General features: G+C 44.9%; 3 protein-coding genes across 3 annotated transcripts; all 3 read left to right on the top strand.

Moving 5' to 3' along the window:
• The first annotated feature begins 22145 nt into the window (after positions 1–22145).
• LOC149432746 (free fatty acid receptor 3-like) lies at positions 22146–24398 on the top strand. Its single transcript, XM_089665071.1, has one exon. It carries the CDS (start codon positions 22213–22215, stop codon positions 23170–23172), a length of 960 nt encoding a protein of 319 aa, XP_089521197.1. The 5' UTR covers positions 22146–22212; the 3' UTR covers positions 23173–24398.
• Positions 24399–30872: 6474 nt separating this feature from the next.
• On the top strand, positions 30873–31832 carry LOC149432745 (free fatty acid receptor 3-like). The gene has a single exon (XM_089664967.1). The coding sequence runs from the start codon at positions 30873–30875 to the stop codon at positions 31830–31832; it is 960 nt and encodes a 319-aa protein (XP_089521093.1).
• A 7746-nt stretch (positions 31833–39578) lies between these two features.
• Positions 39579–40535, top strand: LOC149432744 (free fatty acid receptor 3-like). The gene has a single exon (XM_089665032.1). It carries the CDS (start codon positions 39579–39581, stop codon positions 40533–40535), a length of 957 nt encoding a protein of 318 aa, XP_089521158.1.
• Positions 40536–72089: the final 31554 nt, after the last annotated feature.

The following is a 72089-nucleotide window of genomic DNA, read 5'->3' as shown; positions in this document are numbered from 1 at the left end:
GAGGCCCCATGAGATGCCCCTGGTACCTTTTTCATAGGCGTTTTTGAGTTTGGGCAAGGATACAGGGGCCCAATGTTCCCCTATTGCCCGGGGGCCCCATGAGTTGTCAGTCCATCCCTGGTCTGTCATTACTTTCATCGCCATAAAACTTTTTAGTCTTGGACAAGGCGGGAAAGGGTGAGAAACCCTTCCACGGTTCCTTGAATATGTATCCTTGTTCATGAACTTAAAGATTCTTCTTCAAAGGGGTAGAAGGCTGCTGAGGTATTTCATGGGCCATTGGTATAACAAAATAGTTACTTAAACAACTAAGATGTATCCAAGGCCTGTGTGTTCAATAACCCACCAAGTCAATGGCTAAAAATGTATTTCATTTATTGTGGTCTGGGAATTCTTTAGGGTGATTTCCTTTTATCTCTGGTATAGAGGCACTCACGGGTCTTGCAGAGGAGATAGGTCAAAACAACAGCATTTTATTGTCAATGTTTTCATAGAGCTCAGTGCATTTTTCTAAAGACATGGTGGACTGAGCTCCTCTTTTGGATTTGTATTGATTTCTTCGTGGGTGAGCACCTTGGCATTTATCTCACGCCTAGAGTGCGGTGATATCAGGAAAACCAAGTTCATGCCGTGCTCAAAGAACTGTGCATGCATGCATGATAGGACAAAGAACTGAGCAGGGCCAAGCTTGCATTTGACTTTGGCACCCAGTAGCATATTTTCAGCACTGCAAGACCCAAGGTCCTGGCAACCTTCAGGGCCTCCTTATCTACGGCCCTGCCTATTGCTTATAAATATAAATCAAAAGAATAAAGGGCCAAACCTGCTACCATGCCTAAGACCCCATTTTTATGTGACCCACCTCTGGTGATTTAGGTAGCTATTTCCTAGCGAGGTAGACAACCTGGTCTGAGCTTGGGCATGTGTGTATACCTTTGAAGGTGACATCAGCTTGTTGGTTTCTCTATGGAGAGATGCAAATGGCCCTCCTCCATAAAATAATACATCAGCACTATACAAAGGATACAACCTATAATCAGGCTGGCCGAGCTTGGCAAAACAAATTTTACTTTCAAACCCTTTGATAAGTTCAGAAACAAGGAAAACAGCGGCCCTGGTCATGTGGCTATTTAATAAGCTTTAGTGTTCCAGGTTTATAGCTAGAGATGAGCGAATCGAAGTAGGCGAAGTGGAATTCGAGTCGAATATTGGAAAATTTTCGAAATTTTTCCTAAAATGGCGGCGGACATGTGCGGCGACGGAGCGGGGATGTCTGGGAAGGCGCGCAGACAAGGCGCGCTAACCCATAATGCATTCCTTAATGACATGTGATCGCATTAGCCAATCAGCAGCCAGGCAGCCAGCACTGTGTAATGGTCGAGCTATAAATAGCGGCCATTTTAGAATTCTTCATTTGCCTCCAGTCATTCAAGAGAGACAGACCGCTCTGTATTAGGGACAGAGTTAGGGCCACAGAAACGTTACTTGGGGACAGAGAAACGTTACTTAGGGACAGAGAAACGTTACTCAGGGACACAGAATTGTTAATGAGGGCCACAGAATCGTTACTTAGGGCCAAAGAAACGCTAGTTAGGGCCACAGAATTGTTACTCAGGGACAGACAGAATTGTTACTGAGGGCCACAGAACTGTTACTTAGGGCCACAGAAACGTTATTAGGGCCACAGAATTGTTACTCAGGGACAGACACAGAATTGTTACTGAGTGCCAGAGAATTGTTACTTAGGGCCACAGAAACGTTACTCAGGGACACAGAATTGTTACTGAGGGCCACAGAACTGTTACTTAGGGCCACAGAAACGTTAGTTAGGGCCACAGAATTGTTACTCAGGGACAGACACAGAATTGTTACTGAGGGCCACAGAATTGTTACTTAGGGCCACAGAAACGTTACTCAGGGACACAGAATTGTTACTGAGGGCCACAGAACCGTTACTTAGGGCCACAGAATTGTTACTCAGGGACAGACACAGAATTGTTACTCAGGGACACAGAATTGTTACTGAGGGCCACAGAACCGTTACTTAGGGCCACAGAAACGTTACTCAGGGACACAAAATTGTTACTGAGGGCCACATAACCGTTACTTAGGGCCACATAATTGTTACTCAGGGACAGACACAGAATTGTTACTGAGGGACACAGAATTGTTACTGAGGGCCACAACCGTTACTTAGGGCCACAGAATTGTTACTCAGGGACACAGAATTGTTACTGAGGGCCACAGAACCGTTACTTAGGGCCACAGAATTGTTACCCAGGGACACAGAATTGTTACTGAGGGCCACAGAACCGTTACTTAGGGCCACAGAACCGTTACTTAGGGCCACAGAATTGTTACTCAGGGACAGACACAGAATTGTTACTGAGGGACACAGAATTGTTACTGAGGGCCACAGAAACGTTAATCAGGGACACAGAATTGTTACTGAGGGCCACAGAACCGTTACTTAGGGCCACATAAAAGTTAATCAGGGACACAGAATTGTTACTGAGGGCCACAGAACCGTTACTTAGGGCCACAGAATTGTTACTCAAGGACAGACACAGAATTGTTACTGAGGGACACAGAATTGTTACTGAGGGCCACAGAAACGTTAATCAGGGACACAGAATTGTTACTGAGGGCCACAGAACCGTTACTTAGGGCCACATAAAAGTTAATCAGGGACACAGAATTGTTACTGAGGGCCACAGAACCGTTACTTAGGGCCACAGAATTGTTACTCAGGGACAGACACAGAATTGTTACTGAGGGACACAGAATTGTTACTGAGGGCCACAGAACCGTTACTTAGGGCCACAGAAACGTTAATCAGGGACACAGAATTGTTACTGAGGGCCACAGAACCGTTACTTAGGGCCACAGAATTGTTACTCACGGACAGACACAGAATTGTTTCTTGAGGGCCACAGAACCGTTACTTAGGGCCACAGAAACGTTAATCAGGGACACAGAATTGTTACTGAGGGCCACAGAACCGTTACTTAGGGCCACGTAAACGTTAATCAGGGACAGACACAGAATTGTTACTGAGGGACACAGAATTGTTACTGAGGGACACAGAATTGTTACTGAGGGCCACAGAACCGTTACTTAGGGCCACAGAATTGTTACTTAGGGACACAGAATTGTTACTGAGGGCCACAGAACCGTTACTTAGGGCCACAGAATTGTTACATAGGGACACAGAATTGTTACTGAGGGCCACAGAACCGTTACTTAGGGCCACAGATTTGTTACTTAGGGACACAGAATTGTTACTGAGGGCCACAGAACCGTTACTTAGGGCCACAGAATTGTTACTCGGACAGACACAGAATTGTTACTCAGGGACACAGAATTGTTACTGAGGGCCACAGAACCGTTACTTAGGGCCACAGAATTGTTACTCAGGGACACAGAATTGTTACTGAGGGCCACAGAACTGTTACTTAGGGCCACAGAATTGTTACTCAGGGACACAGAATTGTTACTGAGGGCCACAGAACTGTTACTTAGGGCCACAGAAAGGTTACTCAGGGACACAGAATTGTTACTGAGGGCCACAGAACTGTTACTTAGGGCCACAGAATTGTTACTCGGACAGACACAGAATTGTTACTCAGGGACACAAAATTGTTACTGAGGGCCACAGAACCGTTACTTAGGGCCACATAAATGTTAATCAGGGACACAGAATTGTTACTGAGGGCCACAGAACCGTTACTTAGGGCCACATAATTGTTACTCAGGGACAGACACAGAATTGTTACTGAGGGACACAGAATTGTTACTGAGGGCCACAGAACCGTTACTTAGGGCCACAGAATTGTTACTCAGGGACAGACACAGAATTGTTACTCAGGGACACAGAATTGTTACTCAGGGACACAGAATCGTTGAATTAGAGAGTATGTCAGACAACATGCAGAGGAGTGGCAGAGGAGGCAATGTTTTAGGAGCGAGCAGACGTGGCAGCAGAGGAAGGGGTCGAGGCAGCACTAGTCGCAGCCAGAGGCCATTGCTCCCGGTGTCATCCAGCGGTCGTGTCTCCACCGACAACCCTGCCGTCGTCGATTGGTTGGCTCGGTCGTCTTCCTCTTCCCAGGTCACCTCTGACACCTACAGCCAACGGTCGGTGGGTACGTCAGACACAACCGTTAGTTGGCATGGCCCGGGACCAAGCCCACTGAAATCACGTGTCCTCTACCTGCCCCTGTCCTTTGGTGTTCCCTCACCAAGCGAAGTATCGCATGCTGTGGGCTCAGCCCCACTGTACAGTGAGGAAGAGCTAACAGAGGGCGGTCAGGAATGGGGGGAGACATCCGCCTTTTCAGCAGCCAGGCGAAGAAGTAGTGGCGAGGAGAGTGGCTCGGTAGCCGGTCTAGAGACAGGTCTGTCTCCTGACCCAGACGCAGCCGAGGGGGCTAGTAGTGAGGCAGAGACCCTACTTGATGATGAGGAGGTTGATCGCACTTGGCAGCCTCGTCGTCATCAGGCAATTTCTTCCGCATCATCAGGAGAAGAGGGTGGCAGCTTGGCAGCGAGCAAAACAGTCGGTGGGTTGCCCAGGAGACAGCAGCAGGGTCGCAGCAGTGTCAGTGGAGCCAAACGGCCACGGAGTAGAGCACCAGCTCCACTGCAGCCTACCACCACGGCCAGTAGTGGTGCCGGTGTGCACGGAGGAAGCAGCAGTCAGCCAGTGAGGAGTATCGGGGGCAAAGTTTCCTACTCGGCGGCGTGGCAATTTTTTGTCAAGCCGCCCGAGGAAGTAAACGTAGCCATATGTCGACTATGTGGCCAGAAAGTCAAGCGTGGCCAGGGGGCCCATGTTGGGACTACAGCGTTGCGGCAGCATATGCAGCGTCGCCATTTGGTGGCCTGGGAAAACCGTGATAAAGATACGGCGGTTCTGCCCGCCCCAGCCCCCGCTCCATCACCCGCTCCGTTACTTGCTCCGTCACCTGACGCCAATCGCCCTCCATCAGCCAGTCAAGGCTCCAACACCTCTGCTGAGGGGAGTTGTCGCTCGTTGGCATCTTCCGCTCGTTCAGATGCTCCTTCTCCTGCTACTCCTCTTCACGGGTTCCGTCAGCAGTCTTTCTTGGAATCCGTTTCCAAGAGACAACAGTTTGCGAGCACGCACCCGACGGTGCAAAAGCTGAACGTCCTCCTGTCCAAGTTGCTGGTGCTGCAGTCCCTCCCTTTCCAAGTGGTGGACTCAGCACCTTTCCGAGAAATGATGGCTTGTGCCGCGCCGCGGTGGAGAGTGCCAAGCCGTCATTTCTTCGCCAAAAAGGCAGTGCCAGCCCTGCATTCACATGTAGAAGAGATGGTGGGCCAGTCTTTGAGCATGTCGGTCTCTGCCAACGTGCACGGTAGCGCCGACGTGTGGAGCTGTAACTACGGTCAGGGACAGTACATGTCATTTACGGCCCACTGGGTGAACGTGGTGCCGGCACAGCCGCACCAGCAACTTGGACAGGTCACGCCGCTTTTGCCTCCACGTTTGCACGTCCTTGGTCCGGCAAAGATGTCCGCCTCTACCACCTCTTCTTCCGCTGTGTCCTCAGCCGCCACCCCCGTGCCAAGTCCCATTACCCGACCGGCATATCACATGTGCAGGGCGCAACGGTGTCACGCTGTGCTGCACCTGGTATGCCTTGGCGAACGTAGTCACACAGGGGAGGAACTTCTCAGTGTAATGAACAGAGAAATCGACAGATGGCTGTCTCCGCGCAAACTCAAAATCGGAACCATGTTGACCGACAACGGAAAGAACATGTTGTCTGCTCTGCGTCAAGGAAGGTTGTGCCATGCGCCATGCATGGCTCACGTGTTCAATCTGGTTGTCAAGCGGTTCCTAAAATCCACCATCCCACTGCAAGACATCCTTAAAATGTCACGTAAACTTTGCATGCATTTCAGCCATTCCTACACCGCAAAGCACACCCTCCTTGAGCTGCAGCGGCAGAACGGAATTGCACAGCATCACCTGATCTGCGACGTTGCAACAAGGTGGAATTCAACCCTACACATGTTAGACCGCCTTTACGAACAGCGAAAGGCCATCACCGATTTCCTGATGTTACAAGCGGATAAAGGTACTCCCCTGTGTAACTTTGATGTCAGCCATTGGCAGCTCATGCGTGACACCTGCCGCTTGCTCAGGCCCTTTGAGGAGTCGGCAGGACTATGGGATGAACGACTGTCAGGGCTCCCAGGTATGACCAGAGGTGTGTGACTGAAGCAGGGAAACGCAGACTTCAGATATGTGATTAACAATGTAATTTATTAACACTAACAATACAAACATAAACGCAGTGCAATACTAAACATAATACAGTGCAAACAAACCCATCCAACCACCCACAGATAACAATACATACAAGCAAGCGTCGTCAGGCAGGCCGAGTCAATATCAATTGGGCAGGTAGGTACAGGGGGAGCAAGCGGAGAATGGTCGGGGTCACAGGCCAGGTTCAGCAGGTAGCAAGCAGCGTAGTACAGAGGGTCAGGCAGAGGAATGGTCAGGGTCACAAGCCAGGGATCAGAACAGGTAGCAAAGGGACAGAAACAGGATGCAGGACAGATACAGGGCCCAGGACAAACACAACACCAAGGCAGAGTCTGCAAGTCTGGCCATCCCTTAAATACACCAGTATCATCAGTTCCAGGTGTTAGCTGGCTGAAAGGTTGAGTCTCTGATTGCTGGGAGCACCCGCTGGCCAGCCCTGGTACTGCAGATCAAAAGGCAGGTGAGTCCCACCATTGCTGGCCAGTCCATTCCTGACAACGACGTCATTCCTCTGTTGCACGTCCTGGAACAAATGCTGTTAACAATGGCTGGTCAGGGTGCGGTAGACGTGGCGCACAGATCTCAACGCCACATGACCCCTGTGGGGGCAGGACAGGAAGAAGAGGAGGAGGTAGAGGAGGACATTGGTGCTCAGGAATTATTGAGTGAAATGGGTGGTTTTTCCACTCAGCGGACAGGAGTGGAGGAGCAGGAGCATCTGGTAGAGGAGGAGGAGGAGGAGACAGAGGACCCAGACGCACCGTGGCAGTATGCTGTGGAGATGGAGGCAGGGAGTCCCTCGCATTCCTTGGCACAAATGGCCCATAGCATGCTCGCTTGCTTGCGTAGCGACAGCCGAATAATAACCATCAGACAGAGGGATGACTTTTGGCTGTCCACCTTGTTGGACCCTCGCTACCGTTCAAAAATGGTGGCCTTTTTCACACCTGCTGAGAGGGAGGCCAAAATAACGTACTATAAAAACCACCTATGTAGTCAGTTGGTCTCTGCCTTTGTGCGCCAACGTCCATCCTCAGACACTGTGGGCCCTGTGCGCTCGCGTTCCGCTGCCATGGCATCAGGGGAGGGGTGGGGTGGTAGGAGCAGTGGCAGCTCCACCAGCAGCGGCTGCCTCAGTCTGCAGTCGATGATGAGTAGCTTTCTTCACCAGCGCAGTGAGGAAACTACTAACCAGCCGCAGCAGCAGCAGCATCAGGTGGACCTGGAGCAGGACCTCAAACAACAGGCTTGGGCCTACTTGGACAGCACCCTGCCAACCGAGGTAGACAATCCCCTTGACTACTGGGCAACGAAACTTGACCTTTGGCCCCAACTAGCTGAATTTGCCCTTAAAAGGCTGTCATGCCTGGCCAGTAGCGTGGCATCGGAGCGCGTGTTTAGTGCGGCAGGAGGTATTGTAACTCCGCGGAGGACACGACTGTCCACCCAAAGTGTGGAGAGACTCACGTTTGTGAAAATGAATCAGGCGTGGATTAGTCTGGATTTCAAACCACCAGTTCCTGACACAACTGACTAAATCCACCATGAATCATGCCTCAAACATGTGCCACTTTCAGGTCTCCTCACACACTGCTGGTGTGTTCCATTTTTTGTCATAGGGTGCTGGCAGATTACGGGCCTCCCATAGCTGCTGCCAGGCCCCTAATCTGCCATGGGCCCCTGTACCGCCTCCTCATGCTGCTGCCAGGTCCAGAGTCTCTCATGGGTCCCTGTACGGCCTCCCATTGCTGCTGTCTCCATCGCCACACTCTGCCATGTTCCACTTTCAGGTCTCCTCACACTGCTGGTGTGTTGAATTTTTTGACATAGGGTGCTGGCAGATTACGGGCCTCCCATAGCTGCTGCCAGGCCCCTAATCTGCCATAGGCCCCTATATACCGCCTCCTCATGCTGCTGCCAAGTCCAGAGTCTGTCATGGGTCCCTGTACGGCCTCCCATTGCTGCTGTCTCCATCGCCACACTCTGCCATGTGCCACTTTCAGGTCTCCTTACACTGCTGGTGTGTTGAATTTTTTGACATAGGGTGCTGGCAGATTACGGGCCTCCTATAGCTGCTGCCAGGCCCCTAATCTGCCATAGGCCCCTATATACCGCCTCCTCATGCTGCTGCCAAGTCCAGAGTCTGTCATGGGTCCCTGTACGGCCTCCCATTGCTGCTGTCTCCATCGCCACACTCTGCCATGTGCCACTTTCAGGTCTCCTCACACACTGCTGGTGTGTTGAATTTTTTGACATAGGGTGCTGGCAGATTACGGGCCTCCTATAGCTGCTGCCAGGCCCCTAACCTGCCATAGGCCCCTATATACCGCCTCCTCATGCTGCTGCCAAGTCCAGAGTCTGTCATGGGTCCCTGTACGGCCTCCCATTGCTGCTGTCTCCATCGCCACACTCTGCCATGTGCCACTTTCAGGTCTCCTCACACTGCTGGTGTGTTGAATTTTTTGACATAGGGTGCTGGCAGATTACGGGCCTCCTATAGCTGCTGCCAGGCCCCTAATCTGCCATGGGCCCCTATATACCGCCTCCTCATGCTGCTGCCAAGTCCAGAGTCTGTCATGGGTCCCTGTACGGCCTCCCATTGCTGCTGTCTCCATCGCCACACTCTGCCATGTGCCACTTTCAGGTCTCCTCACACTGCTGGTGTGTTGAATTTTTTGACATAGGGTGCTGGCAGATTACGGGCCTCCTATAGCTGCTGCCAGGCCCCTAATCTGCCATAGGCCCCTATATACCGCCTCCTCATGCTGCTGCCAAGTCCAGAGTCTGTCATGGGTCCCTGTACGGCCTCCCATTGCTGCTGTCTCCATCGCCACACTCTGCCATGTGCCACTTTCAGGTCTCCTCACACACTGCTGGTGTGTTGAATTTTTTGACATAGGGTGCTGGCAGATTACGGGCCTCCTATAGCTGCTGCCAGGCCCCTAATCTGCCATAGGCCTCTATATACCGCCTCCTCATGCTGCTGCCAAGTCCAGAGTCTGTCATGGGTCCCTGTACGGCCTCCCATTGCTGCTGTCTCCATCGCCACACTCTGCCATGTGCCACTTTCAGGTCTCCTCACACTGCTGGTGTGTTGAATTTTTTGACATAGGGTGCTGGCAGATTACCGGCCTCCCATAGCTGCTGCCAGGCCCCTAATCTGCCATAGGCCCCTATATACCGCCTCCTCATGCTGCTGCCAAGTCCAGAGTCTATCATGGGTCCCTGTACGGCCTCCCATTGCTGCTGTCTCCATCGCCACACTCTGCCATGTGCCACTTTCAGGTCTCCTCACACACTGCTGGTGTGTTGAATTTTTTGACATAGGGTGTTGGCAGATTACGGGCCTCCTATAGCTGCTGCCAGGCCCCTAATCTGCCATAGGCCCCTATATACTGCCTCCTCATGCTGCTGCCAAGTCCAGAGTCTGTCATGGGTCCCTGTACGGCCTCCCATTGCTGCTGTCTCCATCGCCACACTCTGCCATGTGCCACTTTCAGGTCTCCTCACACTGCTGGTGTGTTGAATTTTTTGACATAGGGTGCTGGCAGATTACGGGCCTCCTATAGCTGCTGCCAGGCCCCTAATCTGCCATGGGCCCCTATATACCGCCTCCTCATGCTGCTGCCAAGTCCAGAGTCTGTCATGGGTCCCTGTACGGCCTCCCATTGTTGCTGTCTCCATCGCCACACTCTGCCATGTGCCACTTTCAGGTCTCCTCACACACTGCTGGTGTGTTGAATTTTTTGACATAGGGTGCTGGCAGATTACGGGCCTCCTATAGCTGCTGCCAGGCCCCTAATCTGCCATAGGCCCCTATATACCGCCTCCTCATGCTGCTGCCAAGTCTAGAGTCTGTCATGGGTCCCTGTACGGCTTCCCATTGCTGCTGTCTCCATCGCCACACTCTGCCATGTGCCACTTTCAGGTCTCCTCACACTGCTGGTGTGTTGAATTTTTTGACATAGGGTGCTGGCAGATTACGGGCCTCCTATAGCTGCTGCCAGGCCCCTAATCTGCCATAGGCCTCTATATACCGCCTCCTCATGCTGCTGCCAAGTCCAGAGTCTGTCATGGGTCCCTGTACGGCCTCCCATTGCTGCTGTCTCCATCGCCACACTCTGCCATGTGCCACTTTCAGGTCTCCTCACACACTGCTGGTGTGTTGAATTTTTTGACATAGGGTGCTGGCAGATTACGGGCCTCCTATAGCTGCTGCCAGGCCCCTAATCTGCCATAGGCCTCTATATACCGCCTCCTCATGCTGCTGCCAAGTCCAGAGTCTGTCATGGGTCCCTGTACGGCCTCCCATTGCTGCTGTCTCCATCGCCACACTCTGCCATGTGCCACTTTCAGGTCTCCTCACACTGCTGGTGTGTTGAATTTTTTGACATAGGGTGCTGGCAGATTACGGGCCTCCTATAGCTGCTGCCAGGCCCCTAATCTGCCATGGGCCCCTATATACCGCCTCCTCATGCTGCTGCCAAGTCCAGAGTCTGTCATGGGTCCCTGTACTGCCTCCCATTGCTGCTGTCTCCATCGCCACACTCTGCCATGTGCCACTTTCAGGTCTCCTCACACTGCTGGTGTGTTGAATTTTTTGACATAGGGTGCTGGCAGATTACGGGCCTCCTATAGCTGCTGCCAGGCCCCTAATCTGCCATAGGCCCCTATATACCGCCTCCTCATGCTGCTGCCAAGTCCAGAGTCTGTCATGGGTCCCTGTACGGCCTCCCATTGCTGCTGTCTCCATCGCCACACTCTGCCATGTGCCACTTTCAGGTCTCCTCACACACTGCTGGTGTGTTGAATTTTTTGACATAGGGTGCTGGCAGATTACGGGCCTCCTATAGCTGCTGCCAGGCCCCTAATCTGCCATAGGCCTCTATATACCGCCTCCTCATGCTGCTGCCAAGTCCAGAGTCTCTCATGGGTCCCTGTACGGCCTCCCATTGCTGCTGTCTCCATCGCCACACTCTGCCATGTGCCACTTTCAGGTCTCCTCACACTGCTGGTGTGTTGAATTTTTTGACATAGGGTGCTGGCAGATTACCGGCCTCCCATAGCTGCTGCCAGGCCCCTAATCTGCCATAGGCCCCTATATACCGCCTCCTCATGCTGCTGCCAAGTCCAGAGTCTATCATGGGTCCCTGTACGGCCTCCCATTGCTGCTGTCTCCATCGCCACACTCTGCCATGTGCCACTTTCAGGTCTCCTCACACACTGCTGGTGTGTTGAATTTTTTGACATAGGGTGTTGGCAGATTACGGGCCTCCTATAGCTGCTGCCAGGCCCCTAATCTGCCATAGGCCCCTATATACTGCCTCCTCATGCTGCTGCCAAGTCCAGAGTCTGTCATGGGTCCCTGTACGGCCTCCCATTGCTGCTGTCTCCATCGCCACACTCTGCCATGTGCCACTTTCAGGTCTCCTCACACTGCTGGTGTGTTGAATTTTTTGACATAGGGTGCTGGCAGATTACGGGCCTCCTATAGCTGCTGCCAGGCCCCTAATCTGCCATGGGCCCCTATATACCGCCTCCTCATGCTGCTGCCAAGTCCAGAGTCTGTCATGGGTCCCTGTACGGCCTCCCATTGTTGCTGTCTCCATCGCCACACTCTGCCATGTGCCACTTTCAGGTCTCCTCACACACTGCTGGTGTGTTGAATTTTTTGACATAGGGTGCTGGCAGATTACGGGCCTCCTATAGCTGCTGCCAGGCCCCTAATCTGCCATAGGCCCCTATATACCGCCTCCTCATGCTGCTGCCAAGTCTAGAGTCTGTCATGGGTCCCTGTACGGCTTCCCATTGCTGCTGTCTCCATCGCCACACTCTGCCATGTGCCACTTTCAGGTCTCCTCACACTGCTGGTGTGTTGAATTTTTTGACATAGGGTGCTGGCAGATTACGGGCCTCCTATAGCTGCTGCCAGGCCCCTAATCTGCCATAGGCCTCTATATACCGCCTCCTCATGCTGCTGCCAAGTCCAGAGTCTGTCATGGGTCCCTGTACGGCCTCCCATTGCTGCTGTCTCCATCGCCACACTCTGCCATGTGCCACTTTCAGGTCTCCTCACACACTGCTGGTGTGTTGAATTTTTTGACATAGGGTGCTGGCAGATTACGGGCCTCCTATAGCTGCTGCCAGGCCCCTAATCTGCCATAGGCCTCTATATACCGCCTCCTCATGCTGCTGCCAAGTCCAGAGTCTGTCATGGGTCCCTGTACGGCCTCCCATTGCTGCTGTCTCCATCGCCACACTCTGCCATGTGCCACTTTCAGGTCTCCTCACACTGCTGGTGTGTTGAATTTTTTGACATAGGGTGCTGGCAGATTACGGGCCTCCTATAGCTGCTGCCAGGCCCCTAATCTGCCATAGGCCCCTATATACCGCCTCCTCATGCTGCTGCCAAGTCCAGAGTCTGTCATGGGTCCCTGTACGGCCTCCCATTGCTGCTGTCTCCATCGCCACACTCTGCCATGTGCCACTTTCAGGTCTCCTCACACTGCTGGTGTGTTGAATTTTTTGACATAGGGTGCTGGCAGATTACCGGCCTCCCATAGCTGCTGCCAGGCCCCTAATCTGCCATAGGCCCCTATATACCGCCTCCTCATGCTGCTGCCAAGTCCAGAGTCTATCATGGGTCCCTGTACGGCCTCCCATTGCTGCTGTCTCCATCGCCACACTCTGCCATGTGCCACTTTCAGGTCTCCTCACACTGCTGGTGTGTTGAATTTTTTGACATAGGGTGCTGGCAGATTACGGGCCTCCTATAGCTGCTGCCAGGCCCATAATCTGCCATGGGCCCCTATATACCGCCTCCTCATGCTGCTGCCAAGTCCAGAGTCTGTCATGGGTCCCTGTACGGCCTCCCATTGCTGCTGTCTCCATCGCCACACTCTGCCATGTGCCACTTTCAGGTCTCCTCACACTGCTGGTGTGTTGAATTTTTTGACATAGGGTGCTGGCAGATTACGGGCCTCCCATAGCTGCTGCCAGGCCCCTAATCTGCCATGGGCCCCTATACCGACTCCTCATGCTGTGACGTTGCAACAAGGTGGAATTCAACCCTACATATGTTAGACCGCCTTTACGAACAGCAAAAGGCCATCACAGATTTCCTGATGTTAAAAGCGGATAAAGGTACTCCCTGTGTAACTTAGATGTCAGCCATTGGCAGCTCATGCGTGACACCTGCGCTTGCTCAGGCCCTTTGAGGAGGCCACGCTATTCGTGAGTCGGCAGTACTATGGGATGAACGACGTCATTCCTCTGTTGCACGTCCTGGAACAAATGCTGTTAACAATGGCTGGTCAGGGTGCGGTAGACGTGGCGCACAGATCTCAACGCCACATGACCCCTGTGGGGGCAGGACAGGAAGAAGAGGAGGAGGTAGAGGAGGACATTGGTGCTCAGGAATTATTGAGTGAAATGGGTGGTTTTTCCACTCAGCGGACAGGAGTGGAGGAGCAGGAGCATCTGGTAGAGGAGGAGGAAGAGGAGACAGAGGACCCAGACGCACCGTGGCAGTATGCTGTGGAGATGGAGGCAGGGAGTCCCTCGCATTCCTTGGCACAAATGGCCCATAGCATGCTCGCTTGCTTGCGTAGCGACAGCCGAATAATAACCATCAGACAGAGGGATGACTTTTGGCTGTCCACCTTGTTGGACCCTCGCTACCGTTCAAAAATGGTGGCCTTTTTCACACCTGCTGAGAGGGAGGCCAAAATAACGTACTATAAAAACCACCTATGTAGTCAGCTGGTCTCTGCCTGTCTGCGCCAACGTCCATCCTCAGACACTGTGGGCCCCGTGCGCTCGCGTTCCGCTGCCATGGCAGCAGGGGAGGGGTGGGGTGGTAGGAGCAGTGGCAGCTCCACCAGCAGCAGCTGCCTCAGTCTGCAGTCGATGATGAGTATCTTTCTTCACCAGCGCAGTGAGGAAACTACTAACCAGCCGCAGCAGCAGCAGCATCAGGTGGACCTGGAGCAGGACCTCAAACAACAGGCTTAGGCCTACTTGGACAGCACCCTGCCAACCGAGGTAGACAATCCCCTTGACTACTGGGCAACGAAACTTGACCTTTGGCCCCAACTAGCTGAATTTGCCCTTAAAAGGCTGTCATGCCCGGCCAGTAGCGTGGCATCGGAGCGCGTGTTTAGTGCGGCAGGAGGTATTGCAACTCCGCGGAGGACACGACTGTCCACCCAAAGTGTGGAGAGACTCACGTTTGTGAAAATGAATCAGGCGTGGATTAGTCTGGATTTCAAACCACCAGTTCCTGACACAACTGACTAAATCCGCCATGAATCATGCCCCAAACATGTGCCACTTTCAGGTCTCCTCACACTGCTGGTGTGTTCCATTTTTTGTCATAGGGTGCTGGCAGATTACGGGCCTCCCATAGCTGCTGCCAGGCCCCTAATCTGCCATGGGCCCCTATACCGCCTCCTCATGCTGCTGCCAAGTCCAGAGTCTCTCATGGGTCCCTGTACGGCCTCCCATTGCTGCTGTCTCCATCGCCACACTCTGCCATGTGCCACTTTCAGGTCTCCTCACACTGCTGGTGTGTTCCATTTTTTGTCATAGGGTGCTGGCAGATTACGGGCCTCCCATAGCTGCTGCCAGGCCCCTAATCTGCCATGGGCCCCTATACCGCCTCCTCATGCTGCTGCCAGGTCCAGAGTCTCTCATGGGTCCCTGTACGGCCTCCCATTGCTGCTGTCTCCATCGCCACACTCTGCCATGTGCCACTTTCAGGTCTCCTCACACTGCTGGAGTGTTCCATTTTTTGTCATAGGGTGCTGGCAGATTACGGGCCTCCCATAGCTGCTGCCAGGCCCCTAATCTGCCATGGGCCCCTATACCGCCTCCTCATGCTGCTGCCAGGTCCAGAGTCTCTCATGGGTCCCTGTACGGCCTCCCATTGCTGCTGTCTCCATCGCCACACTCTGCCATGTGCCACTTTCAGGTCTCCTCACACTGCTGGTGGGTTCCATTTTTTGTCATAGGTTGCTGGCAGATTACGGGCCTCCCATAGCTGCTGCCAGGCCCCTAATCTGCCATGGGCCCCCCGTACCGACTCCTCATGCTGCTGCCAGGCCCGTAATCTGTCATGGGCCCCTGTTGTCGCTTGTTGGCATATTCCGCTCGTTCAGATGCTCCTTCTCCTGCTACTCCTCTTCACGGATTCCGTCAGCAGTCTTTCTTGGAATCCGTTTCCAAGAGACAACAGTTTGCGAGCACGCACCCGACGGTGCAGAAGCTGAACGTCCTCCTGTCCAAGTTGCTGCTGCCAGGCTCGTAATCTGTCATGCGCCCCTGTACCGCCTCCTCATGCTGCTGCCAGGTCCAGAGTGTGTCATGGGCCCCCGTACCGACTCCTCATGCTGCTGCCAGGCCCGTAATCTGTCATGGGCCCCTGTACCGCCTCCCCATGCTGCTGCCAGGTCCAGAGTGTGTCACGGGTCCCTGTACGGCCTCCCATTGCTGCTGCCAGGCCCATAATCTGCCATGGGCCCCCGTACCGACTCCTCATGCTGCTGCCAGGCCCGTAATCTGTCATGGGCCCCTGTACCGCCTCCTCATGCTGCTGCCAGGTCCAGAGTGTGTCATGGGTCCCTGTACGGCCTCCCATTGCTGCTGTCTCTATCGCCACACTCTGCCATGTGCCACTTTCAGGTCTCCTCACACTGCTGGTGGTTTCCATTTTTGTCATAGGGTGCTGTATGGCCTCCCATTGCTGCTGCCTCCACCGCCACACTGTGGCTCCACACTCTGGTTTTGGCCCCGTGACTGCCCAAATGAGTGAAGTGTGCGGTGATTCTAAGATCGACGGCACTCATCTGCATGTCATACTGACAGACAGTATTATTTCTCTTCCCCAGCAGACTCCAAGGGCATTTAAATTAAAGGTACAGTGTTCTGCACTAATATTAAGTCTCTCTGAAGCCTAGAAACACCCTTTTTTAAGTTAAATTCACAGCGAATATATTCGACTCGAATCGAAATTTTTCCACGAATTCGCCGAATCAGTCGAATCGAATTTTTGAATACTTCGCTCATCTCTATTTATAGCCATCACAGAGGCTTGGTACCTGCCTGCCGCTACCTTAGGAACATAGAAATCATGCATGTATTTTCCATATATCGATCAGATTTAATATATGAGCTTTAGCCTTCTGTAAACAGTGGGCAGATAAAACTAGTAGGGGAAATCTTTGTTCAAACCGCCTCTAATTATTCTTGGTTAATCAAAGGAGAGGCTTGTGTCAACCTCTAAGTACCAAGAAGCTCTCTGCACAACCGGAGTGTAGACAGAAGATGTTGAAAGAGTGATTTCAATCTCATCATTGATATTTAAGGTCTGTACAACATTTTGTTTGCTTTTATAATATTCAGGTATTTAATTTTTTTTTTTTTTCATTTTAGTACGTTTTGCATGTTTACTGTTGTATTACCTAGATTGCATTGTATTATTTTTTGGGGGTTTTTTTTTTTTGCTTTGTGATGCCATAAAGGTATATCATTTCTAGTCTTATTTCTCACTTTTTGAAACTTTGTTTCATCGGATACAGAAGGCAGTTTTATAAACATTCAACTCCATTGCTTATGTTCATCCTGCATGCTGTTGGGTGGGCCTCCCAAGCATTCTCGTCCACCCTTCATTGTGAAACCATTTAGCAAAAATGCATCATATTTTTTCTCTCTTGCATGCACAGGTAGTCATTATTGAAGGCTCATGTGGTTACTTTCATATCTTGGGAATGATTCCAACCCAGGGAAGAATATGATTTGAGTCAAAACAAAACCAACTGCATACAATTTTTTTAAAAACTACCAAAATGACAAACTTAAAAAACTCGATCCACTTGGACAAATTAAAGATTTTCTAAGATATAAAAAAGGCAAAATGTATTTTTTAGATTTGGATAGTGCAGTGATATGTTAGAATCCCTGTCAGGTTTTAATCGTTGTCTCCAATTGTTCTGATTACTAGTGCCACCAGGAAAACAAACTCTAAATCCAACATTCCCCTTTCCTCCCCTGTCACAATTTTTCTTTTGGTGTCAGGAAAACCTGTCAGAAGCGATTCATGCTGATAGCAGAGGAAGGAGGAAGCAAACAGAAATGACACTTAGTGCTCTGGACTGAGACAATGACGGACTTTAGAGTTCATATTTCATGTCTGAGGTTTAGAGATCCAAATAACCAGATTTATTTGTTGGTTTCCTGCTATGACTTACCTAATACTAAGTCTTCCATATATTGCACGTATAGGAAATCCCCTCTTGGCGCACAATATACAATAGATGAGAAATGACAACTTGATATCTTCCAGGCAACCTTCTAGGTCAGGGTTTCTCAACCAGGGTTCCTCCAGAAGATGTTAGTGGTTCCTTGAGCAATGAGCAATTTCTGCCTCTCAGATAAGTTCCCACTGACACCATTGATGTTTTTTAGCTATCTGCAAGGCGGTAATTCTTCCCAGTGTCCATTAGGGGTAAGGAGCGTTCTTCCCAATGACCATTACACTAATGTATCATGAGTTGTAGATATAGTACTTTTTAGCAGGGTTCCTTAAGACCAGAAAGTTTTTTCAAGGGTTCCTCTGGTCTGAAAAGGTTTAGAAAGTCTGACAGCTAATATCTAAGGGACGGGGGCACCCGGTGACATCAACCGGGTGACCCCACATCCTTCTGAAGTCATCATGTGCTGTGATTGGCCAAAGCATTGCACCTGACCATCACACTAATGTATCATGAGTTGTAGATTTTTAGCAGGGGTTCCTTAAGACCAGAAAGTTTTTTCAAGGGTTCCTCTGGTCTGAAAAGGTTTAGAAAGTCTGACAGCTAATATCTAAGGGGCGGGGGCACCCAGTGACATCAACCGGGTGACCCCGCCCCCTTGTGAAGTCATCATGTGCTGTGATTGGCCAAAGCATTGCACCTGACCATCACACTAATGTATCATGAGTTGTAGATATAGTAGTTTTTAGCAGGGTTCCTTAAGACCAGAAAGTTTTTTCAAGGGTTCCTCTGGTCTGAAAAGGTTTAGAAAGTCTGACAGCTAATATCTAAGGGATGGGGGCACCCGGTGACATCAACCTGGTGACCCCACCTCCTTGTGAAGTCATCATGTGCTGTGATTGGCCAAAGCATTGCACCTGACCATCACACTAATGTATCATGAGTTGTAGATTTTTAGCAGGGGTTCCTTAAGACCAGAAAGTTTTTTCAAGGGTTCCTCTGGTCTGAAAAGCTTGAGAAAGTATGACAGCTAATATCTAAGGAACGGGGGCACCCGGTGACATCAACCTGGTGACCCCACCTCCTTGTGAAGTCATCATGTGCTGTGATTGGCCAAAGCATTGCACTTGACCCATGGTCAGGTGCATTGCTTTGGCCAATCACAATGCACTGTCAGAACGCAGATTGTGGGGTGTGGTGGGTGAACAGCCCACCAAACGCCCTTACCATTCGTGTGTTCATCAAACACACAAACAGAAAATGTTTGAGTTGAACTTACGTTCGACTCAAACATCAAGCCCGACACTAGTAAGTAGGTACAGTATATTAAATTTTCCCCATTTTAAACTTTTTTTTTTTTATTTCTTCAATTGCCTCCTGGTTTCTGGCCAAGGTCAAAATGATGTCATACATCCCTTTAGCCATCATGGGCATTTTTTACAGCCAGGTGTGAACTGACCATTTGGAAACTCGGGCACTGCCCGAGGGCCCGGGGTCAGTAGGGGGCCCCATGAGATGCCCCTGGTACCTTTTTCATAGGCTTTTTTGAGTTTGGGCAAGGACACAGGGGCCCCATGATCCCCTATTGCCCAGGGGCCCCATGAGTTGTCAGTCCGCCCATGTTTACAGCTAAGTACACCATCCTATCTGCAAGCTTGAGCTAAGGGCAGATGGATTCTAGGAAGTAAATGCTATATGAACCGTCTGCCCTTACGAAAGATGGCCACAGCTAGAAATGCTAGGGGATTTTTTTTCAAAGTGATTTCTCGACAACATAAAGCATGGAGACATGGATGGTGTGACAGGAGTGACTTTTGGGGGTGGGGGGGCCTCTGTATCATCTCCCCAAATCATTATGTTTAACCCACCCTGTGCCTGTTTAAGGGTACAGGGTGTACATGTGAATGTCCCAGTATTGTGCATTTGTGTGTTGTCCTTTGTCTAGGCCACATGGCTGTCCATTGTCTGTGTGCCATGTGCTACCCCTCATTGTGCTGTGCCTTGCTGGCCAGCCAACTATTATGGGATGTACTATTTGTGTATTGGTGTAGGGGTTGGTCAATGTCCTTCATCCCATTGTTCTGTGTCTTGGTGGGATGGGGAGGGGTGATGATGTATTTCCTGTTCCTGGTTGTCTTTCCCCACCCTCTGTATAAAACATGTTGTTTGTGTAAAATAAAGTTGATTTGGCTTTCTGTATTAAGAAGAGCTGGGTGCTGTCTTTTTCCTGAGGGATTTCAAGGGTGTGGTCCGTGGAAGGTGTTCGGACAGGGGAAGCTGTGTCTGGGTTCCGGTTCCGTTACAGATGGATGGGGGAGTTTGCTCCGAATATTAAAAATTAATTAATAGAGTTTTCAATTTGTGGAGTTCAGATACAGTTGAGTTTCACTTTAAATAAAATCTAGTCTCAGCTTATGGTTAGACTTGACAAGTTATAGCAAGAAGAAGTTATTCCACTCCCACAGCTGTTGGCTTGGTCTGCCGTCCCACGTGGCCCCGCCATTGCCACGCTATCTTATTTCACCCGTTAATTAAGATTTGAAATTATCACCTTGTACCGATCATTTATAACCCTCACATGACCACATGGCTGTCTTATCATTGTAACATCCACATTTACAATGGGCTCGGTATTATCGTGCTAAGTCTACATACATGGTTACATAGAGTAGATACATAGCAATGATGATAAAGACCAAAGTTTATTAGGTTGAAGCTTTTCCAATTTATATTATGGCTTTTGATCCGGAAGAAGCAAAATAAAACACCAGTGAAAAAGCAGAAATATTTACCACAAAGTGCATAGTTGCCAGCTAAAGGTGAGAAACTACCCAGTACTAGGGATGAGAGATTTTCTTTTCCCTAAATTTTGGTGAAATTTGGTTGAGGTGATTGTAGCCGTATTAGTGCATTTGCGACAGAAACAATAGAGTACTGTCCGTGATACTTTTTTTATTTGCACTAACATACAATTTTGAGGACAAGCTTTCGGGGAGTGTCCCCTTCTTCAAGGTCCAAGCAGTACTGTACAGTACTACAAGTAATTACCGGCCTGGACCCGGTGATTGATAGCCATGGCTGCGAATGGCTCACGTGTGCCCCCTACCTGGAGATGCAAAATCACGTATGTATATGTGATTTTGTGCACCTATGTATATATATATATATAATTTTGTGCACCCATATATATACGTGATTTTGTGAACCCATGTATGCATGATTTTGCGCACCCATGTATATATATATACCTGATTTTGTGCACCCATGTGTATATACGTGATTTTGTGCACCCATGTATATATACGTGATTTTGTGCACCCATGTGTATATACGTGATTTTGTGCACCCATGTGTATATACGTGATTTTGTGCACCCATGTGTATATACGTGATTTTGTGCACCCATGTGTATATACGTGATTTTGTGCACCCATGTATATATACGTGATTTTGTGCACCCATGTATATATACGTGATTTTGTGCACCCATGTGTATATACGTGATTTTGTGCACCCATGTATATATACGTGATTTTGTGCACCCATGTATATATACGTGATTTTGTGCATCCATGCCACCCTGTAGCAGTATTTCTGCTATAGGGCAGACGGGAACACCCAACTTCCATCTGACTCTCTGGGCAGAAGGGAAACAGATCCCCATCCGTCTCTCTTTGGCAGAACAGATCGGATTGGATGTAGGAGGGTGTAAATGGTCCAGTGTCCCCAAATGGGGGAGCACATTTTTTACCGACAACCTGAAAAATGACATTAAAAGACAATCAATATTTAAACAGTATAAACACAATATGGAAACACTGACAATACCCATAACAAGTAAATTGACTGGTATACACCAGGGGCAAACTGACAATTCATGGGGCCCCCGGGCAATAGGGGATCATGGGGCCCCTGTGTCCTTGCCCAAACTCAAAAAAGCCTATATAAAAGGTACCAGGGGCATCTCATGGGGCCCCCTACTGACCCCGGGCCCTCGGGCAGTGCCCGAGTTTCCAAATGGTCAGTCCGCCCCTGGTCGGGAGAACACAAATGTATGGATCAGCTTCTCATCTACAGTGTATGTTAGGATAGGACGCAGCCCAGCAATGCTTCTCAAGTTTACACTTACAAAAGTCACCACAGTGTGACAAATTATCAGCCCCTGATATGTACATACAATTGTAGAAATCACTGATTTTCAGAAAGTGTCTGTAAATTTACTGACGGTTAGCAACCCTAAAACGGACACATGTCCACCTACACCCGCCGCTCCATAGAGGAGAATGGAGGTCCTGATTTGGTCAACCTGTAAAATGCTCAAACGGACCCAACTGAAACGTCAATATAAACGAGGCCTTACTACTGCACAGATGGGTGGAGCAGGAGAGGTAAGTGTCCATAGCAGGAGAGGTAAGTGTCCATAGCAGGAGAGGTAAGTGTCCATAGCAGGAGAGGTAAGTGTTCATGTTCTACATGGCGGTGACAGCTTTATTTTTGGTACTAGTTTTACACATAGAAAGGTACAAAAAAAGTAATTGCAGCTCTTATCAGTGACCTGTTTTTTTTTTTCAGTATGCTTCAGAAGTTTCAAGGACCAAAACAAATCAACAGAGGAATTGACTAAATTCATCCTCCCCAATATTAAGTTCCGAGTGAACCATCATGTCCTATTTTCCAGGATCGGACGCCCTCTTTTTGTTCGTCTACATCTTCACATTTGTAACAGGACTTCCCCTGAACATAGCAGCCCTGTGTACGCTCATCAAAAAATTTAGGCAAGGTGTCCTACCAGTGGACATCCTGTTGGTCAACTTGACCATTTCCGATTTGCTTCTTTTGATGTTTCTTCCTTTCCGCATGTTGGAAGCCGCATCTGGCATGCAGTGGAATATGCCGTATGTGTTATGTCCTTTGTCATCGTTTATGTATTTCAGCAGCATTTACATCACCTCTCTCTTCCTCATGGCCATCAGCGTGGAGAGGTATCTTGCTGTTGCCTTTCCTATCAAATACGCGCTTCTCCGGAAACCAATCTACTCTGTGCTGACTAGCCTCTTCATCTGGTTCATTGGATCTGTTCACTGCAGTATTGTATACATCGTGGAGCATGTTCTTCCCAATAATATGACGGAACACAACAATATGACGTGCTACAGTACGTTTTCTCCACGCCAGCTCAAGATTCTACTCCCGGTCAGGCTAGAAATGAGTTTGCTCCTGTTCCTCATCCCATTTTTGATCACCGTCTTCTGTTATGCCAATTTCATCAAGATCGTCCTGTCTCAGCCTCGCTTGGAGAAAAGAAGAAAAATGAGAGCCATCTGCCTAGTGGTGGTCACCCTCATTAATTTCATTCTTTGTTTCATGCCCTATAATTTATCACATGTTGTGGGGTTTTTCCAGGGCGATAGTCCACAGTGGAGAGTCTACGCTCTGCTATTAAGCACCTTCAACGCATCATTGGATCCCATCATATTCTACTTCTCATCTGCTTCCTTTAAGAAAGTCTTTTTGGAGGAACTGGTGGACATTTTAAAAATGTTGCATTTGGGAAAATGGGGCTTTAAAATTTGTATTGCACCTTGTGATAGAGAGAATAAAAAGATACATTTTTCATCATAGAATACAGAACTACATACTATATATCAGGGGTCTTTAAACTTTCTAAACAAAGGGATGGTTTACTGTCCTTCAGACTTTAGGGGGGGCCGGACTGTGGCCATTGGGATAAGAAATTGTCCTGACGTCAGTGGGAGTAAACATCGCCTCTTTGGCATGAAGGGGAGGAATAGTGTCCCATCGTTGGACTAACTGGGAAGAATAATGCTCCATCATTTTTGTCAGTGGGATGAATAGTGCCCCATCATTGGTATCAGTGGGAGGAATAGTGCCCCATCATTAGTGTCAGTGGGAGGAATAGTGTCCCATCATTAGTGTCAGTGGGAGGAATAGTGTCCCATCATTAGTGTCAGTGGGAGGAATAGTGTCCCATCGTTGGACTAAGTAGGAAGAATAATGCCTCATCGTAGAGGCCAGTTGGTGGAATAGTGCCTCATCATTGGTGTCAGTGGGAGGAATAGTTCCCCATCGTTGGTGTCAGTGGGAGGAATAGTGCCCCATCATTGGTATCAGTGGGAGGAATAGTGTCCAATCATTGGTATCAGTGGGAGGAATAGTTCCCTATCATTGGTATCACTGGGAGGAATAGTGCCCCATCATTGGTGTCAGTGGGAGGAATAGTGCCCCATCATTGGTGTCAGTGGGAGGAATAGTGCCCCATCATTGGTGTCAGTGGGAGGAATAATGCCCCATCATCGGTGTCAGTGGGAGGAATAATGCCCCATCATCGGTGTCAGTGGGAGGAATAGTGCTCTGCTGTTGCTGTCAATAACAGGAATTGCGCCCCATTGCCAGTGTCTGTAGGAGGAAAAGTGTCCCAGGGGCTGGACAAAGGCAAGCAAAGGGTCGCATCTAGCCCCCAGGCTACAGTTTGAAGACCACTGCTATATATATATATATATATATATATATATATATAGTTGTTAGCTGTCTTTGACACCAGGAACAGTCCCAAATACACCCCCAAAAGATGTTGGTTTTGGATGCTGATGCTATTTAAAGTTAAAACAAAATTCATCCCTATGGTAATGGTTGGATTTGATTGTACCTAAAAGAATAGAACATACATGAGAGAGAAGTGAAATTCAAATAAGTAATTAGTCACTTTTTCAGAGGTACCATCCTAAACAAGGATCCAAAAAAAGAACCATGAATATCAGTCACAACTCTATGTTTTTATTGTTACATCCTTAATAAAATTAATAAAATTTCAGGCATACAAAAAAAATCACCAATAAAGTACACAGATAAATATAGATATAGATATAGATATAGTTTTCCATATTTTTTTTCCCCTTAACTATTTCTATAATTTTCTATATTTCTGAGATTTTTTTTTCAAATATTATTATTCATATTAAAAAATTGGAACAAAAATGCCTTTATTTAGTTTGTAAATAACTTTGCCATGCTTTGTACCAGAATCATCATGTTTATTGTCATTTTAAACAGGAAAAATTATAGAATAAAATGTATACTTTTTTATCTATATTAACAATAAATGAACACCAATCAAAGTGGGATAATTTGCTTTTTTATTTTGTTGTTACTTTTTTGTCTATGGATTGCATAAAAAATAAAATCATTTTTGCATGATAATACTCCCAACAAAAGCCTGGTTTGTTTAAAACAAATTAAAAATATGTATTATTAAAATTATACAGGATTTATATATTATTTTTATTATTATTATTATTATACAGGATTTATATATTATTATTATTACTATACAGGATTTATATATTATTATTATACAGGATTTATATATTATTATTATTATTATACAGGATTTATATATTATTATTATACAGGATTTATATATTATTATTATTATTATTATTATTATTATTATTATACAGGATTTATATATTATTATTATACAGGATTTATATATTATTATTATTATTATTATTATACAGGATTTATATATTATTATTATTATACAGGATTTATATATTATTATTATACAGGATTTATATATTATTATTATTATTATTATTATTATTATTATACAGGATTTATATATTATTATTATACAGGATTTATATATTATTATTATTATACAGGATTTATATATTATTATTATACAGGATTTATATATTATTATTATTATAATTATTATTATTTGACAGGATTTATATATTATTATTATTATACAGGATTTATATATTATTATTATACAGGATTTATATATTATTATTATTATTATACAGGATTTATGGTGCCAACAGTTTGCTCAGCGCTTTACAATATAACTGGAGACAATACAGCAACAATACAGTTCAATACAAGAGGGTTAGAGGGACCTGATCCTTGGAGCTTACAATCTAAGAGATTATTTTGTTATCTTAAACTCTTTATGACCCCTTAACACATATGTGTGATGGCTTTATCTGTGTCATATTGCACATATGCGTCACTGGGCTGCCAATGTTTATGTGCTGGGAGCGTGCTCACTGCGGGCTCCCAAGAAAAAGACTAAGCAGACAAAAACAGCTCCGGTCCAGATCAAAGATCGGTAGCAGGCGGGATCGGCTTTTGATCATGTGACCATTGTGACAGTGATCACATGATCTGAAGCTGGTCCTGCCTGCTACTGAATATTAGCCCAGTCTTTGACAGCTCAGTCTTTGTCCTGGGAACACACAGTAAGCATGCTCCTGGCACATTAACATTGGCTGTCCCTGGGGACTTCTTTCCCTGAGAAATGCAGGGGGAAAAATCCCCGACCCTTTTGTAAAATTGCACAGCACCAAATTGCACATCTGCTAAAGAGCAGCGCGTTTCTGTGCATGTCAGGAAAGCGCACAATTTCGCGTGTTTCCGACATGCATGGTGCAAAATCTGGTGCAGCTCTGAACAGAAACCAATCAGCTTCCAGGTTTTATTGTCAAAGCTTAACTGAACCAGCTGAAGTTAAAAGCTGATTGGCTCCCATGCACAGCTGCACCAGAAATTGAGTGCTCCAGTTTTAGGAATTCACCCCCAAAGTCAGGGCCAGGACAAGAGGTGGGCAGTGGGGGTGGCTGTCCTAGGCGTATTGGGAATTTGGGGGGGTTGTGAAAGAAGGGGTGATTTGGAGGGGGGATTTATACTAGGAGGGTGGATTTGTGTTAGGAAGGGGTATGGGGGGGGGGGGCTGTGCTAGAAGGGATGATTTTGAAGATTTGTACTGGGAGGGGAAATTTGAAGGGGGGGTGGGTAATTAGCGCTAGGAGAGGGGATTTGGGGGGACTTGTGCTGGGGGAGGGGGATTTGGAGGGGGGATAGGATTGTGCTCAGAGGAGAAATTTGAGGGGTAGAGGATTTCTGCTAGGAGAGGGCATGTAAGGGGATTTGTGCTGGGGGAGGGGGATTTGGAGGGGGAGAGGATTTATGCTCAGAGGGAAATTTGAGAGGTAGAGGATTTGTTCTAGGAGGGAGGATTTGGGGGTATTTGTGCTGATGGAGGGGGAAGAGGATTTATGCTGAGAGGGGAAATTTGAGGGGTGGAGGAGTTGTTCTAGGAGAGAGGATTTGGGGGTATTTGTGCTGGGGAGGGAGATTTGTAGGGGGATTTGGAGGGGGGAGATGATTTGTGCTAGGAGAGGGGATTTGCTGGGATTTGTGCTGGGGATTTGTGCTGGGGGAGGGAGATTTTGAGGGGGGAGAGGATTATGCTCAGAGGAGAAATTTGAGAGGTAGAGGATTTGTGCTAGGAGAGAGGATTTGGGGGGATTTGTGCTTGGAGAGAGGGATTTGGAGGGGGAAGAGGATGTATGCTCAGAGGGAATATTTGAGGTGGTGAAGAATTTGTGCTAGGAGAGGGGATTTGGGGGGATTTGTGCTGGGGGAAGGGGATTTGGAGGGGGAAGAGGATTTATGCTCCGAGGGGAAATTTGAGGGGTGGAAGATTTGTTCTTGGAGAGAGGATTTGGGGGTATTTGTGCTGGGGGAGGGGCATTTGGAGGGGGGAGAATTTATGCTCAGTGGGGAAATTTGACACCTGGAGGATTTGTTCTAGGAGAGAGGATTTGGGGGTATTTGTGCTGGGGAGGGAGATTTTTAGGGGGATTTGGAGGGGGAGATGATTTGTGCTAGGAGAGGGGATTTGTGCTGGGGTAGGGGGATTTGGACGGGGGAGAGGGTTTATGCTCAGAGGGGAAATTTGAGGAGTAGAGAATTTGTGCTAGGAGAGGGGATTTGGGGGGACTTGTACTGGGGGAGGGGGATTTGGAGGGGGGAGAGGATTATGCTGAGAGGGGAAATTTTTAAGGCTGGAGGACTTGAGCTAGGAGAGGGGATTTTGGGGAGGGAGAGGATTTGTGCTGGTAGATGGGATTTGCACTGGAAGAGGGAGAATGTTTTGAGGGGGAGAATTTTGGAAATGTATGCTTAAATGGCAAGTGTAAAGATTAGTGCTCCAAATTTTTTTGGAGGGGATTTCTGTTGACAGGTAATGCTCATAGGATTCGGATGGGGGGGGGGGATGCCATTTGGCATCTTAGCCTTGGGTGCTAGATGACCTTGTCCTGGCACTGCCCACAGTATATCCACACATTTGGAGTATACATACACACACAAACGGGGATCAACAGGTTTTCAATCACATTCTTACTATGTCACCCTCTGCTGTGTCATAATTCATATATTAGAAAAGAAAAGGCAAAACAAATTAAAACATTTCTTTTACAGAAGAAACAATGTTTTTGACTTACTTTTTCCTTTGCTTTGACATATTTCTGTGCAGCTTGTTGAAACAATTGTTGATCTTCCCATCCTTGCAGAGGACAACAATGCCTGTCTTCGGAAAAAAAAAAAATGCAACCTTTGCCTTCCTTACCAATAGAAATGTCCAAAGAGCCCACCATGTACAAAAGAACTATAACTATACCAAAGAGCAAATTTGTTTTGCAATTTTCTACAACTTGAACCGTTTTCATTCATATTAACAGTATTTACAAATGGTTTGAAAGTTGCATAAATTTGGCAAATAATTTCCCTTATTGGTAATTTTGTTGGTGGCTTATTTTGAAGTAATACTGAATTTGTGGATGGCAATCGGAATTGGAAAGGTTTTGGAAAACTGCTACCAGTAAAGGTAAAATTAAAATTACAAGTCCAGGTAAAGTATTAAAAGTATCCCTGGGGAGCAAAAGATCACCTTGAATGTGAAGGGTGAAGCAGTGAGAAGGAGGAGAATCGTGTGGAAGCCACATACAAGGTGCCTTGGAAACAGCTGCATCCTACATCTGTGTCTAGGGATTTCCATTCCATAGTTGTCCTTTGTTGGGACAGCCCAATGCTTTATTATGTCCTAGTAGAAAGTGTAGGTTAGGACTGGGATTCCCAGGTAGGCAACGCAAGAGCCAAAGGAGACATGAAGCCGCTGCCTGGCAGCAGGCCTTGCCTTCCTTACCAATGGAAATGTCCAAAGAGCCCACCATGTACAAAAGGACTATAAATATATCAAAGAGGAAATTTGTTTTGCAATTTTCTACAACTTGAATCATTTTCATTTATATTAGCAGTATTTACAAATGGTTTGAAAGTTGTATAAATTTGGCAAACAATTTCCCTTACTGGTAGTTTTGTACAGGGTGGCTTATTTTGAAGTAATACTGTATTTGTGGATGGCAACCTGAATTGGAAAGGTTTTGGAAAACTGCTACCAGTAAAGGTAAAATTAAAAATGATAAGTCCAGGTAATGTATTAAAAGTCTCCCTGGGGAGCAAAAGATCACCTTGAAGCAGTGAGAAGATGTAGGGAGGAGAATCGTGTGGAAGCCACATATGAGGTGCTTTGAAAATGGTTGCATCCTACAACTGTGTCCAGGGATTTCCATTCCATAGTTGGCCTTTGTTGGGACAGCCCAATGCTTTATTATGTCCTAGTAGAAAGTGTAGGTTAGGACTGGGATTCCCAGGTAGGCAACGCAAGAGCTGAAGGAGACAGGTAGTCGCGGCCTGGCAGCAGGCCTAGCCTTCCTTACCAATTGAAATATCAAAAGAGCCCACCATGTACAAAAGGACTATAAATATATCAAAGAGGAAATTTGTTTTGCAATTTTCTACAACTTGAACTGTATTCATTTATATTAGCAGTATTTACAAATGGTTGAAAGTTGTATAAATTTGGCAAAAATTTCCCTTACTGGTAGTTTTGTACATGGTGGCTTCTTTTGAAGTAATACTGTATTTGTGGATGGCAACCTGAATTGGAAAGGTTTTGGAAAACTGCTACCAGTAAAGGTAAAATTAAAAATGATAAGTCCAGGTAACGTATTAAAAGTCTCCCTGGGGAGCAAAAGATCACCTTGAATGTGAAGGGTGAAGCAATGAGAAGCTGTTGGGAGGAGAATTGTGTGGAAGCCACATATGAGGTGCTTTGGAAATGGTTGCATCCTACAACTGTGTCTAGGGATTCCCATTCCATAGTTGGCCTTTGTTTGGACAGCTCAATGCTTTATTATGTCCTAGTAGAAAGTGTAGGTTAGAACTGGGATTCCCAGGTAGGCAACGCAAGAGCCGAAGGAGACAGGAAGCCGTGGCCTGGCAGAAGGAAAGTCCAGCAGGATGCTATCATGGTATTTCAATTTACTTTTTAACAAAGATTTCAATTTATCACCTTGTACAGATCATTTATGACCAACAGTCACGTGATCGCAATACTGTCTTATCGTTTTAACATCCACATTTTATTGTACATTGTTCCCAGTATGAGTGTGCTAAGTCTAAAATTAGGGCAGTATAGCAATAGCTTTAATAAGCAGAAACATGGTTACATAGATACATAGTATTCCAATATATGTTAACAAGTATAAATATTACTATCAACAAGTGGTGACGTCTGAAGAATCTTCTTCAGGAGATTTCTTCTCATTACTGCAAAGGTCGGTGGAGCAGGCAGTAGGAGAGGTGAGTACCTAAGGCAGCCTTGCTCAAACTTTTCAACACAGAAGAGAACCAGAGGAACACAACACAGAGGACTTTTCAACACAGAGGAACCTTTGAAAAAACTTTCCAGTCTAAGGGAACCTCTGCTAAAATGACTAACTCTACAATTACATTAGTGTGATGGTCGGTGCGAAGAATGCTTCTTACACTTGTGTTCATTGGAAAGAATTACCCCCTTACAGATAGCTAAAGAGATCAATGGTGTCAGTGGGAAATTGCTCAATGCTCAAGAAACCCCTAGCAACCTCCAAAGGAACCCTAGGAATCAGGGTGATTTTTTTTGTTCTGCACCTTTTGTTCTTGAACCTAATACCTAAAATAAAGCTGGCACTGCAAAGTAGACCTTAGATCAGGATCTAAGGTCTACTTTACAGTGGCAGTTTTATTTTAGGGAAGAATGCTTCTTACACTTGTGTTCATTGGGAAGAATTACCCCCTTACAGATAGCTAAAAAGATCAATGGTGTCAGTGGGAACTTACCTGAGAGGAAGAAATTGCTCAATGCTCAAGAAACCCTTAGCAACCTCCAAAGGAACCTAAGATCTAAGGTCTCCTTTGCAGTGGCTGCTTTATTTTAGGTATTAGGTTCAAGAACAAAAGGTGCAGAACAAAAAAAACCCCTTCAAACTAACTGTAGATCTTATCAGTGACCTGATTGTTTTTCATATATTTTTCAGAATACTTAAGAACCCTCAAGCTCAGAAACAGATCAACAAGGAACTTGGCAAAGTTCCACACCACCAATATTAAGTTCCGAGTGAACCATCATGTCCTATTTTCCAGGATCGGACGCCCTCTTTTTGTTTGTCTACATCTCCACATTTGTAACAGGTCTTCCCCTGAACTTAATTGCCCTGTGTACGATCATCAAAAAATTTAGGCAAGGTGTCCTTCCAGTGGACATCCTGCTGGTCAACTTGACCATTTCCGATTTGCTTCTTTTGACGTTTCTTCCTTTCCGCATGTCCGAAGCAGCATCTGGCATGCAATGGAATATGCCGTATGTTTTATGTCCTTTGTCGGCTTATATGTACTTCAACAGCATTTACATCACCTCTCTCTTCCTCATGGCCATCAGCGTGGAGAGGTATCTTGCTGTTGCCTTTCCTATCAAATACAAGCTTATCCAGAAACCAATCTACTCTGTGCTGACTAGCCTCTTCATCTGGATCTTTGGATCTGTTCACTGCAGTATTGTATATATTGTGGAGCACATTATTCCCAGCAATATGACGGAACACAACAATACGATGTGTTACACATCATTTTCACCAGACCAGCTCAAAGTTCTACTCCCGGTGAGACTTGAAGTTAGTTTAATTTTGTATTTCTTCCCATTTCTGATCACTGTCTTCTGCTATTCCAACTTCATCAAGATCATTCTGTCCCAACCTCGTCTGGAGAAGAAGAGAAAAATAAGAGCCATCTGCCTAGTGGTGGTCACCCTCATTAATTTCATTCTTTGTTTCATGCCCTATAATTTATCACATGTTGTGGGGTTTTCCCAGGGCGATAGTCCACAATGGAGAATCTACGCTCTTCTCTTGAGTACCTTCAATGCGTCGTTGGATCCTCTCATATTCTACTTCTCCTCTGCTTCCTTTAAGAAAGCCTTTTTGGAGGGGCTGGTGGACATTTTAAAAAAGTTGCATTGTGGAAAATGTTGCTATAAAATTTGCATTGCTCCTTGCGAGAGGGAGACTAAAGCGATCTTAGCTTCAACTTAGGACTTTGTATAGTTAACAGCTGTCTTTGATGTCACAGAAAAATGTGGATTTTTTTTTCTGAATATTGTATTTAAAGTGGTCTGTCATAAATTGTTTTTCGTATCCCATTGGTCATGGTTGGATCTGTTTTTACCCAAAAGATGAGGGATTTTAGCTGGCATATTATTCCTACCTCTAGCTACAAATATTGTTATGCCTGTATTTGAATATTTCTAAGATTGTTTATGCATACCAAGCACAAGAAGGCCTTTCAATTTTCCTTCACATTTTCAACGTTTTGAAAAAATGGACAAAAAATGGAATCCGTCAAGCACGAGAGAGTATCATGGCACAAAGGCATTTCTCTACCCAACACTTCCACCCATTTTCTGGATCATCTCATCTTCCTTTGCTTGTCCCGGAGAGTTGTTAAGGGAATTTATCAAGCCTGGAAGTCTTTACAGCAAAAATACAACATGGCAAAGAAGACCTTTTCATCTGTTTTTGGAAAAGAACTTCCAAACCAAACAAACACACTGAACATGATAACTATATCTTAGACAGAGCAAAGAAGATTGGAGACTCTTGATGGTTTTCCATGCTATCCAGGGCTCTGTTAGAAAGATCGATGGCAATGGAGCCTTAGGTAGGTACTGATTGATGTATTTGATTAAAATGTACTGGTGGTATCCCAATGGGACGTCTAAGTGATGGGTGGGGGGCAGGGGCAGACTGACCATTCGAGCACTCGGGCACTGCCTGAGGGCCCAGGGTCAGTAGGGGGCCCCATGAGATGCCCCTGGTACTTTTTTCATAGGATTTTTTGGGTGTGGGCAAGGACACAGGGGCCCAGAGGTGGACTGACCATTTGGAAACTCAGGCACTGCCCGAGGGCCCGGGGTCAGTAGGGGGCCCCATGAGATGCCCCTGGTACCTTTTTCATAAGCTTTTTTGGGTTTGGGCAAGGACAAAGGGACCCCATGATCCCCTAGTGCCTGGGGGCCCCATGAGTTGTCAGTCCGCACCTGGTGGGGGGGGCTGCTCTCGTGAACCGAGGAAGAGGAGAACAGATGAAAAAAAAGTTTGTTTTCTTTTTAGTATAGAAAAGTATAGGTGAATCGAAACTCGTCTGGTTCTGCAGGGATTGGCCGAGATTTAACTTGGGTACAACTAGCCTGTTGGATTTTTTACGTTGGATTACTGCTGGCAGCTATGGCCACTGGCAGTAACCATTGTGTTCTGCTGGTTGGAAAGGCTGAACACAATAGCACTGCAGGAGGGATTCCCCCACGGGTGGAAGGAAAGAAGTCACACTTCTAGCAGCCTGTGTTTGTAGAAGCAAGGTTGTTGCCTTATCTTCCTCCCTCCCTTATTCCCTGTGTTCCGGTTGGTAGCTGGTATTTCCTATCTGCAGCTGCTGTCCTAGGTTATTCTGTAGAGTTTAGGAAGCCTTTTGAGTATATAGAAAGTAGGAAAGGAATGTATGCCTTGTGACGTAATCATTGGTATATACGCTTGTAAGAAATTTTCTATAACTTACTTAGCAGATGAGAGCACGAGACATCTGTTGAGTCAAAACAGCGCTGTTTTTTAATAAATCATTTGTATTTCTCAAGTCCATGTCCGGAGTTATCTGGTTTGCCAAAATTGCTACTACAACATAATCTATGGCCTGCTTTAAGGAAGGTTAGAATTCTTGTCAGCTTTTTATTTGTGTCTGTGTCCCTCGTGTAGTATGCCTTGATTTCCTTGCTACTACCCCCTCACACTTTTCGTCAATTGTCAAAATGACAATCAGATGTTGCTGTGTAAATACAGATGAAGTAGAAGCTTCTGCTGTCAAAACATAGATTTATGGCACAGTGTTTATAAACAATGTTCAGAAGCCAAGACAGGGAGATACAAAGTATCATTGTTATTTTTATATCTATTCAATTTAATTAATCTGCAAGGGATGAGCTTCATCCCTGGTTCACATTTGGATGCCTTTCAGAATGCACTGATTGGCATGACAAGGAAGACAACATGCTTGCCTATGCGTTCCAAATGTGATGCGATTTTCTAAAGTGTCCTGTGCATGTTTGGTGCAATGTGGTGCGTTTTTGAGCCCCATAAACGTGAATGGGAACAGCAGTGAGAAGCATAAAGTAGGTGTTCAAATGACATATTTCTAATGTCACAAAATTAGACAGTACAGAAATCACAACTGTCTAAAATCACATCCGAATCGCACCGTAACTCGTGAAATCGCACTAGAAAACGCATAGAAATCTCATTGCATCCATGCGAACCCGGGCCAGCTATAATTGACTGCTTTTTCCCCTTCTCCTCTTAACTATTATTTTCCTAAGATTTTTTTTTCACTCATCACAATTAATTTTTAATTAGTAGTTTGTTTGTTTTTTTCTCATTTTTATTCATTATGTTTACTAATATTTTTATTGTGTAGCAAAATTTGAAAAATTGTCTTTATTTTATCTGTAAATAGCTTTGAAATGTTTTGTACCAGAATCTTAAATTTAGTGTCATTTTAAACAAGGCAAATTATAGAATATCATTTTTACTTTTCAATTATAATAAAAATAAATTAACACTTGCTTTGTTTTGGGTTTTTTTTTGTCTATGAATTGCAAAAAAAAAAATATTTTTGAAAGAAGGTAACATCAAAAGAAAGCCTAGTGTGTTTCTTTTTATTTAAATTATATAAATATTACTTTCTTAAGTCATGTTCAGTAAAAAAAAAAAGTCAGGTATACTGTCAGCGCACCTTCGTCTTATCCGCTCCAGCTGGCTCTCTGGTTTTCTGTCTCTCCAGCTCCCCCTACTGGCACTCGCTGTATGTGAGTCACCAACAGTCCGTCACACGAGGCTCAGATCACTAAGAGTTAAATATGAGTATTAGCGTTAAAATAACTCGTGGTATTTATTTTAAAATCAGTCAATTCTCAAAAAAAAAAAGGCAAAGTAAATACGGCATGCATATTCCATTTTTTAATTTTGAAGTATTTAACGTGTTTTTTTTTCCCACTTTATTTTTTTTTAACTACAGACTGGACCTCTAGTTGCAGCTGGAAATTACACATTTAGAAGTGGTAAAAAAATGTCTAAAAGTAACAGTTCAGCTGAGGCATAGTGGTTGTTAAAGATCTGGAATCCGTTGGTATCCTAATCAGAGGCGGACTGACAACTCATGGGGCCCCCGGGCAATAGGGGATCATGGGGCCCCTGTGTCCTTGCCCAAACTCAAAGTACACCCAAAAAAGCCTATAAAAAGGTACCAGGGGCATCTCATGGGGCCCCCTACTGACCCTGGGCCCTCGGGCAGTGCCCGAGTGCTCGAATGGTCAGTCCGCCCCTGCCCATTACACGCATAGAGTTAGACCGAGGCCCATCCTATAATGAATGTATTTATGAGCACATCCTCCATATTTGCTTAAATTATATAGGGAAGGGTTAATTTTTTTTTTAAGTAACTATTTTGTTATACCAATGGCCCATGAAATACCTCAGCAGTCTTCTACCCCTTTGAAGAAGGATCTTTAAGTTCATGAACAAGGAGACATATTCAAGGAACCGTGGAAGGGTTTCTCACCCTTTCCTGCCTTGTCCAAGACTAAAAAGTTTTATGGCGATGAAAGTAATGACAGACCAGGGGTGGACTGACAACTCATGGGGCCCCCGGGCAATAGGGGAACATTGGGCCCCTGTGTCCTTGCCCAAACTCAAAAAAGCCTATGAAAAAGGTACCAGGGGCATCTCATGGGGCCCCCTACTGACCCTGGGCCCTCGGGCAGTGCCCGAGTTTCCAAATGGTCAGTCCACCCCTGGGCCCCTGTGTGCTTGCCCACACCCAAAAAATCCTATGAAAAAAGTACCAGGGGCATATCATAGGGCCCCCTACTGACCCCGGGCCCACGGGCAGTGCCCGAGTTTCCAAATGGTCAGTCCGCTCCTGATCCTAATGCCCATGACTTATCCCTGCTGTCAGCGGGACTTAGCTTTCTGACAGCAGAATGTAAACAAAATAGCCAACAATAAAAGCAAAAAAAAAAAACTGTGTGCACTTTCCCCCTCAATTCACACCAAGCCCTTTGGGTCTGCTTTGGATTGTGGGGGGGATCTCCTGCCAAAAATAAAAAAAAAATGGCGTGAGCTCCCCAAAATCCATACCAGACCCTTATCTAAGCATACAGCCTGGCATACCAGAAAAGGGGAGGGAAAATGGGCAAGCACCCCTCCTTGAACCATTCCAGGACACATACCCTCAACATGTGGGGCTTCAAAGGGAACCCCCGGGCAAAGCACCCTGTCAGAGCTCCCGGTAAGACCAGAGATGCGTGAACTGACACAGGGAAATGCAGGCTCAAGTATGGTGTAACAATATAATTTATTAAGGGTTATACACAAATATAACGCACAATATAACAAAACCAAACCTCCAACTGATAACGGAATGTACACAGACAAGAGCAGTCAGGGCTGGTGAGGTGGAGTGGTCAGGCGGGCCGGGTCAGGAATCATCGGGCAGACAAGACACAAAGGAGTAGGCAGAGCGTAGTCAGATGGGCCGGGTCAGGAACAATCAGGCAGACAAGGTACCAAAGGAGCAGGCTGGAGAGTGGTCAGGAATAGCCGAGGTCAGGACAGGCAGAGTTCATTCAGGGTCAGGATCAAGCAGAATCAGGAATCAGGCAGGAAGCAGACAGGATGCAGGTACAGGGGCTCATGGGAAACATACACCAAGGCACTGACTGCAGGTCTGGCCATTCCTTAAATACACCTCCTGCAATCAGCCTCAGGTGATGGCTGACTGCAGGAGTGAGCTTCTGGTTGCTGAGAGCACCCACTGGCCAGCCCTGGTACTGCAGCCCACAAGGCAGGTGAGTCCCACCACCATTGGCAAGTCCATTCCTGACACACCCTGTCCCCATGTTGCTGTGGACAGCTGAAGTCCTCTTCCCCACAGCCCTGGTCCAATGGTTGTGGGGTGTGACTTATTGGAATCTGGATGCCCCCTTTCATAACGAAGCCACCAGATCCTGGCCTCCCCTTATATGAATGAGTATGGGGTACACAGTACCCCTATTTATTCACCAAAACAAATGACAAGTGTAAACCAAAACACCACATAGCTTTTGACAAGTCTTTTATTTAAAAAAAATTCCCCCTGATGCACATCCATTGTCAATCATGATGAAAAGAAAATCCACCACCCGCCGACACGACCACTCCATTGCTTGGCTCCCTCCCAAAGCTGAAATAAACTAAGGAGTGGGGTCACCCGGTGATGCCATTGAGCATGCAAGGACATGTTCATGCTGTGTATGGTCAATGGTTTCAGAGGGGGCAGGGTCACCTGGTGACATCACTGGGAGAACCAGCCCCCTTATTATTATTATTATACAGGATTTATATAGCGCCAATAGTTTGCTCAGCGCTGTACAGTATAATGGGAGACAGTACGCGAGACAGTACAGTAACAATACAATACAATACATGAGGGGTTCGAGGGCTCTGCTCCTTGGAGCTTACAATCTAGGAGGGAGGGGATAGTGGTACAGGAGGAAATAGCTGTGGGGGTGGAGTGGCAGGAAGAGAGGAAGAGATCAGTAATTAGCTGAGGGCAGGGTAGGTTTCCCTAAGAGATGGGTTTTCAGGGTGTGCCTAAAGGTGAGGAGAGAAGGTGATAGTCTGATGGATTGGGGTAGGGAGTTCCAGAGGATGGGGGAAGCCCTGGAGAAGTCCTGGAGATGGGCATGGGAGGAGGAGACCAGAGAACTAGAGAGTAGGAGGTCTTGTGAGGAGCAGAGAGTACGTTTTGGGTGGTATTTGGATACCAGATCGGTGTGACATCATTGACCATACATGGACCTGTAAATGATGCCACTGGAGGATCCTGTAATTTTCAAAAAATAAATGCTGACTTTATCATGTATGTGAAAAATTTTAAAAAACCTCAATAGGCAAGCAGTTCAAATAAAACCTCTATATTGACAGATTTGGAATATATGTACACACATGAATGGGGATCAACAGGTTTTAAAAAACAAAACAGTCCTACTCTCTATCGCTGCTGTGTGCCCCAGAATTAATTCATTCACAAAATAAAACATTTCTTTACAAGACAAATAAATCTTGTTTTACTTACTTTTTCCTTTGCTTTAATGTTCGGTAGCTCTATGAAGTTCGTTGAATTAATTCTTTTGTACATGGTGGGTTCCTTGGATGTAATAATTGTGGTTGGTACCTCTGAGGAAACAATCGAGATTCCGTGTCTTTGGTTTCTTTTTGTCGCTCACCGATAGGTAAAAGGAGAGCAGAAACTGCAAGATTCCCCAACTCCGAACATGTCAGTTCCCCACTACTCAGTCTTCCAGTAACTGGTGCAATGCTTGATACTGATACAAGTTCAGGTCATAATGCTCTACCACGAAGACTGTTCCACTTAATGAGGACATACAGAAAAAAGATGAAATATTAACATTAATATTTTTTTTTTGGTCAAGAATTAAAAATGGAAAAAATACAAGATTTGGTCACTTCACTGAAAGTCCCTAGTGAGCGAAAAAGCCCCTTGAATGTGAAAGAAAGGGCAGCAAGAGACTGTAGGGAGGAGACATGTGGACTGAGGATGCCACATAAGACAGGTTCCTCAGGAATGGCTGGATCTTCTGTGTCTTTAGATGTTGGTTCTATAGAGTTTTAACATGTTCTGGGAAAAAAGTATGGATCCTGGGTAGGCAACGCAAGAGTGGGAGGAGACAGGGCAGCAAAAGACTGTAGAGAGGAGACGTGTGGACTGAGGATGCCACATAAGACAGGTTCCTCAGGAATGGCTGGATCTTCTGTGTCTGTAGATGTTGGTTCTATAGAGTTTTAACATGTTCTGGGCAAAAAGTATGGATCTTCTGTGTCTTTAGATGTTGGTTCTAAAGAGTTTTAACATGTTCTGGGCAAAAAGTATGGATCCTGGGTAGGCAACGCAAGAGTGGGACCAGACAGGGCAGCAAGAGACTGTAGGGAGGAGATGTGTGGACTGAGGACACCACATAAGACAGGTTCCTCAGGAACGGCTGGATCCTCTGTGTCTATGGATGTTGGTTCTATAGAGGTTTAACATGTTCTGTGCAAAAAGTATGGATCCCGGGTAGGCAACGCAAGAGTGGGAGGAGACAGGAAGCCGAGGCCTGGCAGGAAGAAGCCTGACAGGCTGTTGTCTCAATTTACTAATTTGCTTGGTATCTCAATTTGCATATTAATAAAGATGTCAATTAATCACCTCCTACAGATCGTTTATGGCCAACAGTGAAGTCAACCTGACCTCAATATTGTCTTATCACTGTAATATCCACATTTGATGTACACTGATCCCGGAGTTAGTGTGCTAAGTCTGATTATTCGGGCAGTATAGCAATAGGTTGATAAGCCATACACATGGTTACATAGTAACGATAATAAAGACCAAGTTTATTAGACTCACGTTATTCCAATATGTATCAACAAACAGTGGTTCCAAAGATTCTTCGTCGGGTGACTTTATTTCACAACTGCAAAGACTGGTGGAGCAGGCAGCAGGAGAGGTAAATGTCGGAGGTCTACTTTGCTTTATTTTAACAGCAAAAAGGTTAAAACTTCTTGTAGCCCTTTGTGACCTGATTATTTTACTTTTTTTTTAGCATACTTAAGAAACCTCAAGCTCAAAAGCAAATCAACAAGGAACTTGGCGAAGTTCCACACCACCCAATATTAAGTTCCGAGTGAACCATCATGACCTATTTTCCAGGATCGGGCGCCCTCTTTTTGTTCGTCTACATCTTCACATTTGTAACAGGACTTCCCCTGAACATAGCAGCCCTGTGTACGCTCATCAAAAAATTTAGGCAAGGTGCCCTACCAGTGGACATCCTGCTGGTCAACTTGACCATTTCCGATTTGCTTCTTTTGATGTTTCTTCCTTTCCGCATGTTGGAAGCCGCATCTGGCATGCAGTGGAATATGCCGCATGTTTTATGTCCTTTGTCGTTGTATATGTACTTCAGCAGCATTTACATCTCCTCTCTCTTCCTCATGGCCATCAGCGTGGAGAGGTATCTTGCTGTTGCCTTTCCATTCCAATACAAGGTTCTTCAGAAACCGGTCTACTCTATGCTGGCTAGCCTCTTCATCTGGATTTTTGGATCTGTTCACTGCAGTATTGTATACATCGTGGAGCACATTATTCCCAATAATATGACGGAACAAAACAATACAATGTGCTACAGTATATTTTCACCGCCCCAGCTCGAAATTCTACTCCCGGTGAGGCTAGAAATGAGTTTGTCTCTCTTCTTCATCCCATTTGTGATCACCGTCTTCTGTTATGTCAACTTCATCAAGATCGTCCTGTCTCAGCCTCGTCTGGAGAGAAGAAGAAAAATAAGAGCCATCTGCCTAGTGGTGGTCACCCTCATTAATTTCATCCTTTGTTTCATGCCCTATAATTTATCGCATGTTGTAGGGTTTTTCCAGGGCGATAGTCCACAGTGGAGAGTCTACTCTCTGCTCCTAAGTACCTTCAATGCGGCGTTGGATCCTCTCATATTCTACTTCTCATCTGCTTCCTTTAAGAAAGTCTTTTTGGAGGGGCTGGTGGACGTTTTGAAAAAGTTGCATTTTGGAAAGTGTTGCTATAAAATGTGCATTGCTCCTTGCGAGAGAGAGGCTAAAGCGATCAGAGTTCCATAAAGAAGTAGGACACTTCAATCTTCCTGTGCTTGGAGAGCGTTGGGTCCAACAGCATTAATGGGCTCTGGTCAAACACTTGGCCTTCATGGGGTGCACTTGCCTTGCTGCCCTCACAGGACTAAGGAGGTCTGGGAACACTGCAAAAAAAACAGCGGGCGCACCGGCCTAGTGCATTAACCTTTAAATAGTGAATTTATTGTAAAAAAGTAAGTATTATACTCAAAAAGGGCAAATACGTCTCATTGGTACAGCACAAACAATCGGTGTACAAAAACGATGGAACATCTAGAGCAGGGGTGTACAAACTATGGCCCTCCAGTTGTTGAAGAATTGCAAGTCCCATGAGGCCTTGCAAGACTCTGACATCCACAGGCAAGACACCCAGAGGCAGAGGCTTGATGGAACTTGTAGTACTTCAACAGCTGAAGGGCCATAGTTTGGACACCCCTAATCTAGAGGCTAACAGAATTTCATGTTAGGACCACATAGTCACATTATATGTATAGTTGGTGGCTGTTTTTGATAGCAAGGGGCAGGGGCAGTCCCAATCAGGGGCGGGCTGACAACTCATGGGGCAACCGGGCAATAGGGGATCATGGGGCCCCTCTGTCCTTGCCCACACTCAAAGCACACCCAAATAAGCCTATAAAAGGTAGCGGGGGCATTTCATGGGGCCCCCTACTGACCCCAGGCCCTCTAATGGTCAGTCACCCCTGGTCCCAATATGTTCCTAAAAATGTTTGTCCTTGGTTTTGAGCGATGGTCAACTACACAGCAAAATATTAAAAAAAAATTCCTGAGTATTGTATTTAATGTGGTCTGTCATTGTTTTTTTTTTATCGCAAAGCTAATGGTTGGATTTTTTTTTACCCAAAAACGTGAACTTTTAGATGCCATATTCTTCATTGTTTTCAAAGGCTGTTATAAAAATATTGATAAAAAGTGGATTCCATCCAGAATGTGATGGTGTCATGGAACTAAGAGCCATTTCCGGCCAGCACTTGCCTCCCATTTTTGTTTTTTCTCATATTCCCATTTTTGTCCTCATGGGGATTAAAGCGGTATGAAACCCAAAACCAAAAGTAATATATTGCAGTTTGCCTATCTGTAATAGCGGTGATTGCATTAGCTTTTGTATTTAGTTTTTATTTCCTTTTTTTCTATTTTCACCTGGTAATCCAGCAGGACCACATACAGGACTTCTTATGGGGAGGAGATGTGTTAATAATATATAGCATAACCCACATGGAAGAAAAATATATTTGAAATATATTTTAAAAATATTCTTCCCAAATATATTGACATATATTTGAAATGCTACAATTTTGGCCATATTCAATATATCACTATATATATATATATATATATATATATATATATATATATATATACTGTATGTTGAAATGTGTTTTTATTACAAAATATATGAAAAAATATTTAAAAATACATTTACAAATATACTGTATGTCTTTAAAAACACACATCTACATTTTTGGAATTTTAAAAATATTCTTCCCAAATATCTTGACATATATCTGAAATGCTACAATTTTGGCCATACTCAATATATATATATATATATATATATATTTATATACGCATACTGTCATGTTGAAATGCGTTTTTATTACAAAATATATGAAAAAATATTTAACAATACATTTCAAATATACTGTATGTCTTTAAAAACACAAATCTACATTTTTGGAATGCATTTACATATATTTGTTAAAATGACTTTTTTATATGTTAAAAAAAATCCGAAGAATATATTTTGAAAACATATTTTTTTTAATATATTCTTCAGATTTTTTTAACATAAAAAAGTCAGTTTAACATATATTTTTACATGTATTTGTAAATGCATTCCAAAAATGTAGATTTGTATTTTTAAAGACAAATTTGAAATGTATTTTTAAAAATATTTTTCATATAATTTGTAATAAAAACACATTTCAGCATACAGTATATATATATATATATATATATATGTATATATATATATATATATATGTATACACACACACACACACATATATATATATATATATAATTAAATATATTGAATATGGCCAAAATTGTAGCATTTCAAAAATACATTTACATTTCGAATATACTGTATGTCTTTAAAAATACAAATCTACATTTTTGGAATGCATTTTCAAATATATGTTAAAATGACTTTTTTTATATGTTAAAACAAATCTGAAGAATATATTTTTTTAAAATATATTCTTCAGATTTTTTTTAACATTAAAAAAAGTCAGTTTAACATGTATTTTTAAAGACATGCAGTATATTTGAAATGTATTTTTAAAAATTTTCATATAATTTGTAATAACAACGCATTTCAATATACAGTATATACTATATATATATATATATATATACATATTATTATTATTATTATACAGGATTTGTATAACACCAATAGTTTGCTCAGCGCTTTACAATATATATATATATATATATATATATATACATATTTGTTGAGATATATTTTAAAATATATTGAGTATGGCCAAAATTGTAACATTTCAAATATATGTCAATATATTTGGGAAGAATATTTTTAAAATATTTGATGGTTATGCTATATTACAGTATTTTATAAAACCTCCAGTAAAATGTGGGAGTTGGTATACAGAAGTAGAGGCACGCACATTTATGTATAGATGTTGTATATATTGTAGTTTGTAGCCATTTTAATATTCATTATTTTGTATGAAATAAAAACTGTTGAAAATTATTTTTTACTGGATATTGTTGTTTTATTACTGATGGTGGGCACTAGAACCCCACATCAGCGGTTTATTTTCCAATATTGTAATGGTGAGGAGTGCTGGACTGATCAATATGTTGTATATAATATTGTTTTATATAAGAATGATCTGCTGTTCCCTGCCCATGGCCAACCCAGATTGCCCACCCTGGCAGGTCTGCTGTCTGCTTTGTCCCCGGAATGGACCTGACCACTTTCTTGCCTATTTAATCATCTCTGCAATGTACCTCTTTGGTCCAGCTCACTCCTCGGTGGGGCAGTCCTGGGGGCCACGACCTGGTGCCTGTTTTCTTCAAAGTAGACTGGGTGCTATTAGGCTATCTGACACATTATCCCTTGTAAGGGACTCTAATAAAAAAAATACAACTGGCATTTAGCCTGCAGAACCACCTGCTGGTGGAAAAAAACAGCATTTCCAGGAAAGTCTGATGCCTGTGTCCCCCCACCACATGCACTGATTCCATTCTTCACTCCTTACATCACTGCAGAGTCCTCTAGTGATGTCAGATTTAGTGCATATGTAATCTGGACTGTAGCTGATAACTGCTGAGGAACTTCTTCCTTGGTTGCTGCTGTATTATCCTTCTGCACTGTGGACAGGGCAAAACTGAATATTCATTAAAGCAGAAGTGCAGCAGCCATCTTTAACCACCTCCCGTCCGGCCGTTGCATATAAATGGCCAGACGGTGGCAGTGCAGGGTTGGGTGGCCATATATAAAGGCTTTCCTGGCCCCCTGCTTGTGCGCGCTCCCTGGGAGCTTGCAGCACCGCGATCCGGTGCCTGCTGTGTCCTCCAGGCACAGTGGAACACAGATCGTCGGACGTGACCTCTGTGCGAGGTCCCAATCATGTGATTACTGATTAGCCAATCAGTGATCACATGCAGAGTAGTAAGTAAGATGTCACTTCTGACATCATTGCTTACTACATGTGAAATCTGGAATGATCACAGAGGTCACATGGTACAGGGCTATTCAAAACAGCCTTGTACCATGTGACAAGCTGTGACCAATCACAGCTCACTCAGTAGTTCTCAATGGCTGCAAGAATGCAGCTAGAGAGAAGGAGAAATAATTGCTTTTACAGCCTTTATGGGTGTAAAAGCAATCAGTGTAAAAAAAAAAAAAACAATCTTCATCACCCCCCACAAGTAGTACAGTGTCACCATGGTGATACTGTACTGCTAGGGTGACAGTATGTAAAAAAAATAATAAATAAATAATAATATAAAAAAAAAATGTAAACAATTTAAAAAAAAAATTTTAAACTATAATTTTTGGTTATAAACTAATTTGGGTTATTTTTTTTTCTAAAAATATAACGAAATAAATTTTGGCCAAGATTTATGATGAAATATTATTTATTTGCAAAATTTTATAAGAAAAACACTTTTTTACAAAAATTTTTTACTTTTTATTAATTTACATAGCAAAAAAAAATAAAAATCCCAGTGGTGAATAAATACCACCAAAATAAAGCTTTATCTGTCTCAAAAAAATGGAATCGATACTTTTTTTTTTGTTCAACCCGCTGCTTTAGAGTGTAGCAGAGCAACCTCATCTCAAAGCTCATCTCATACAAAATCCTATTAATCGGCATTCACAGAAAACAGATCCCACATGGAAGAAAAATATATTTTAAATATATTTTAAAAATACATTCTTAATATATTCTTCCCAAATATATTGACATATATTTCAAATATTAAAATTTTGGCCATATTCAATACATTTCAAAAATATATTTGTGAATATATTATTAAAAATATATTCAGAACACATGAGCTCCGAACTTATCCTTTGTGCTATTCTCTAGTCCAATCAGCTGCTGGTCGGGTCATAAAGGCAATGGCGTCAACAGTATCCCGCCACTTTGTTTACATGGGCTTCAGTGAGGGGAATAATTGGACTACAACAGGGGTGGGCAACTGTGGCCCTCCAGCTGTTGGTGAAATACAAGTCCCATCATGCCTCTGCCTTTGGCAGTCATGCTTGTAACTGTCAGTTTTGCAATGCCTCATGTGACTTGTAGCTGGAGGGCCACAGTTGCCCACCCCTGCACAAGATAGCTTAAAGTGGATGTTTGGATAGAGGTGAGTTGGTAGGATGCCTGAACTCATGTCTACTCAAAACATGTCACAAAAGTTATATAAAAAATGGACTTAAAAATGACTCCCAAAGATCAAGAATAATTCACGGGCACATCATTACATGTATCGTTCATACATAATAAATCCAGTTCTTGTTCAGAAGTTGGCAGCCATTGGCTCTGTAAACTCTTTGACGAAGGCTCAATGAAGCATAAATCCATCAATGTTTGTGCTATATATCCCAGAATGCACCACGGTTCCTCCTTCTGGTAATTCCTGAGCCAACCTTTGCTCTCAAACAGCAGGACAATGCAACTATTGCCTAATTGTTGGTTTAGTACATATAAATCTCAAATATTACCATTAAATGTTTGCTCTTTGTAGCCGGTGCTTTAGTGTCTACTTCCTGGGTCATGTTGTGTACCGTGTAATTACTCATGGCCTATCTATTGAGAAAATTAATATTTTGCAATCTGTTGCCCTGGAGCGCATCCAGTTCCGGCTGGTATTTCACAACGCGGTTTGTGCAGAACCGTCCTTGGGACCTGAAGCCCCCTTTCCCTTTTCTCCTCCAACTTGTCCTTCTTTTATGTCCATGGAATGTGAGGCTTTAAAGCAGTGGTTGTCTGTTGCCCTGGAGCACATCCAGTTCCAGCTGATATTTCACAAGGAGGTTTGTGTAGGACCATCCTTGGGATCTGAAGCCCCTTTCCTTTTCTCCTCCAACTTGTCCTTCTTTTATGTCCATGGAATGTGAGGTTTTAAAGCAGTGGTTGTCTGTTGCCCTGGAACACATCCAGTTCCTGTTGATATATCCAAGGGTGTATTTACCACAAGGCAAACAAGGCACTTGCCTAGGGCAGCATTTTTCAGGGGGCAGCACCTCCCCTCAGAAGAATAGATGGAAGAAGGGACATGTGCAATGGGAACCAGGTGGGATCTGAGAGAGGCTGCTTGATGGTGTAAGTAGAGCCTGACTCTCGTTCCCAGGGATGTCCAGAGCTGTGCAGATGAGTGTCTTTCTATCTATATATGGGGGGGCAGGGGTGTTGTTGGTCAATGTCCGGCTTTCGGAAGGGGAAAGGGGGGGTTGTGGTGGTCGGTGTCCGAGTGGGCAGACAATTTTCTGTTGCCTAGGGCAGCACAAAACCTAAATACACCACTGGGTATATCACAAGGAGGTTTGTGTAGAACCATCCTTGGGACCTGAAGCCCACTTTCCTTTTCTGCTCCAACTTGTCCTTCTTTAATGTCCATGGAATGTGAGGCTTTAAAGCAGTGGTTGTCTGTTGCCCTGGAACACATCCATTTCCTGCTCATATTTCACATGGAGGTTTGTGTAGAACCATCCTTAGGACCTGACGCCCCCTTTCCTTTTCTCCTCCAACTTGTCTCTCTTTTATGTCCATGGAATGTGAGGCTTTAAAGCAGTGGTTGTCTGCTGCCCTGGAACACATCCAGTTCCTGATCGTATTTCACAAGGAGGTTTGTGTAGAACCATCCTTGGGACCTGAAGCCCCCTTTCCTTTTCTCCTCCAACTTGTCCTTCTTTAATGTCCATGGAATGTGAGGTTTTATTTCAAATAGTTTTTATTGAAATTTTCAGTATCTTAAACAGGGTAACATCATAGAAACATTGGAGTACAAGGTTCACAAAAGCAAGTGTACAATCTATGAGCTGAATGAAGAGGTGGTAGGCCCCCACCACTCGGCCGGGGACCTGTGAATCGTGATCATGTTTACATGAGAGGTATGCTCGTGGTTCATGAACCTTGTTGAAGAACTTAACACAATTGGAGCTAGGTAGGGGTGGAAAAAGGGGTTAGGAAGAATATGGGAGGGAGGGAGGAGGGCACCAATAAGCTACAGGTATAAGATCCAATAAGATTTGGGATTAGTAATCAGGTGAGTGAACAATTGGGATGTTTTAACCATCGAGACCAGTGAAATATGAATTTATGGTAAGTGGAGTTTCGGAGAGCCGTTCTTCGTTCCATCTCACATTGTAGATTGAGATCAACAATAAGACGGGACAATAGGGGAGGTGACGTAGACCGCCATAGTTTAGTAATGTTTATCTTTGCTGCTGCCAGGATGTGTATGATAATAGTGCGTGAGCATATGGGGAATTTTTCTATCGTTAAATGAAGGAGGGCTAGATTAGGATTTGGGGTCATTGGTGAATCTATAATTGAAGAAATTATTTGGAATACTTTATTCCAATACGACTTGATGGATTTACATGACCATAGCAAGTGGAAAAGTGAGCCAGTTTCGCCACACTGTCTCCAACAGGCTTGTGATTGCTGTGGGTAGTATACAGATAGTTTAGCAGAGGTTAGATAGCATTGGTGGAGAATTTTCAAATATGATTCCCAATGTGAACTACACTTGGAGGCTTTGTATGTGATGGTAAACGCTGTTTGCCAGGATTGTGAGGTTGTTGGGAGAAGTAAATTCCTCTCCCAGTTAGTCAGAGATGACGTTTGGGTTATGAATTGCGCTTCAATTAGTAAAGTATAGAATGTGGATATTCCCTTCTTTGGATAGATAGTCTTATGTAGGAAATGGTTTGCAGTAGCAGGAAAGTCTATTTCAAGTGGTATATTTGTTTTATGGAGCAAGTGTGTTATTCGCATAAAAGTGAATTGCTCTTTATCAGGAAGATGGAATCACTCTTGGAGGGTCTGAAAAGAGTCTGGTTTTTGAATATTGTAGAGATCTTGGATATGATATATACTGCACGCATGCCAAGATGTCAAGTTCAATTGGGGGGAAAAAAATGTAGAGATGATAATGGGGTAGGGATTCGTAGGTTAGTTTTGTGGGAATGCGTATAGGTCAAGAAATCACGCCAAACCATCATAGAGGCCTGGATACATGGATGTGGATGTAGAGGTCTAGTTTGGTCTACATGGGGCGTGAAAAGTAGATCTCTTAATGAGCCTGGCAAGTATAGGGAGGTTTTCATGATAGTCCAGGTTTTGTCTTGAGTAGGGTGCCACCAGTAGAAGAGCTGGTCTAATAAGACCGCTTGGTAATAGGATTTTAGATGTGGGAGACCGGCTCCCCCTCTGGAGGGCGGACGTATCAGGAGGTTTGTGGGAATGTAAGGTTTTAAAGCGGAGGTTGTCTGTTGTCCTGGAACACATCCAGTTCCTGCTCGTATTTCACAAGGAGGTTTGTGTAGAACCATTCTTGGGACCTGAAGCCCCCTTTCCTTTTCTCCTCCAACTTGTCCTTCTTTTATGTCCATGGAATGTGAGGCTTTAAAGCGGTGGTTGTCTGTTGCCCTGGAACACATCCAGTTCCTGCTCGTATTTCACAAGGAGGATTGTGTAGAACCATCCTTGGAACCTGAAGCCCCCTTTAAAGCAATGGTTGTCAACTTATTAGCTAAAGGGGGCCTCAAATGTAGCCCCAGTCATCACCACAGGGCCACACGTGTTCAAAATATGTAATGCTTGAGAGGACTGCCGGAAACTACAGACCTAATAGAAGAAATGAGGGTCAGAGAGTGTAGACAGGATACATTGTTGGGTGGGGGTATTTTGAGAAGACAACATGAAAATGGGACCATGTTACATGAGGCTAGTTGTGCTCAATGCTGGTGCCCTAATCAATGTTCTCATTACAGACTTCTGAGGTCCAAGGACCACAAATCAAATACCAAAGGACTGCATGCTGCCTCAGGCTGCAGGGTGGGCACCAGGGCTTTAAAGTCTATGTAAACGTTAGCAATGAACTTCTCTTATTTGCTCTCTTTTGGTCTGTTAAATATACCATTGAAAACAATTTGTTGTATCTATTCGATAAAAGAAAACTCTTCCATCGGCAGCAGCAGGGGTATTTACACACATATATACTAGTCAAGTCAACTGCTGGTTTCAGATGAAAGTGCTTTGTGCGGCTATAAAGCTGCCTGATGGCGCCCACAACCACTGGAAAACGGCACTCCCCCAAATGCCCCACGTGACCCCCCACTATGTACCAGGGTGGCCATGGGGGATGTCAGCAGGTAGAGTAGAAGGAGATCAGTGAACATCTGTTTACTGTTCAGCCCTCTGGTGCAAAGTTATTTGTGTGGCTATAAAGCTGCCTGATCACATCCACAACCACTGGAAAGTGGCACTCCCTCAAACCACCAGGGGTGGACTGACCATTTGGAAACTCGGGCACTGCCCGAGGGCCCGGGATCAGTAGGGAGCCCCATGAGATGCCCCTGGTACCTTTTTCATAGGCTTTTTTGAGTTTTGGCAAGGACACAGGGGTCCCATGATCCCCTATTGCCTGGGGGCTCTATGAGTTGTCAGTCCGCCCCTGCAAACCACCCCATGTGTCCTCCCACTATGTACCAGGGTGGCCATGGGGGATATCAGCAGGTAGAGTAGAAGGAGATCGGTGAACATCTGTTTACTGTTCAGCCCTCTGGTGCAAAGTTATTTGTGTGGCTATAAAGCTGCCTGATCACATCCACAACCACTGGAAAGTGGAACTCCCCCAAACCACCCCATGTGACCCCCCCCCCACTATGTACCAGGGTGGCCATGGAGGATGTCAGCAGGTAGAGTAGAGGGCGATCAGAGAACATCTGTTTACTGTTTAGCCCTCTGGTGCAAAGTTATTTGTGTGGCTATAAAGCTGCCTGATTGCATCCACAACCACTGGAAAATGGCACTCCCCCAACCACCCCACGTGACTTCCCACTATGTATCAGGGTGGCCATGGTGGGTATCGGAAGGAATGGAGAGAGATGAGTGAACATCTGTTCATTGATTGGCCCTCTGCTGCATGAACCTGGAAGCAAAAAGCCTTTCGGCACTTCGGGGACCCCTAGATAATTATTATTATTATACAGAATGTATAAGGCGCCAACAGCTTTCTCAGCGCTTCACAATATAACGGGAGACAATACAGCAACTGTACAGTTCAATACAAGATGGTTAGGAGGGCCCTGCTCCTTAGAGCTTACAATCGAATGTCCTACTGGACGAAACGTGTCGGGGAGGAGCGTACAGTGCTGATCCCACGTCGCTGCACGATTCCAGGTGAGCAGCTGACACTTCTTTGTTCTACTTGCTATTGATCTTATCTGATTTTTATAAATACTACACTACTGGAAGTCTATTTTTCTCCTGCCAAGCTTTATTTCACTGCAGCTCGGCTAGACAGAATGACATCTGTCAACAGAGTCATATATCAAGACACATGCACCTTTGGAATCCTTGTTTAAATGCATGGGCGTTTATGCTGTTGTAGTGGCGGCCATCATTTCTGGTGAGTCTTCAATTCACTGGGAGACGGTGACGGCATTTGTGAATCGTTTTGCTGCAAGCAAGAGCACTTTTTGGTGGTGGACGGACGTTATTTAAATTTGACATTTTTCTCTCTGATTTCTTTGACATCACGGACGTTCATTATATATATATTTTTTTTTTATTTGCTTTTATATCATTTCAGTTTCACTATTTTATGTTTGGCGCAACACTTTATAATCTATTCTGTTCATTTAGGTTTGTAGACCTCACATTCCTTTTGTACTGAAATGTATTGTAATTGTACTGTCTCCCTTATATTGTAAAGCGCGGCGCAAACTGTTGGCGCTATATAAATCCTGTATAATAATAATAATAATATAAATCCTGTATAATAATAATATATAAAAAGTATATTACCTATTGGTGTCAGTGGCCTTACACTTCTGGTCAGCGCAGACATTGTTTTATATCAGCTATTCAAGTATGATCTGTGCCTGATTAGCTGCAGCCGAGTGCAGGGAATACATCAGGGGTCACTATTGATAATCTGTCACTCTATATATGCTATCATTTAAGAGGCTTCCCAATAAAATTATAAAAAAAAAAGTTTAAAAAAATTAAATTACCACAAAAAGCCCCCCCTGCCCCCATCTACACACAAATACGAGCATAAGAATGAGCGTCTACATACAAAAACAATAATTGTGCTATACATATTGGGTATTGCTGCACACATAGTTACCTAGTTAGTCTGGCTGAAAAAAGTCCATCCAGTTCAACCAAAAAAAAAAAAATGTATAATCCTACCCATATGGAAGAAAAATATATTTGAAATATATTTTTAAAATATTCTTCCCAAATATATTGTCATATATTTGAAATGCTACAATTTTGGCCATATTCTATATATATATATATATATATATCTATATATATAGAGATAGATATATATACAGTGGGGATCGAAAGTTTGGGCACCCCAGCTAAAAAGTTGTATTAATGTGCATAAAGAAGCCAAGGAAAGATGGAAAAATCTCCAAAAGGCATCAAATTACAGATTAGACATTCTTATAATATGTCAACAAAAGTTAGATTTTATTTCCATCATTTACACTTTCAAAATAACAGAAAACAAAAAAATGGCGTCTGCAAAAGTTTGGGCACCCTGCAGAATTTATAGCATGCACTGCCCCCTTTGCCAAGCTGAGACCTGCCAGTGTCATGGATTGTTCTCAATCATCATCTGGGAAGACCAGGTGATGTCAATCTCAAAGGTTTTAAATGCCCAGACTCATCTGACCTTGCCCCAACAATCAGCACCATGGGTTCTTCTAAGCAGTTGTCTAGAAAACTGAAACTGAAAATAGTTGATGCTCACAATGCTGGAGAAGGCTATAAGAAGATAGCAAAGCGTTTTCAGATGTCAATATCCTCTGTTCGGAATGTAATTAAGAAATGGCAGTCATCAGGAACAGTGGAAGTTAAAGCAAGATCTGGAAGACCAAGAAAAATATCAGACAGAACAGCTCGCAGGATTGTGAGAAAAACAATTCAAAACCCACGTTTGACTGCACGATCCCTCCAGAAAGATCTGGCAGACACTGGAGTTGTGGTACACTATTCCACTATAAAGAGATACTTGTACAAATATGGTCTTCATGGAAGAGTCATCAGAAGAAAACCTCTTCTACGTCCTCACCACAAAAATCATCGTTTGAACTTTGCAAATGAACATATAGACAAGCCTGATGCATTTTGGAAACAAGTTCTGTGGACCGATGAGGGGGACGGAACGAGTGAGAAATTCAAAAATTTTAAAACTGACATTCGCTAAATACACTAAAATCACATAGTATAACATTCCTGTATCAAACCATTTCACATACATGTTGTCCCGAGTGCTTTGTCCGGCGCCCTGCCTGCATTTTTACTGTTCTTTCTGCCTGGAAACTGAGAAACGTCCATGGCGTCCAAAAAGCGTCCCTTTAGGTCAAAAGCGGTTTTAGACCGGCTAGAGAACAGCGATAGTAAATCAGAACCACTTGCAGAATTGAGTGATAATGATTCGTGGGGGAAATTCCTCATTAGACACTGAAAACGATTCTGCGACTTTGCTCAGCGATGTGCGAACTTGGCGCTCTATTTCACATTTCAGTGTTTTTGGTTTGATTATATTATTGAATTAAATTTATTATTATTTTATTATTTTTTATGATTATTTATTATATTATAATTTATGATTTCGTGTTTCAAATTTTATCATCCCCGGGATGTTTACTAGACTCTTGTTCAGACAGATTTCAGTGAGTTATTCCTAAGAATTACAGCCTACAATAAAAAAACAATATTTCTATGCAAAAAAAGTACCGCTTTGAGCACAGAAATATTGACATAATCATTGACAATAATAATTGACAAAAATGGCATGTATAGTCATTTTAAATGTTCTATTAAATATTTTAACAATAGTGGAGTGTCCTTTTAAACATAAATATGATTTTTTTTTTCCTCTGTTACCACCAGAGGGAGATAACTGGACACTTCTTCTTCTGTAACAGCTGAGGAAAGGAATAATCGCAGTCCGATGTATAGAGAACGCTGAGGACACTTTTATCTACAGACTCTATTGGAGTTATTGAGTATGATAAGCCACAGGGAGCAATCACACATTTATTTTAAGTTGCCCAAACCATCTCTTCCGATTGGCTGCTATAGATTACAGCACAGATTTTTTTATTGCAAGACTCTAATCCTGGCTATTATTACAGAGGACCCTCACTGTGTATAAAAAGTCCAGAATACAAGTCCAGAAATCCTCAGGAGAGCCAGAACAGTAGAAACCCCCGCACAGGCAAGGGTCAGTTCAGGTGGCAGACAGAGACGTGATCAGTAGGCAAGCAAAGGACTGGTCCAGGCGGCAAGCAGAAACATGGGTCAAGAAAACAGGCAAAGGGTCGGCACACAGGAGACCAGATAAATACAATGGCAGCAAGCCAGGAACACGGGAAATGCCTCCGCCATCTTCACTAATATAGCAATGAGGGTGCGATGTAAGCAGTCCTTTATGCAGAGTGTGTAAGGGGGTGTTAGTGTACTGTCCATTGTGGTCTCTAGGTGGTGCCCTAAGACTTTATATAGAGCAGTGGTGGCAAACCTATGGCATGCAGAGCCCTCTCTGTCGGCACACGAGCCAAGTTGCCCCAGCAGCCAGGCAGCTGTCTAATGTGGGGGTGCAGTAAAAAACATCAGGGGGTAGAGGATGCAAGGTCAACAGGGTAGTCTATAGAAGTCAGTAGGGAAGTGTACAGGGGAGGCAGCAGGGCAGAGAGATAGGGAAAGCAGGTTGTAGGGCAGAGTACAGAGGCCATTAGTTTGTAGGGAAGTTTACAGCAGGATATCAAGGCAGAATACTGGGGTTAGCAGGGCAGTGTACAGGGGGGTCAGCAGGACAGAGGATGAGAAGTCATCAGGGGAGCGTACAGGGGCGGACTGACCATTTGGAAACTCGGTCAGTAGGGGGCCCCATGAGATGCCCCTGGTACCTTTTTCATATGCTTTTTTGAGTTTGGGCAAGGACACAGGGGCCCCATGATCCCCTATTGCCCGGGGGCCCCATGAGTTGTCAGTGCACCCCTGGAAGTGTACAAGAGTCAGTAGGGCAGTGTACAGGGGGTCAGCAGGACAGAGGATGAGAAGTCAGCAGGGGAGTGTACAGGGGCGGACTGACCATTTGGAAACTCGGGCACTGCCCAAGGGCCCGGGGTCAGTAGGGGGCCCCATGAGATGCCCCTGGGACCTTTTTCATAGGGTTTTTTGAGTTTGGGCAAGGACAGACGGGCCCCATGATCCCCTATTGCCCGGGGACCCCATGAGTTGTCAGTCCGCCCCTGGGAGTGTACAAGAGTCAGTAGGGAAGTGTACAGGGGGTCAGCAGGACAGAGGATGAGAAGTCAGCAGGGGAGTGTACAGGGGCGGACTGACCATTTGGAAACTCGGGCACTGCCCGAGGGCCCGGGGTCAGTAGGGGGCCCCATGAGATGCCCCTGGTACCTTTTTCATAGGCTTTTTTGAGTTTGGGCAAGGACACAGGAGCCCCATGATCCCCTATTGCCCGGGGGCTCCATGAGTTCTCAGTCCACCCCTGAGAGTGTACAAGAGTCAGTAGAGAAGTGTACAGGTGGTCAGTAGGGCATAAAATAGGGGTCAGAAGGGCAAAGGATGGGAGATCAGCAGGGAAGTGTACAAGAGTCAGTGGGGCAGTATACAGGGGTTCAGTAGGGTACAGGATGGGAGGTCAGCAGGGGAGTGTACAAAAGTTTGTAGGGCAGTATACAGGGGTTCAGTAGGGCAGAAGCTAGTGGTCAGTAGGGCAAAGGACAGGGGTCAACAGATGAGATAACAGGGTTCAGCAGGGTGTAGGGGGTTATCAGGGCAAAGACAGAGAAGTAGGGTAGAATGTAGGACATAAAAAAGGGGGTCAGCAGAGCAGAGAAAAGAGAACTTTGCCTGAAGGAGGAACAGATTGACGTGTGTGCTTTACACTGTAAGCACACTGCTTTGTATGGCTCTGTTATGCACAGCCATACAAAGCAGTGTGCTGGAGCTGACAGGGGAGAGACCTGTATTGTTTACATACAGACCTCTGCCCCGTCAATGATACTCAGCGATCGATGGGTGCTGGCGGGGAATCAACGGCCGAGACCTGGTGATCGACAGCTGTAGCTGAAAATGGCGGTGTGGGTAGCGCGCGTGTCCCCTACCCGGAAATATAAAATAGCATATATATGCCACCCCTCTCTGCCAATCCCTCCACTGGCCTCCACTCAGTGTCCTCCATCCCTCTCTGCCAATCCATCCACTGGCCTCCACTCAGTGTCCTCCACCCCTCTCTGCCAATCCCTCCACTGGCCTCCACTCAGTGTCCTCCATCCCTCTCTGCCAATCCCTCCACTGGCCTCCATCCCTCTCTACCAATCCCTCCACTGGCCTCCGCTCAGTGTCCTCCACCCCTCTCTGCCAATCCCTCCACTGGCCACCACTCAGTGTCCTCCACCCCTCTCTGCCAATCCCTCCACTGGCTTCCCATTGCCTAACGGATAAAATTCAAAACATTAACAATAACATATAAAGCCATTTATAACTCCGCCCCAAATTACATCCCCAATCTTGTCTCCAAGTATCACCCAAACCGTCCTCTCCGCTCCTCGCACGACCTCCTGATCTCTAGCTCCCTTGTCTCCTCCTCCCATGCTCATCTCCAGGACTTCTCCAGAGCCTCTGACATCCTCTGTAACTCTCTACCCCAATTTATCAGACTATCGCCTACTCTGCTCACTTTTAGGCGATCTCTGAAAACCTATCTCTTCAGGGAAGCCTATCCTGCCCTCAGCTAATAATGGAATCCTCTACTCTTCCTACCAGTCCATCCCCCACAGTTATTACCTTTTGTACCACTAGCCCGTCCCTCTTAGATTGTAAGCTCCCAGGATCAGGCCCTCCTATCCCTCTTGTATTGAACTATATTGTTGCTGTATTGTCTCCCATTATATTGTTAGGCGCTGAGCAAACTGTTGGCGCCATATAAATCCTGTATAATAATAATAATAATATAGAAATCCTGTGTAATAATAATAATAATAATAATAATATAGAAATCCTGTATAATAATAATAATATATAAATCCTGTATAATAATAATAATAATAATGTATAAATCCTGTATAATAATAATATATAAATCCTGTATAATAATAATATATAAATCCTGTATAATAATAATAATAGTAATAATAATATATAAATCCTGTATAATAATAATAATATATAAATCCTGTATAATAATAATAATAATAATGTATAAATCCTGTATAATAATAATATATAAATCCTGTATAATAATAATAATATATAAATCCTGTATAATAATAATAATAATAATAATAGTAATAATAATAATAATATATAAATTCTGGATAATAATAATAATAATAATAATAGTAATAATAATAATATATAAATCCTGTATAATAATAATATATAAATTCTGGATAATAATAATAATAATAATAATAGTAATAATAATAATAATATATAAATCCTGTATAATAATAATAATAATAATAGTAATAATAATAATAATATATAAATCCTGTATAATAATAATTATATATATATATATGTGACTTTGCGCAGCCCTACCACCCTGCAGCAGTAGTTCCGCTATGGGGCGATTGGGAAGCGGTTAATAGTCATGAAATCATTCATGTTTCTAGTCATTACGAAGATTCCCAGAAATAGCATCCGCTGTGTTAATACAGCAACAACAGTCCCAGTCCCACAGGCTACTTTGAAATGACATTCTCACGAGCTGGAAGCAGATCTGGAAGTTATCCATGCTTTGTATGTGTCTGCTCATAAAACAAAGTCATGAAATGATGAATTCTCCGCTTGTCATGCAAAACAATCACGTCCAATGTATTTATTTCCATTCATGTACTGTGAAGTACAGAGGAATTAGTCCTAGGGGGCGCTGTTGGGTAAACAAGTTGCGATATACTTGCACATGATGAGAGTAGCTCAGCAGAAGTGGGTGTGGTTTATCAATCATATTAGGTGGCCTTTGTACAATTTTACATTTTGGATTAAAAGTGTTGTTTTTTTTAAATGTTTAAAGTGTAACTCCTTTTTTGTGAGAAAAAAAAATCATTCTCCTCTGAGTGATCCATGTATGCGGAATGCGCCTTTCCAGCACCATGTTCTGGTGTGAATCAGCCCTAAGAGGGGACTCTGATGTAAGAGGAGGACTCTGACGTAAGAAGGAACTCTGATGGGTACCCTGATGTAAGGGGGGTACTCTGACGGAGACTCTGAAATAAGGGATGGCTCTGTGTGGACTCTGATATTTGGGTACTCTGATTAGGACCGTGATGTAAGAGGGGCTCTAATGGAGTCTCTGATATAAGGGGTACTCTGACAGGAACCCTGATAAAGACCTTCATGTAAGGGGGGACTCTGATGGAGTCTCTGATATAAGGGATGGCTCTGTGTGGACTCTGATGTTTGGGTACTCTGATTAGGACCCTGATGTAAGGGGGGCTATAATGGAGTCTCTGATATAAGGGGTACTCTGACAGGGATGCTGATAAAGACCCTGATGTAAAGGGGGGCCTAATGAAGTCTCTGATATAAGGGCTACTCTGATAGGAACCCTGATGAAGACCTTGATGTAAAAGGGGGACTCTGATGGTGACCCTGATATAAGGAGTAACTTTATTGTAAGGGACTCTTATTTTAACTTTTGATGTAAGGGGGGACTCTGATGGAGACTCTGATATAAGGGATGGTTCTGTGTGGACTCTGATGTTTGGGTACTCTGATTAGGACCGTGATGTAAGAGGGGCTCTAATGGAGTCTCTGATATAAGGGGTACTCTGACAGTAACCCTGATAAAGACCTTGATGTAAGGGGGGACTCTGATGGTGACCCTGATATAAGGGGTAACTTTATTGTAAGGGGACTCTTATGTTAACTTTTGATGTAATGAGGGACCCTGACAGGGACCCTGCTTTAAGGGAGGACTCTGATGGAGACCCTGATGTTAGGGAGGACTCTGATGGAGACCCTGATATAAGGGGTAACGCCATTGTAAGGGGGTCTTTGATGCTGATCCTGCTGTAAGGGGGGACTCAGATGGAGACCCTGATCTAAGGGGTAACCTTGCTGTAAGGGTGACTTTAATGGGGACCCTGATGTAAGATGAGACTCTGATGTAAGGGGGACTCTGAAGCAGACCCTGATATAAAGGAAAACATTGATTGAAGGGGGGACTCCGATGTAAGGGGACTCTGATAGAAACCTTGATGTAAGGGGGGACTCTAATGGAGACCCTGATATAAGGGGTAACTCCATTGTAATGGGGCCGTTGATGTTGATACTGCTGTAAAGGGGGACTCTGATAGGAACTTTGATGTAAGGGGGGCCTCTTGAATGGACCCTGCTGTAAGGGGGGACTCTGATGGGGACCCTGATGTAAGATTAGACTCTGATGTAAGGGGGACTCTGAAGCAGACCCTGATGTAATGGAAAACTTTGATTGAAGGGGAACTCGGATGTAAGGGGGACTCTGATGGGAACCTTGATGTAAAGGGGGACTTTGACAGGGACCCTGCTTTAAGGGGGGACTCTGATGGAGACCCTGATGTTAGGGAGGATTCTGATGAAGACCCTGATATAAGGGGTAACGCCATTGTAAGGGGGCCTTTGATATTGCTCCTGCTGTAACGGGGGACTCTGGTGTAAGGGGAGACTCAGATGGAGACCCTGATGTAAGGTGAGACTCTGACGTAAGGGGGACTCTGAAGCAGACCATGATGTAAAGGAAAATTTTGATTGAAGGGGGGACTCCAATATAAGGGGAACTCTGACAGGAACCTTGATGTAAGGGGGGACTCTGGCAGGGATCCTGTTGTAAGGGGTAACTCCATTGTAATGGGGCCTTTGATGTTGATACTGCTGTTAAGGGGGACTCTGGTGTAAGGGGGGTCTCTCATGGGGTCGCTGATCTTGTGATCTCACTGATCAATTATTCATCATCATCGATCGTCCTGTAATATCCGTCCGAAGAAAACATGCGTCACCTCCAGACGTGTCCCACGCCGCTCCCAGGAAGAGGACTTCATCTCCATAGCGGGGACCACGGCACGGCTGTCATGTGACTCATGGCATTGATATCTCCGAATGTTACATGAAGAAGGAATCCACCAATCACATACTTCCTTCGCGGCACAACACGAGTCAGCTGACCGCAACCTCAAACATCGCGCCAAATAATTGCCAAATGTTACCTTGTGAAATAATCCACAAAGAATACATATAGAAGCAGGGGCCCCTGACAACTCATGGGGCCCCTGGGCAATAGGGGATCATGGGGCCCCTGTGTCCTTGCCCAAACAAAAAAGCCTATGAAAAAGGTACCAGGGGCATCCCAAGGGGCCCCCTACTGGCCCCGGGCCCTCAGGCAGTGCCCGAGTTTCCAAATGGTCAGTCCGCCCCTGTATAGAAGGGAGTAGATACTTTGTAGCACGTCTGCAGTCTCTGCTCATCTCTAGTAGCATGCTTCTAGCCTCTAACCATCTCCTGCAGTATGCCCCTTGTCTCTAGCCATCTCCCATAGCATGCCACTTGTCTCTAACCATCTCCTGTAGCATGCCCCTTGTCTCTAACCATCTCCTGTAGTATGCCCCTTGTCTCTAGCCATCTCCCATAGCATGCCCCTTGTCTCTAGCCATCTCCCATAGCATGCCCCTTGTCTCTAGCCATCTCCCATAGCATGCCCCTTGTCTCTAGCCATCTCCCATAGCATGCCACTTGTCTCTAACCATCTCCTGTAGCATGCCCCTTGTCTCTAACCATCACCTGTAGTATGCCCCTTGTCTCTAACCATCTCCTGTAGCATGCCCCTTGTCTCTAACCATCTCCTGCAGTATGCCCATTGGCTCTAACCATCTCCCGTAGCATGCCCCTTGTCTCTAACCATCTCCTGTAGCATGCCCCTTGTCTCTAACTATCTCCTGCAGTATGCCCCTTGTCTCTAACCATCTCCTGCAGTATGCCCATTGGCTCTAACCATCTCCCGTAGCATGCCCCTTCTCTCTAACCATCTCCTGTAGCATGCTTCTTGTCTCTAACCATCTCCTGCAGTATGCCCCTTGTCTCTAACCATCTCCTGCAGTATGCCCCTTGTCTCTAACCATCTCCTGTAGTATGTCCCTTGTCTCTAACCATCTCCTGTAGCATGCCCCTTGTCTCTAACCATCTCCTGTAGTATGCCCCTTCTCTCTAACCATCTCCCATAGCATGCCCCTTGTCTCTAACCATCTCCTGCAGTATGCCCCTTGTCTCTAACCACCTCCCATAGCAAGCCCCTTCTCTCTAACCATCTCCTGTAGCATGCCCCTTCTCTCTAACCATCTCCTGCAGTATGCCCCTTGTCACTAACCATATCCTGCAGTATGCCCCTTGTCTCTAACCATCTCCTGCAGTATGCCCCTTGTCTCTAACCATCTCCTGCAGTATGCCCATTGTCTCTAACCATCTCCTGTAGCATGCCCCTTGTCTCTAACCATCTCCTGCAGTATGCCCATTGGCTCTAACCATCTCCCGTAGCATGCCCCTTCTCTCTAACCATCTCCTGTAGCATGCTTCTTGTCTCTAACCATATTCTGCAGTATGCCCCTTGTTTCTAACCATCTCCTGCAGTATGCCCCTTGTCTCTAACCATCTCCTGCAGTATGCCCCTTGTCTCTAACCATCTCCTGTAGTATGTCCCTTGTCTCTAACCATCTCCTGTAGCATGCCCCTTGTCTTTAACCATCTCCTGTAGTATGCCCCTTCTCTCTAACCATCTCCCATAGCATGCCCCTTGTCTCTAACCATCTCCTGTAGTATGTCCCTTGTCTCTAACCATCTCCTGTAGCATGCCCCTTGTCTCTAACCATCTCCTGTAGTATGCCCCTTGTCTCTAACCATCTCCCATAGCAAGCCCCTTCTCTCTAACCATCTCCTGTAGCATGCCCCTTCTCTCTAACCATCTCCTGCAGTATGCCCCTTGTCTCTAACCATCTCCTGCAGTATGCCCCTTGTCTCTAACCATCTCCTGCAGTATGCCCCTTGTCTCTAACCATCTCCTGCAGTATGCCCCTTGTCTCTAACCATCTCCTGCAGTATGCCCCTTGTCTCTAACCATCTCTCGTAGCATGCCCCTTGTCTCTAACCATCTCCTGCAGTATGCCCCTTGTCTCTAACCATCTCCTGCAGTATGCCCCTTGTCTCTAACCATCTCCTGCAGTATGCCCCTTGTCTCTAACCATCTCCTGCAGTATGCCCCTTGTCTCTAACCATCTCCTGCAGTATGCCCCTTGTCTCTAACCATCTCCTGTAGTATGTCCCTTGTCTCTAACCATCTCCTGTAGCATGCCCCTTGTCTCTAACCATCTCCTGTAGTATGCCCCTTCACTCTAACCATCTCCCATAGCATGCCCCTTGTCTCTAACCATCTCCTGTAGTATGTCCCTTGTCTCTAACCATCTCCTGCAGTATGCCCCTTGTCTCTAACCATCTCCTGTAGTATGCCCCTTGTCTCTAACCATCTCCCATAGCAAGCCCCTTCTCTCTAACCATCTCCTGTAGCATGCCCCTTCTCTCTAACCATCTCCTGCAGTATGCCCTTTGTCTCTAACCATCTCCTGCAGTATGCCCCTTGTCTCTAACCATCTCCTGCAGTATGCCCTTTGTCTCTAACCATCTCCTGCAGTATGCCCCTTGTCTCTAACCATCTCCTGCAGTATGCCCCTTGTCTCTAACCATCTCCTGCAGTATGCCCCTTGTCTCTAACCATCTCCTGCAGTATGCCCCTTGTCTCTAACCATCTCTCGTAGCATGCCCCTTGTCTCTAACCATCTCCTGCAGTATGCCCTTTGTCTCTAACCATCTCCTGCAGTATGCCCCTTGTCTCTAACCATCTCCTGCAGTATGCCCCTTGTCTCTTACCATCTCCTGCAGTATGCCCCTTGTCTCTAACCATCTCCTGCAGTATGCCCCTTGTCTCTAACCATCTCTCGTAGCATGCCCCTTGTCTCTAACCATCTCCTGCAGTATGCCCCTTGTCTCTAGCCATCTTCAGGTGTGTTTGAATTGGTCTATGGAAGTCTCTGCTGTACTTAAAGAGACTGATCACATTTTCGTAGCGGCTGCAGGTAGGTGGGCGTGTCTACAGGTGAATCTTCCCATTGGTGCACTGTCTGGAGCTCCCATGACAGCTAGAGAAGACGGACATTCCACTATTATTTTTAGATGTTTTTTTTTTTGTCTGCTGGTAAGTCAGGGGACTGAGTGCCATCTCTGATTGGAAGAGGAAATCAAATATAATGTTTCATTTCCTTCCTGAATTAAATTTAGAATTCTTCTAAGAGCATTGAAGGAAACTGGTAAATGTGCAACCGAAACAACAAAACGACCAGCAAGTCATAACTGGTTGATATAAAAGAAAAAAAAACAGAACTTGCATCATCTGTCAAATGTAACATAGCTTAAAGAAGAACTCCGGCCTTCACTTCAGTCTCGCACAGTTGTACCGGCTCCTCTCCTGGACTGAAATGGCTTCCTCTGATTTCACTGCACACTGTGAGCGTGTCTTAGGATGCACCAGAAGCCGCAGCAAGTCAGATACAGCCTGCCTCCTTTATTGCTTGGAGGATGTCCAACGCCATCTAGCACTTTCCTCCCCAGCCTAACTGTCCCTGACCTGCCCCTTTCATTCATTGGATTCTAGTTTGTTGAATCATGGAGGGTCAGCACCATATGTGGGTGTTACTTAGGGTGGTCTGCATACAAAGACACCATGCCTAGAAATGCCCACTCCTCCTGCAAAGACACCCTGCCTAGAAATGCCCACTCCTCCTGCAAAGACACCCTGCCTAGAAATGCTCACTCCTCCTGCAAAGACACCCTGTCTAGGAATGCCCACTCCTCCTGCAAAGGTACCCTGCCTAGAAATGCTCACTCCTCCTGCAAAGACACCCTGCCTAGAAATGCCCACTCCTCCTGCAAAAGGTACCCTGCCTAGAAATGCTCACTCCTCCTGCAAAGACACCCTGTCTAGGAATGCACACTCCTCCTGCAAAGACACCCTGCCTAGAAATGCCCACTCCTCCTGAAAAGACACCCTGCCTAGAAATGCCCACTCCTCCTGCAACGACACCCTGCCTAGAAATGCCCACTCCTCCTGCAAAGACACCCTGTCTAGGAATGCACACTCCTCCTGCAAAGACACCCTGCCTAGGAATGCTCACTCCTCCTGCAAAGACACCCTGTCTAGAAGTGCTCACTCCTCCTGCAAAGGTACCCTGCCTAGAAATGCACACTCCTCCTGCAAAGACACCCTGTCTAGGAATGCCCACTCCTCCTGCAAAGGTACCCTGCCTAGAAGTGCTCACTCATCCTGCAAAGGTACCCTGCCTAGAAATGCTCACTCCTCCTGCAAAGGTACCCTGCCTAGAAATGCTCACTCCTCCTGCAAAGGTACCCTGCCTAGAAATGCTCACTCCTCCTGCAAAGGTACCCTGCCTAGAAATGCTCATTCCTCCTGCAAAGACACCCTTCCTAGAAATGCTCACTCCTCCTGCAAAAACACCCTTCTTAGAAATTCCCACTCCTCCTGCAAAGACACCCTGCTTAGAAACTCCCACTCCTCCTGCAAAGACACCCTTCCTAGAAATGCTCACTCCTCCTGAAAAGACACCCTGCCTAGAAATGCACACTCCTTCTGCAAATACACCCTGCCTAGAAATGCTCACTCCTCCTGCAAAGACACCCTGCCTAGAAATGCTCACTCCTCCTGCAAAGACACCCTGCCTAGAAATGCCCACTCCTCCTGAAAAGACACCCTGCCTAGAAATGCTCACTCCTCCTGCAAAGACACCCTGCCTAGAAATGCTCACTCCTCCTGAAAAGTCACCCTGCCTAGAAATGCTCACTCCTCCTGCAAAGACACCCTGCCTAGAAATGCTCACTCCTCCTGCAAAAGACACCCTGCTTAGAAATTCCCACTCCTCCTGCAAAGTCAACCTGCCTAGAAATGCCCACTCCTCCTGCAAAGACACCCTGTCTAGGAATGCTCACTCCTCCTGCAAAGACACCCTTTCTAGAAATACTCACTCCTCCTGCAAAGACACCCTTCCTAGAAATGCTCACTCCTCCTGCAAAGACACCTTGCTTAGAAATTCCCACTCCTCCTGCAAAAGACACCCTGCCTAGAAATGCTCACTCCTCCAGACTGACATCCACTCATCAATACATCAACTGCAATATTTGCCTCACATCAACAGATTTTCCCCCTGCTTTACATTTTCCACCACTAAATGTCCTCAGCCTGATTGTCAGTATAATTTAGCCTACTTCCTCTGAGCCCAGGTCATTCTACACCATACCTGTGACTAGACAGTGAAAGGAGAAGCAGCACAGTGATGATCTCAGCTCTCTGTCACTCTGCTCTCAACTCCTGTCAGCATGGTTCTTGTTAGCACATGACCTGATTGTCTACTTGTGCTGCATTTTCCTCTCACACTGCAGCCCTGCTATACAGGACTGCAAGAGGAAGATACCAGGTCCCATTCAGGGACTTATACTGCTTGTATTTAAAAAATACATTTCATAATTTATTCAGGATTGTGTCTTTTATATCTGCCTGGAGTTCAGTTGTAAACTTTCCCTCTCCTCTCCTCTTAGATTTGATATCTCCCTCCGTCCTCATCCCTATTTAGTGCTAGTTGGTTCAGTCCTACCTATATCCACCCTATTTCCTCTATGTTCCTTCAGCCAATGTTAATACTTTGCAGAGGCAAGGGTAAGGAAAGCTATTGTTTTCTTTCCATTCAAAGGACTGGAAAATGATCCCCTCTACTGCAATCTCAAATACAATGGTGTTGCATTCAAGTCCTGTGTCTTACTGAAGAGTTATGCTGCCTGTGGATGCTGCCACGTCATCAGGTGACTATACTGTCTGGACAGACTGGGGTTTATTTACTAAAGCTGGAGAGTGCAAAATCAGACTCACTTCTGCCCAGAAACCAATCATCTTCCAGGTTGTATTGCCAAAGATTAATTGAACAAGCTGAGGTTAGAAGCTGATTGGTTTCTATGCAGAAGGGAGTCTGATTTTGCACTCTCCAGCTTTAGTAAATGAACCCGACTGTGTATAAGGAGTTATGTCATTGCACACAGCAACATTTGAAATAGAACACTCGTTGTGCCTTCCCCTTCCTCCTTTTATTTCATGCTCTCTCTTGCTATCTTTCACTTTCTTGTTCTGTATATCTTCTTTCTTTCTCTCTTTCTTTCTTTCTTTCTTCCCTCTATTCCCTTTTTATTTCATTTTTTTCTTTTGCTGTCTTTCTATCTTTTATTCCTTTTTTTGTTCTATATATCAATTTACTTTAAACTTCTCTCGTCTTCTCTTCTTTCCTCTCCTCTCCTCTCCTCAAAATATTGAGATAGAACACTCATTTTGCCTTTCCCTTCCTCTTTCTACTTTTATGTAATGCTTCCTCTTGCTGTTTTTCTCTTTCTTTTTCTGTATATCCATTTTCATTCTATATCTCAATTTTTCTTTCTTTCTTTCTTTCTTTCTTTCTTTCTTTCTTTCTTTCTTACTTCTTTCTTTCCTTCCTTTCCATTTTATTTAATTTCACTTTTGCTGTCTTTATATCATTTATTCCCTTTTTTTATTCTATATATCAGTTTAAACTTAAAACTCTCCTCTTCCCTCCTCTCCTCTCCTCTTCTGAAAATAGTGAGATAGAAAACTAATTTTGACTTTCCCTTTCTTGTTCTGTATATCCATTTTCTTTCTTTCTTTCTTTTTCTTTCTTTCTTTCTTTCTTTCTTTCTTTCTTTCTTTCTCTCTCTCTTTCTCTCTCTCTTTCTCTCTCTCTTTCTCTCTCTCTTTCTCTCTCTCTCTTTCTTTCTTTCTTTCTTTCTTCCCTCTATTCCCTTTTTATTTCATTTTTTTCTTTTTGTTCTATATATCAATTTAATTTAAACTTCTCTCATCTTCTCTCCTTTCCTCTCCTCTCCTCTCCTCAAAATATTGAGATAGAACACTCATTTTGCCTTTCCCTTCCTCTTTCTACTTTTATGTAATGCTTTCTCTTGCTGTCTTTCTCTTTCTTGTTCTGTATATCCATTTTCATTCTATATCTCAATTTTTCTTTCTTTCTTTCTTTCTTTCTTTCTTTCTTTCTTTCTTTCTTTCTTTCTTTCTTTCTTTCTTTCTTTCTTTCTTTCTTTCTTTCTTCTTCCTTCCTTTCATTCCATTTTATTTCATTTCACTTTTGCTGTCTTTCTATCATTTATTCTCTTTTTTATTCCATATATCAGTTTACTTTAAACTTAAAACTCTTCTCTTCCCTCCTCTCCTCTCCTCTCCTCTTCTCTTCCCTCCTCTCCTCTCCTCTCCTCTTCTCTTCCCTCCTCTCCTCTTCTCTTCCCTCCTCTCCTCTTCTCTTCTGAAAATAGTGAGATAGAAAACTAATTTTGCCTTTCCCTTTCTTGTTTTGTATATCCATTTTCTTTCTTTCTTTCTTTCTTTCTTTCTTTCTTTCTTTCTTTCTTTCTTTCTTTCTTTTTTTTCTCTCTCTCTCTCTTTCTCTCTTTTTTTCTCTCTTTCTTTCTCCCTTCCTTCCCTCTATTCCATTTTATTTCCCTTTTTTGTTCTATATATCAGTTTACTTTAAACTTCTCTTCCTTCTTTTTTCATTTCCCCCCTCTTCTCTCTTTAGAAATGTGACGTCACATGATCTAGAAGTTTACTTAAGTCAGCGCAGGCAGCCAGCGGAGCAGTAGAGGGAAGAGTGGCCAGCTTGCTGCACTGACACCCTGCCTGCGCTGGGTCCAGCATGGGGTGACATGGTGACATGCTGTGAGCTGTGGATGTTCATATTACAGGTTCTGCTTTGGCTGGAGGAGTCAGTGAAGACATCAGTAATGGGAAATCGGTGATTGTACAGGTGACAGCCATTGTACACTCCTGTACTCGGACTATCCTGCAGGCAGGCTATCGTTTACCCGGGCAGACCGGCATCCACAGCGATTAGAACTCTGCCACATTTTCCACCAGAAATGGTTAATATGACGGCTGCGATGAGCACAGGGTCCTCTGGAAGTGCAACCACGTACGTATGGGAATTTACCGTCATTTCTGATGTTTCCAAAGTGTTACTATATTTAATCTGCAGAGATTGTACAATCAGATTGTATGGGGTCAGGCCAGCTTAATGTAGTCTTCTTTATATCTACTATCAGCTATGTGCTGGGCTCTGCCTGATTTGGTACAAACTGAGTGGACGGTTTAGGTCTGTCCTCATAGTCCTCATAGTCCTCATAGTCCATAGCTTTTGTGGAAATCTAAAGGAGATTGTAGAATCTGAATGTATAGGGAAGGTCAGCTTTAGGCTACTCCTTTTTAGGGGGGTGCATAAGAACCTTCTATAAAGGGGTGAAAACTGGACAGACAGAAGGATGGATGGATAGTTGAATGGATATACTGTATGGGTGGACTGAAGGAAGAATGGACAGGGAGAATGGATGGATGGATAGATGGAGCAATTCATCGATGGATGGGTGGATGGATGGATGGGTGGATGGACAGATGGAGTGATTAATGGATGGACAGATGGTTGGATGGAAGGACAGATGAACTGACAGACGAATAGATAAATGGATGGATAGCTAAATGAACGAATGGATAGGTGGATAGATGAACTGGTTAGTGGATGGACAGATGGATGGATGGATGACGAGATGGATGGATGAATGGGTAAATGGATGGATGGATGGATGGATGGATAGATGGGCAGACGGCTGGGCAGGTGGGTGGATGGATGGACGGGCAGATGGGCAGACAGAAGGGTGGATGGATGGACTGGTTAGTGGATGGATGAATAGATGGATGAATGGGTAAATGGAAGAATGGATGGTTGGATAGATGGGCAGACGGCTGGGCAGGTGCGTGGATGGATGGACGGGCAGATAGGCAGACAGAAGCGTGGATGGATGGACTGGTTAGTGGATGGATGGATGAATGGGTAAATAGAAGAATGGAGGGATGGATAGATTGGCAGACGGCTGGACAGGTGGGTAGATGGATGGGCAGATGGGCAGACAGAAGGGTGGATGGATAGACTGGTTTATGGATGGACAGATAGATATATGGACGAATGGATGGATGAATAGATGAATGGATGTATGGGTAAATGGATGAGTGGATAGATGGACAGGTGTGTGGATGGATGGATGGAGAGACAGACGGGGAGACAGAAGGGTGGATGGATGAGTTAATGGATAGATGGACAGACGGATGGATGAATAGATGAATGAATGGATGGGTAAATGAATGAATGAATGGAAAGATGGATGGATGGGTAGATATATGGACAGACAGCTGGACAGGTGGGTGGATGGTCAGACAGATGGATGGATGGATGGGTAAGTGGGTAGATGGATGGATGGATTGGTGAACAGATGGACGGACAAATGGGTGAATGGATGAATAGATAGACAGATGGATGGATGAACAGATGGACAGACGGATGGATACGTAGATACTATTCCAATTCTGATCATCTCAGCTGGATCTGGAGATGATGCCCAAAGTCACATAGTTAAAGTTATGCTGATAATTGTATCACAGTACTCCCCCTGACAATGCCTTTATCGTCTTTTCTCTCCAGAAGGACGGCACAATCTTTGTTCAGGCATCATCCAGGGTCCCAATCTACTTCCTGGACTGAGATGCCTGCTCAGAGATAACACAATCATGTAAATCCTGGTGCCTGTGTGGTTATTTGCAGTGTTCACAAATGTTTGACACAGATCAGCCCCTGCTGCATCTTCTCACCTTGTGACTGTATTTAAGAATATTAACACACGTTGAGGACAATATAAACATTAACATAAACCTGGCAAAATGCAGTCAAAATGAGTAGATGCTAAAACAATGCATCTAAAAAAAAAATCAATTGTTCAAGCAACCGGTAGATTCATCCACAGAGGGAGCAGAAGTTTTACATTAAAGTTGATTTGGATTTGTCACCTTTTGAACTTCTAGTTTGTCCTGTAATTTGATAGGAAGCCCAAACAGAGAGGCCTAAAAGTGGGAAGGGGTGGAGTCAAGTTAAACAAGAACATTTTTGATTGGTATATATCCCTGGATAACTCTGGGTGTTTTGTTATGCAGTTGTTAAAAAAATAACTTTGAGTCAGACATTTTTCATCATATGTTCAGTTTGAATTGCTCAAGTTTGAGGCGGGTCTACTTTGAAAGTACAAAGTTTTGCACAAAGTAGGGAAGGTTCAAACATCTTTTAGTTTATTTTTTGCTACCTGAGATTGCCCTTCACTTCCTGCCCTACAGATCCAACAGGATGTGAGAGGAAATCTTTATAAAGTGAGGGTCAATCCCCTCTTAGACACTTGTCTAAAGAACCAACGTCCTCAGTGAATAACCTCCTCGTACTAACCAGTGTTCCCATTGGATAACTTCCCCCTACTAACCAGTGTCCCTAATGGATACCTTCCCCATACTAACCAGTGTCCCTATTGGATAACTTCCCTGTACTAACCAGTGTCTCCTTCCCCATACTAACCAGTGTCCCCATTGGATAACTTCCCTGTACTAACCAGTGTCTCCTTCCCCATACTAACCAGTGTCCTCATTGGATAACTTCCCCGTACTAACCAGTGTCCCCTTCCTCATACTAACTAGTGTCCCCATTGGACAACATCCCCGTACTAACCAGTGTCCCCTTCCCCATACTAACCAGTGTCCCCATTGGATAACTTCCCCTTACTAACCAGTGTCCCCTTCCTCATACTAACTAGTGTCCCCATTGGACAACATCCCCGTACTAACCAGTGTCCCCTTCCCCATACTAACCAGTGTCCCCATTGCATAACTTCCCCTTACTAACCAGTGTCCCTAATGGACACCTTCCCCATACTAATCAGTGTCCCGATTGGATAACTTCCCCGTACTAACCAGTGTTCCCTTCCCCATACTAACCAGTGTTCCCATTGGATAACTTCTCTCTACTAACCAGTGTCCCTATTGGATAACTTCCCCTTACTAACCAGTGTCCCTAATGGATACCTTCCCCATACTAATCAGTGTCCCCTTCCCTAAACTAACCAGGGTCCCCATTGGATAACTTCCCCGTACTAACCAGTGTCCCCTTCCCTATACTAACCAGTGTCCCCTTCCCCATACTAACCAGTGTCCCTATTGGATAACTTCCCCTTACTAATCAGTGTCCCTAATGGATACCTCCCCCATACTGTTCAGTGTCCCTAATGGATACCTCCCCCATACAAATCAGTGACCCTAATGGATACCTCCCCCATACTAATCAGTGACCCTAATGGATACCTCCCCCATACTAATCAGTGTCCCCATTGGATAACTTCCCCGTATTAACCAGTGTCCCCTTCCCCATACTAACCAGTGTCCCCATTGGATAACTTCGCCTTGCTAACCAGTGTCCCCGTTGGATAACATCGTCGTACTAACCAGTGTCCCCAATGGATAATTTCCCCATACTAACCAGTGTCTCCATTGTATATCTTCCCCGTACTAACTATTGTCCCCATTGGATAATTTGGCTGTATTAACCAGTGTCCACCATTGGATAACATCCTCATGTTAACCATGAAATATATTTTGAAATATATTGAATACGGCCAAAATTGTAGTATTTAAAATATATGCCAATTCATATTCTTCCATATGGGGGTATAGCCAGGGGTAGACTGACAACTCATGGGGCCCCCGGGCAATAGGGGATCATGGGGCCCCTGTGTCCTTGCCCAAACTTTAAAAAGCCTATGAAAAAGGTACCAGGGGCATCTCATGGGGTCCCCTACTGACCCAGGGCCCTCGGGCAGTGCCCGAGTTTCCAAATGGTCAGTACTCCCCGGGGTATAGCCACATACAGCAAGCATTGGGTGTTTTTTTATCATTTATTTTATTACATGTCTGTTCTAATAAAGGTAGACATTTATGATGGATGTCCCTTTTAATGTTACTATGTATGAGGTGATATCAAAACGTTTCGAGACTAGTTTTGTGACATGCCAACAGATGGCAGCACAAGGCTACATGCAAAGTCACAGGGAGCACTGACCTTCATTAGTCAGTCAAAAGACATCGTCCTGTGTACATCAGGAGCTGTGCAACTGGTGCAATTCTGACCATGTGTGGTACCACCTCTGCTATTTCATCATGAACAGCAAATTAGAACAAAAAGCAAATGTGAAATTCTGCGTGAAAATTTGTGGCAAATCTGCTGCAGAGACATTTGACATGATTCAGCAAGTTTATGGTGATGCTGCGATGAGTCGTTCGAGGTGTTCTGAGTGGTACGTGTGCTGCAAGAGCTGAATAACATCCCTGGAAGACAACAGGACATCAGGAAGACCTCTAACGAGCTCAACTCCTGAAAATTTCGAAATGTCAAAAACATTCGTCAACTTGTGCATGATGATCGGTGGAGAACCATCCACAACATTGCTGCCATTGTCCGTGTGTCATAAGGAACGGTCCAGGCAATCCTTACATGTGATTTGAACATATGCCGTGTTGATGCCAAGTTTGTCCCTAAAGCAGGCCATAGACGGGTCGAACATCGCCCGATTAAAAAAAAAAAAAAACGAAAAATCAGTTGTTCGACCGGCCGACGTTACCACCAACATTAAAAAAAATCAGCCGATTTTCGACCCATCTATGGCCGGCATAAACCAGAGCAGGGAGAAACATCAACACTGTCATTGCTGGTCTCTTTTTGAAACATGCTAGGTGCTTGATTGTCCCCGACTT

The sequence above is a fragment of the Staurois parvus genome, unplaced genomic scaffold, assembly GCF_062004578.1.
Source record: "Staurois parvus isolate SC_StPar_1 unplaced genomic scaffold, SC_StPar_1.0 ptg002113l, whole genome shotgun sequence".
Lineage (NCBI taxonomy): Eukaryota > Metazoa > Chordata > Amphibia > Anura > Ranidae > Staurois > Staurois parvus.
This window is presented reverse-complemented; position numbering and strand designations above follow the sequence as displayed.

Coding starts and splice junctions, on each gene's coding strand:
- LOC149432746 (XM_089665071.1), top strand. CDS start 22,213: ATGTCCTATTTTCCAGGATCGGACGCCCTCTTTTTGTTCGTCTACATC.
- LOC149432745 (XM_089664967.1), top strand. CDS start 30,873: ATGTCCTATTTTCCAGGATCGGACGCCCTCTTTTTGTTTGTCTACATC.
- LOC149432744 (XM_089665032.1), top strand. CDS start 39,579: ATGACCTATTTTCCAGGATCGGGCGCCCTCTTTTTGTTCGTCTACATC.